General features: G+C 36.8%; 10 protein-coding genes across 12 annotated transcripts; 3 read left to right on the top strand and 7 right to left on the bottom strand.

Moving 5' to 3' along the window:
* Nucleotides 1-1,362: 1,362 nt before the first annotated feature.
* Nucleotides 1,363-4,307, bottom strand: LOC131357866 (uncharacterized). The gene is made up of 6 exons (XM_058397214.1): nucleotides 4,228-4,307; nucleotides 3,608-3,958; nucleotides 2,108-2,443; nucleotides 1,868-1,984; nucleotides 1,610-1,653; nucleotides 1,363-1,524 (listed from the first exon to the last, which is right to left on the bottom strand). Exons 1-6 carry the CDS (start codon nucleotides 4,271-4,273, stop codon nucleotides 1,396-1,398), a joined length of 1,023 nt encoding a protein of 340 aa, XP_058253197.1. The 5' UTR covers nucleotides 4,274-4,307; the 3' UTR covers nucleotides 1,363-1,395.
* Nucleotides 4,308-7,347: 3,040 nt separating this feature from the next.
* On the bottom strand, nucleotides 7,348-10,623 carry LOC131357867 (uncharacterized). 2 transcript variants are annotated; one of them, XM_058397215.1, is made up of 6 exons: nucleotides 10,419-10,623; nucleotides 9,887-10,228; nucleotides 9,105-9,440; nucleotides 8,809-8,916; nucleotides 8,580-8,623; nucleotides 7,348-7,863 (listed from the first exon to the last, which is right to left on the bottom strand). In XM_058397215.1, the coding sequence occupies exons 1-6, from the start codon at nucleotides 10,462-10,464 to the stop codon at nucleotides 7,732-7,734; spliced, it is 1,008 nt and encodes a 335-aa protein (XP_058253198.1). In that variant the 5' UTR covers nucleotides 10,465-10,623; the 3' UTR covers nucleotides 7,348-7,731. The 2 variants fall into 2 exon arrangements, with proteins under 2 accessions (XP_058253198.1, XP_058253199.1); XM_058397216.1 differs by having other exon boundaries at nucleotides 9,887-10,225; nucleotides 10,419-10,502.
* Nucleotides 10,624-20,882: 10,259 nt separating this feature from the next.
* Nucleotides 20,883-24,275, top strand: LOC131357859 (uncharacterized). The gene is made up of 6 exons (XM_058397207.1): nucleotides 20,883-21,019; nucleotides 21,386-21,727; nucleotides 21,865-22,200; nucleotides 22,294-22,413; nucleotides 22,979-23,028; nucleotides 23,147-24,275. Exons 1-6 carry the CDS (start codon nucleotides 20,953-20,955, stop codon nucleotides 23,273-23,275), a joined length of 1,044 nt encoding a protein of 347 aa, XP_058253190.1. The 5' UTR covers nucleotides 20,883-20,952; the 3' UTR covers nucleotides 23,276-24,275.
* Nucleotides 24,276-27,610: 3,335 nt separating this feature from the next.
* LOC131357882 (uncharacterized) lies at nucleotides 27,611-29,578 on the top strand. The gene is made up of 5 exons (XM_058397239.1): nucleotides 27,611-27,926; nucleotides 28,432-28,647; nucleotides 28,768-28,872; nucleotides 29,203-29,246; nucleotides 29,330-29,578. The coding sequence occupies exons 1-5, from the start codon at nucleotides 27,716-27,718 to the stop codon at nucleotides 29,453-29,455; spliced, it is 702 nt and encodes a 233-aa protein (XP_058253222.1). The 5' UTR covers nucleotides 27,611-27,715; the 3' UTR covers nucleotides 29,456-29,578.
* Nucleotides 29,579-36,684: 7,106 nt separating this feature from the next.
* Nucleotides 36,685-39,176, top strand: LOC131357869 (uncharacterized). Its single transcript, XM_058397222.1, has 6 exons — nucleotides 36,685-36,739; nucleotides 36,838-37,185; nucleotides 37,917-38,132; nucleotides 38,243-38,347; nucleotides 38,677-38,720; nucleotides 38,804-39,176. The coding sequence occupies exons 1-6, from the start codon at nucleotides 36,697-36,699 to the stop codon at nucleotides 38,927-38,929; spliced, it is 882 nt and encodes a 293-aa protein (XP_058253205.1). The 5' UTR covers nucleotides 36,685-36,696; the 3' UTR covers nucleotides 38,930-39,176.
* A 1,751-nt stretch (nucleotides 39,177-40,927) lies between these two features.
* Nucleotides 40,928-43,067, bottom strand: LOC131357873 (uncharacterized). 2 transcript variants are annotated; one of them, XM_058397229.1, is made up of 6 exons: nucleotides 42,972-43,067; nucleotides 42,402-42,785; nucleotides 42,110-42,226; nucleotides 41,935-42,024; nucleotides 41,825-41,850; nucleotides 40,928-41,504 (listed from the first exon to the last, which is right to left on the bottom strand). In XM_058397229.1, exons 1-6 carry the CDS (start codon nucleotides 43,012-43,014, stop codon nucleotides 41,364-41,366), a joined length of 801 nt encoding a protein of 266 aa, XP_058253212.1. In that variant the 5' UTR covers nucleotides 43,015-43,067; the 3' UTR covers nucleotides 40,928-41,363. The 2 variants fall into 2 exon arrangements, with proteins under 2 accessions (XP_058253212.1, XP_058253213.1); XM_058397230.1 differs by having other exon boundaries at nucleotides 42,110-42,202.
* A 4,495-nt stretch (nucleotides 43,068-47,562) lies between these two features.
* Nucleotides 47,563-49,708, bottom strand: LOC131357871 (uncharacterized). Its single transcript, XM_058397225.1, has 6 exons — nucleotides 49,608-49,708; nucleotides 49,056-49,439; nucleotides 48,803-48,919; nucleotides 48,604-48,693; nucleotides 48,495-48,520; nucleotides 47,563-48,130 (listed from the first exon to the last, which is right to left on the bottom strand). The coding sequence occupies exons 1-6, from the start codon at nucleotides 49,648-49,650 to the stop codon at nucleotides 47,984-47,986; spliced, it is 807 nt and encodes a 268-aa protein (XP_058253208.1). The 5' UTR covers nucleotides 49,651-49,708; the 3' UTR covers nucleotides 47,563-47,983.
* A 4,523-nt stretch (nucleotides 49,709-54,231) lies between these two features.
* On the bottom strand, nucleotides 54,232-56,310 carry LOC131357876 (uncharacterized). The gene is made up of 6 exons (XM_058397233.1): nucleotides 56,227-56,310; nucleotides 55,673-56,056; nucleotides 55,360-55,446; nucleotides 55,189-55,278; nucleotides 55,067-55,104; nucleotides 54,232-54,712 (listed from the first exon to the last, which is right to left on the bottom strand). The coding sequence occupies exons 1-6, from the start codon at nucleotides 56,267-56,269 to the stop codon at nucleotides 54,569-54,571; spliced, it is 786 nt and encodes a 261-aa protein (XP_058253216.1). The 5' UTR covers nucleotides 56,270-56,310; the 3' UTR covers nucleotides 54,232-54,568.
* A 2,331-nt stretch (nucleotides 56,311-58,641) lies between these two features.
* Nucleotides 58,642-60,653, bottom strand: LOC131357870 (uncharacterized). Its single transcript, XM_058397224.1, has 6 exons — nucleotides 60,564-60,653; nucleotides 59,995-60,378; nucleotides 59,698-59,784; nucleotides 59,527-59,616; nucleotides 59,401-59,438; nucleotides 58,642-59,121 (listed from the first exon to the last, which is right to left on the bottom strand). The coding sequence occupies exons 1-6, from the start codon at nucleotides 60,643-60,645 to the stop codon at nucleotides 58,990-58,992; spliced, it is 813 nt and encodes a 270-aa protein (XP_058253207.1). The 5' UTR covers nucleotides 60,646-60,653; the 3' UTR covers nucleotides 58,642-58,989.
* Nucleotides 60,654-65,064: 4,411 nt separating this feature from the next.
* Nucleotides 65,065-67,615, bottom strand: LOC131357877 (uncharacterized). Its single transcript, XM_058397234.1, has 6 exons — nucleotides 67,005-67,615; nucleotides 66,441-66,824; nucleotides 66,205-66,294; nucleotides 66,030-66,119; nucleotides 65,909-65,946; nucleotides 65,065-65,606 (listed from the first exon to the last, which is right to left on the bottom strand). The coding sequence occupies exons 1-6, from the start codon at nucleotides 67,045-67,047 to the stop codon at nucleotides 65,469-65,471; spliced, it is 783 nt and encodes a 260-aa protein (XP_058253217.1). The 5' UTR covers nucleotides 67,048-67,615; the 3' UTR covers nucleotides 65,065-65,468.
* Between the last annotated feature and the right edge of the window lie 579 nt (nucleotides 67,616-68,194).

The raw sequence follows: 68,194 nt of genomic DNA, 5'->3' as shown, positions 1-68,194 counted from the left end.
AACATCAACAGAAAGCACATGACAGGGACAAACTTAATCAGTGACGTGGAAATAGCCCTGCCAGATTGACCTCTGGTGGTCTGCTGCGGAACTGTCCAAGCCGTCTGTGTCAGAGCCCCAGAACCAGAAAGCAGAGCAATGTTTTCAGCCAAACCAGGGAGTAGAGTGCCATCCCCAGTGGGGCAGGTGGAAGAATAACATCCTCCATGGGACCAGGAAGCAGAGCACCATCCTCAACAGGACCAGGAAGTGAAGCAATAATAAAAGTAAGGGTTTAGAGGGTGGATTTGTTTTCTTCCATGCACGGAACCCAACACCAAGGAGATGTACTTCCACTCTAAGAAAAAGAGTAGAGGCAACTGATTGAAGATAAATGGAGTATGAACAGATATCGAAGAGAGGATGTTGACAAGGCTAGCGTCAGGTACTAAAGAGTGTCCCCTATGCTAGTTTAGAGAGTGCCCTTGAGAGTCCAGCTTAGATTCAAGTTCCAGCTGAGTGAATCCAGTATCTGTTCCATGTGGTTAGCTGAGGTAGCAAAACCTCAAAAGAAAGCACATGACAGGAACAAACATAAGCAACGACATGGAAATAGCCCTGCCAGATCACCCTCTGGGAGTCTATTTGGAGAAATATCCAAGCTGTCCATGACAGCCTCTTTAATGGCTTTACGCTGTTAAAGTAAATCAAAATCTGATTCACTGTAAATGTTTTTATTGTTAATTAGTTGGAAAAAAGAGATCAGTGATGTTGTTCCTCTCTATTGTTCTATCATTATCATTTATTAACCTTTTCATTTCATATGAATTTTCTGGTCGTTAATGATATGCCTTAAATACCAAAAGGAACCTCCATTACCGGTACTTCTTCATCATGGTAGTTTACATGCAGAGAGATATAAGTTTTATGTACTGATTTTTTAAGTATATTTTTGTTACATAGAGTTGTATATACTGAGATGTGATAGATAAGAGCAAACGCGAGAAAGTCTTATGTGGTGATCTCTATTAATGGCAGGTTTCACACTGAACCAAAGTGTGTATCAGATGATGTGACTGCTCAGACAGTCAAGGAAGATATTACCATATACAACAGGATATGGTTTAACAGAAAAATCCATTACATTACACGTTACATCAGAGCAGAAAACTGTATGAAAACACAATTATGTGTGAACTGTGAGGCCTTTTATAGTGTTCATTTATTTCATATGCAATACATTTTCTTTAAACTCAAATAAAAGTTTAGAATCAACTGTAGGCACAGCTAATATCGTGATGCTATTTAATGAGAGTCTTTTGAGAATAAAATGAGACGAGCAAACCACCATTTTGTACTTTATTCCTGATCAGAGTCAAAAATCACAAACAAAATGAATGACTGATGAAGTATAATCTACGTTGTGGTGAGAGATCTGACTTCAGAGTACACAGAGTCTTGAGTTTGTTTTCTCGTTCTTCTCTCTCCTTTGGTTTTCTTATTATTAAAATGTAAGGCAGCGTAATTCAGCTCACTGTCATGGTCCTGTGGGAGCGAGTATAAAATTAGAAATAAATCAAAATCAGATATAAGGGAAATAATCATTATGATGATAGATCTGAGTCAGTACCTGAGAGGTTGTTTGTTCAGACCCTTTCACACTGGTTTCTCTTTCTGGTGAAAAAAAAAATTCAGCATTTATTTTATTATTATTTATTTTATCTACAGCATTTAACATCATTTAACTATAAAGAGTTCATCTCATTGTGTGAAGAAATCTGACCTTAATATATAATAATAATAATAATTTTAATTCTTAAAAACCTAATTTATTAATTCAAAGCAAATTATATTTTAAAGAGATTTGACAGTGCTATAAAACACTTACTTATGTGTTGTTCATGGTTTCTCCAAATACAGAATAAAAGAGCTTGAACAGAGATCACCATCACACACACTCCCAAAGCTACAGCGAGGCAGATCACTACAGGATCCACAGATTCTTCTGTAGCACAAAAATAATAACGATGAAATAACAACTTCACCTCCATGTGATCATACTACACATAATATTACAAGTATTTATGCAATCTTAGCAATTAAATATTACAATTAAAGTATTTCTCACTCAATTTTATTGGTGTCCCGTTCCCAAATATGATCTTCCCACACAGGGCCACAGCGCAGTAGTAAGTTCCAGTATCACTGAGGCTGAGGATGTTCTTGGTGAAGGTGTACACACAGGTGTGTGTAGAAGAGCCGCTCTCACACTGATGGCTGCTGTTGTGATGAGTGTAAATGATTTGAGGATGGGATTGTGGTGGAGCAGCTCTGAACCAGAGCACTTGGAGTTCTGCTGCTCTGCTCTCAGAGAGAACCGAGCACTGCAGAGTCACTGAGGCTCCTGCAGGAACCGAGTCCGACACGGCACGCTGCCACACCGACACTTTTACATCTTCATTACCTGGTCAGTGTGATATAGACAGAGTGAGATCATAATCTGCATCTTTTAATAGTTATCTATTTATATTTTGTACATTAAACATCAAACATCTGGACTATAAATATATTAGATTATAGACAGGTTTTGTCTATGTATATTAAAAAGGAAAAAATGTAATGAAATGTATATATATAAACACAGACATAAATGTATTCATTTAGAATATGCGTTCATCTATTTCTATCTAAGCGACTTTGACAATTTTACTATTAGCTTTACATTTTAAATAGTATTATAATTATTATAATATTTGTGTATTTAACATACTTTTTGCAATATATTCGGTTATTGGTGTATTCATTTTTGGACTGATATTATTATTATTATTATTATTATTATTATTATTATTATTATTATGTATGAATGTACTGATATTATGAACAGCAACTACGCTAATTCCTTTCCACTTGTTTCTCTTTTTCTACCCATCCCGAGGCATCTAGAGATTGTGCCAGCTCCAGTTGTGTTCTGCTTCATGAAGATTTCAGACCTTCAGTGAGATGAGGCCAAGGATCCTAAAGCATCAAGCTAAAGTTGGATCCTGCTTCATGAAGATTTTGGGTATTAAAAGCAAAGATGCCAACGGCATGTGGACTTTGAGGATGACAACAACCTCTTAATTAATACACACAATAACATTCTACATATGCTGTATCTCCATCACACAACCCCTCTGGTTCCTCTCAAGGTTTCTTCCTCTTACCATCTAAGGGAGTTTTTCCTTGCCACAGTCACCTCAGCTGACATCATTAGGAATGATTTTGTCTAACATTTTTGTCCAACAATCTTGGACTTTTCTACTATGTTTCTTATGTTCTGTAAAGCTGCCTTGAGGCAATGTCCATTGTTAAAATAAAATTAAATAAAATTTAATTTAATTTAATTTAATTTAATTATGAATAGGGATATAAACTCCAAAAATGACAACACATGGCAATATGGAATATGTCATATTTATAAATTCCAGACAAAATACACTATAAATGAATATTAAGTACAGATAATGGACATATGATACAAAGGAAATTCAGATCACATTAACTTATTTAAGATTAAATAGTTATAGTAAAAAATAAAAATGCACTTTAAAAGTAATGAAATTGATGCCTTATTGTAAATTCTTACCTTTCACTGATAAAAATGTTCCTTTTCCAAACTCTACTGTAATCATTTTTAATCCACAGTAATACACGGCTTCGTCTGACGGTTCCACGTTAGTAATTTTCAAATTACAGCTTTCTTTTAAATCCTCAACAGTAAACCTTGGCGATTTGAAATCATCTCCAAAAATAGGATCCAGTGATAGTTTTTGCACTGTGACCATTACACAAGGCTCCTGACCTGCTGCTTGTTTGTACCAAATGATGGTTTCAGTGCTTCCCTTGTTTGTTCGAAAGCACTGTAGAGTCACGTTATCACCAGAAGCAGCAGAGATCACCGGGTTCGGCTGATGGACGACGTTCTTTTGTGCAGAAACTATTGTGATGTGCCACAGAACATGAAAAAGTCATGTTTAAATTTCACACAAAGTTTAAGACTTTCATTAAAATGCTGTATAGCTTCACTGATTAGACATTTAGCCCCTAGAAACATTTCAGATAGTAAACTTTTGTAAGATTTTAAGTAACTAAACGTACCTAGCCTGGTCATATCAATTACTTTTGACTTTTGAATTCTTTAGAAAACCTGAATGTTGTAATACAAATGATATATATCTATATTTATCTAAAACCATAATCACTCACCAGTCTGACTAAAAAGCACCACTGTAATCCACATCAGCATCAGCATCTTAAACCCCAGGTTTGTTCATGATCATGTTCTTTCAACAAACTGAGCCTGAGGGGCGTTACTGAGAGTTAAAAACCTCTGGAAGCTCAGCCCCCTGACCTCAAAACTCTCTATGTGGAATCCAAGAGCTTTGATATAAGATAGGAAGTATTGATGAAAAACAAAACACTAAGTATTAAGTGCTGTCACTGAATGTGTGTATGGTGGATCTGGGAAGACATTCAGACTATGTATAGTTCTGAGAACTATAGGTTTTCGTGACCTTTTGTACACAAATATGGCCTTAGCTAAAAAGGTTTTTGAGTTTTAACATATTTATTCAAATTAAGTCTTTGTACCAATCTCTTTGCTTTGTGGCTCTTTGCCAACATACAACATAACTATAGAGCCCCAACAAAATCAATTTATCTAAAAATTCATAAAAAGATTCACTCTGCAATTACTCCATTTTAAATGAAGAAAATTACAGCTAAGTTGGTAGCCATTGTGGATTGAAAGTAGACGCAAAATAAAAATAAAATAAAGTTCTCCAAGCAGTTTAATATTCTCATTTTCATTCCAGGCTGATTAGTCAATCCAAACAGGATATCCTATATCAGGATCCTATATCAATTCCCTTGATTCCCTTGATTACAAATCTCGTTTATTGTATGGCCAACTGCATGGCCAGACCTTTTGTGGAGACCTGACCGTACACTCATATGGGTAGGTTGAACATGTCATTCCAGATTTATTCTCATTTCCTGTTATAATGAGCTCCAAACTTTTCTTCTGGTAATGATTTCCATTAGATGTTGGAGCGTGACTTTGGGGATTTGTGTTCATTTATTCAGCTTCAAGAGCATAAGTGAGACTGATTATGGGATATTGAGGAGGCTACAGTGCCAGTTCATCCCAAAGGTGTTCAGTGGGGTTAAGTCAGAGTAAGGGCTTTGTGCAGGACACTCGAGTTCTTGCTCTCCATCCTTCACCTTCACACCATGTCTTTTTAGAGTTCTGTGCTTTGTGCACAGGGGCATGGTCATGCTGTTTGAGCCCCTTAGTTCCGCTGAAGGGAAATTGTGTTATGCAAACTTTGTGGCAATAGTTTGGGGGAAGAAGAATTGCATACTTTTACTCATATAATGTATAATATAGGGGAAACAAATAGTCAGATACCACAACATCCAATGGGTTTTCCCCAGAATCTAGTGTCCTATATACTGTATATATGTGTATTATATGTAAATGTAAGCCTGCATCTGTCTGTCTTCCCTTAACTTTTACTTACATACACTTTTCTTCTTTCTTTTGCTTTCTTATTTTTGTTTATGTATTTATGAACATTTTATAAGAATAATATAGGTCTTATTGAACACACACTGATATATTTTGAGGATATTTTGCAACACTCTACCCTGGGCTGACTGTATGATACCATTTGTTCATGACCTCATTTTATAACAGCGATATCCTTTGCTTTGACCTAGAAATTCGTTCTGTTCTGTTTTGATAAACATGTGCCAAGCACAGACACTCCATGACAGTTTCCTTTTCCATAATTTAGATAATCCTTTTCGTAATAAACTTGCCAAACCACCAGTCAGCACATCAACCACCATGTCTGTTTCTGCTGACGTCTTTTGTTTATCAATAGATAACACTAAATACTACACCTTTCTTCGGTATAAATAATCCCTGTCAATCTTTGAAGAGTTTTCAGTCACTGTCTTTGCGTGATTCTTTGGCAGTCTCTTTCCTGAATTCAGCTCAGAGCTAGCAGCAGCAGCGTTGCTCAAGCTTCTTCTCCAAGTGAAGCTAAACTTTATTTGACATTCACACTTAAATTCTGAGGTTAAACGAATGTAAAATACTGTAAAATAGAGTTAATATATATTAATCTCTCTCTCTCTCTCTCTCTCTCTCTCTCTTGCAATATAACCAATGAAATATTGAATAAATCATATTATTTCTGCATTAATGCATATATCTATTGACCATGTCATTCCCACAATATTCACTCAATGTCGTTACCTAAACACGCTCACTCCAATGAAGTATCTGGCAGGAAGTTGCGTCATACAAACTTCCTGCTGATCACTGGGAGAAGAAAAGCCTTTCGTTCTTGCTTCTTTATTTTTCAGTGGTATGATGATGCTGACCGATGACATCACATGTCAGAAAAGTCCGATCTTGTTACATCAATTAAAGATTGGAAGTAAATTATTGCAAAGAAAATACACTTTACCTAAATCTTTCAAAAGTCATGAAAGGTCTTTGTGCCAGTATCATGGATGCTAGTAAACCATGTTGTGTGTATTTGCCGTCACAGGATGCAGTTTCTTTACTATTACTAAATAGTGCTTCATTTTTTTCAGTGTGACCCCTAATGTCTAACATTTAAATGGTTAAAGTATTAAAACAGGCACTAAAGCAGTGTGGTGGTATACAAGAAATATTACTAAAAATATTATAATTATATTATTAAAAAAATAATAAACTTCACCAATACACACCACTGTATCATTCATTGCTTTACTTTTAACAGCACAGCCCCAAGCATTTTATTCCTTATATACCATAGACTTCCCACTTATCCCACTTAATGTACGTGGCAGAGTGTAAAGGAGTCAGCCAATTAATGTGGTACACATCTGATCTGTGTGTGTGTGTGTGTGTGTGACTGAGTTGCTAAAAAGCGGCAAGATTTTGTGTGTAAATTTGCACCTTGTAGCATGGTACAAAATAACATAAATAATAATAAAATAAAAGCATTCTGTGGCGCTCAACCTGTGCCTGAGTTAATACAAAAGCAAAAGAGACAACACTACAAGGAAGAGTTAAGACTCTAGTCTACATGCAGTGATTCCTGACATTTTACTAAAAATATTCACATTAATTTTATGATTTTTTTTCTCAGAGGCCAGAAAAATTGCCTATTATGCTGTGTTCATGTTGATCATTGAATGTCTTTATCATGTCACACTCCACAGTGGGGGTTAATATGAAGCTCTTATGAAAGTAGATGCTCAGGACTTTGTAGTGTTTCATAAGTATTTCTGTTTTTCCCTAGGGGCAATATATTCAAAGAAAAGTTCCAAAAAACAAAAACAGTTATTTATTTTCAAACAAAAATTTGTAAATGTTGATATCAAACCCATTTCTGTTCTCGGACCAAAGTGCTTCTTCATTCGATCTTTAACCAGTAAAATTCTGTGTAAGGTTATCCAAAGGGAAAAACACACGTCTAAAACACACTGAAAGCCAACAGAATTGTAAATCAGACTCACAGCCTGAACATCATTCATTTCTTTATACTGATTAAAAAAATCTTGATTTCCATTTTGCCTGCAGAATAAACTGGAAAAAACAAAAAATAATCCAGACATATAACATTGTCACTTCTTGACAGAACCAGCTTTTCAAAACTTTAACTTAATAACAGAACTAATGACACTGAATCATATTAGAGATGAAATCTAAGTATTAGAAAGACCTCGCACATCAGAATATATAATATCTTTCGATTGTTGATTCTTGACTCTTCCTCTTTTGGTTCTTCTCTCATTGAAATTTAAGGCAGCGTAATTCACCTCCACGATGTCACTGTCCTGTAGGAACGGGTATCAGATGAACAGAATATTGAATCATTAAACTTTTTGTCTAAATCTTATATATATATATATATATATATATATATATATATATATATATATATATATATATATATATATATATATATATATATATATACACCCCAATCAGGCATAACATTATGACCACCTGCCTAATATTGTGCTCTCTGTCAAAAGAGCCATGTGCACTGTGTATTCTGACACTTTTCTATCAGAACCAGCATTAACTTCTTCAGCAATTTGAGCAACAGTAGCTCGTCTAATGGATCGGATCACACGGGCCAGCCTTCACTCCCCACATACATCAGGGAGCCTTGGCCATCCATGACCCTGTCACCGGTTCACCACTGTTCCTTCCATGGACCTCTTTTGATAGATACTGACCACTGCAGACCGGGAACACCCCACAGGAGCTGCAGTTTTGGAGATGCTCTGATCCAGTGGTCTAGCCATCACAATTTGGCCCTTCATCAAACTCGCTAAAATCCTTACGCTTGTCCATTTTTCCTGCTTCTAACATCAACTTTGAGGACAAAATGTTCACTTCCTGCCTGATATATCCCACCCACTAACAGGTGCCATGATGAGGAGATCATCAGTCTTATTCACTTCACCTGTCAGTGCTCAGAATGTTATGCCTGATCAGTGTGTGTGTGTATATATATATATTAATATTATATATTAATATTTACCTGACTGAGGGATTTGTCTGTCATCGAGCCATGTTTCAGTTTCTCTACAGAGAAGAAAATGCACTTTTATTAACTAAATTGTTTTATAGATGCTCTACAGTATTAAATGTAAAAAAAAAAAAAAAAAGTATTAATGAAATACAAAATGAAATAAAACACTTCCGGTTGTAATGTTAGTGGAAAATAATATTTATAATATAAATTTAATTTAGACATAATGCAGACTTACTTCTTTTTCTTCTTTTACAGGTTATGATAAAGATCAAAATAAAGATCACAGCCCAACATACTGCCAACGCTACACTGAGGCAGGCCGCTACAGGGTCCAGAGAACTCTCTGTCACACAGTAAACATCACAATATTACATACTGGGTCAATTATTACATCTATGCTAATCCAGATTTTTTCTTTAGGTCACTGAAAGTGTGAGAGAACATTGTGTTACTTGATATAAGTAAATAGACTGATATATACAAATAACTGTTGCATACACTACTTTAGGCATAAAATCCTATACTTCTTACCCAGCTGTACTTGTGTCCCGTTCCCAAATACGATCTTCCCACACAGGGCCACAGCGCAGTAGTAAGTTCCAGTATCATTGAGGCTGAGGATGTTCTTGGTGAAGTTGTACACACAGGTGTGTGTAGAAGAGCCGCTCTCACACTGATGGCTGCTGTTGTGATGAGTGTAAATGATTTGAGGATGGGATTGTGGTGGAGCAGCACTGAACCAGAGCACTTGGAGTTCTGCTGCTCTGCTCTCAGAGAGAACCGAGCACTGCAGAGTCACTGAGGCTCCTGCAGGAACCGAGTCCAAAACATCATGTTGCCTCACTGAGACACTGAAATCTGGTTTACCTGTTGAGTGTGGTATAGACAGTGATAGGTTTGTATTAGGCTGCACTTTTTATATTTAGACCTTTATAATTTAAGTGGAATAATTGGGGTTAATGTTGTGTTTTGTAGTTTGATAACAGTGATAGCAAAAAAGAAGCAACCATCCACAGCACCGATTTGAATAAAAATACCTGCTGAGAATGACATGTGCAGAATTTATTATGTAAACTTAAGCCCAAATAACTCTCATCAACTGAGAACACATCAACATATGATTTCTTCCCTAATGCAACATTAATTACTTAGAAATCTATTGAAACGATCAAAAGAGTTGACTACTTTTTTAGATATTTTAATTCAATTCAAAATGCTATAATATGACATAACATCAGCCATATCTAACGCATTCTTTAAATAAACAGCAAAATATGGAGCTTAATATAGTTAAGCTTAATAGTACTTCTTACCTTTTACTGATAAAAATGTTCCATTTGTAAAACTTGTAACAAATTTGATAAGTCCACAGAAATAAGTGGCTTCATCTGATGGTTCCACGTTAACAATTTTTAAATGGCAGCTTGTTTTGTCTTTCTCGATGATGAATTTTGGTGGTTTGAACCCATCTTCGTAACTGGGTTCATCATGAACTGTGACCATCGGACAAGGCTTGTGTCCTACTTTTTGCTTGTACCAAACGATGGGATTAGTGCTGTCTTGCTTTTGAAAGCAGTGCAGAGTCACATTATCACCAACATCAGCAGTGATCATTGTATTCAGCTGATTCTCGCTGGTTGTCTGTGTAGAATCTGCTGTTAAGGGTATATGTCACAAAAATGCATAAAAATGTATTCTATCAGAGATTTAGTTGTCACAAGTGTATATTTAAGTATAATTAACCAAAACGTCATGATCAATGTGATGCATCAAATATGTGTCATTAATTGCGATGCAACAAAATCATGCATATGATTAGAAAGAATCAAAACCATGTACACTTACCAATTTTATTCAAAAGCATCACTGTAATCCACATCAGCATCATCATCTTCACTCTGAGGTCTATAGCATGTCTCCTCTTGTTAAACTGTCAGATGGATAAACTGAGCACATCTCTCTTTGTGGTAAAGATGTAGTAAGACCAAACTGTGACATCACGTGTAAATTTCCATATACAGTACAATCAAGTCTTGCAAGATAGCAGTGAGAAGCCTGACTGTGGCTCCTCCTCACGGCATTTCTGAATCTTTCTTCATAAAAGAATTAAAACACTTCTAGATAACTTTAAAAAGTGCAAATGAGGTACACAACCTTTTTTTAATTATTTTTTTTTCCCCTTAATGGCAGGTTATTGAGCAAATTATGATCCGACTTTTATTCATTTCATAATTGCGTACCTCTGACGGATATTCAAGCAAATCTGTTTTTTTTTCCCCATTAATAATTCAATAAAATATTATCTGAACTTTTGTAATAGAAGTTTTTTTCATACTTTGTATTTTGACTTCATTAACAATAATCTTTTTTTTTAAATAACTGATTAAATATAGAATTAAGATGAATATTATGGGTGAGATGAACTGTTTTAAAACTTTTTGTTAAAGTGAAAGTGAATCATAGTGTTGAACAAGTGTTTGGTTTGCACACATACACATATAAGTGCACAAAAAATATATAAAGTAGAATTTTTAGTAAAAAAAAAAAAAGTTTTATATTAGCAGGTCACATTATTATTATTAATCGGTCAATCATAGTGTAGATTTTCTCATAGGTTAGAGATCATGAAATCATCAAGAAGTCAACAAGAAATTATGCATAAGCTTCATTATTTTATTATAAATTGTAACAAAAATATTGGTAGAAGGTTTAAAAATAAATTCCTGTGATTTTGATCCATTCTCCATAACAACTGAGTGAGAACTGATGACAAGCAGAACTTACGCCAACCCTCATGTTAACCTGGGACTGTGTGTGTTGTGGTTTGAGTTGTTGTGTTTGTGTCAGTAGGTTGTTTGTAGGTGTGGGTAGGTGGGTGTATTTGTAAATTTTATATATTTTTTTTTCCAGGAGATGTTATGCACTTTTTTCTGGTTCATGGGTGGAAGCTTGGATCTGGGAAGTTGTATCAATTTAAGGCCCAACGAATTAATGAATAAAATGAATATTACAATTACTTCATAGTATTACATTAATTACTTATAGCCAAAAATATGTTGACACCTAACATATACATTTCATGAAAATCCCATTCTAGGTTTCTTCTCTTCTCTTCTCTTCTCTTCTCTTCTCTTCTCTTCTCTTCTCTTCTCTTCTCTTCTCTTCTCTTCTCTTCTCGGAAGGCTTTCCACTAGATGTTGGAGTGTGACTGTGGGTATTTGTATTCAAGAGCATACGTCAGATCAGACACTGATGTCAGGATGCTGAGGAAGATCCAGTTCCAGTTCATCCCAAAGGTGTTCTGTGGAGTGGAGTCGGAAGTGGAGTCTGTTCAGGACACTCGAGTTCTTCCACTCCAACCTTAACCTCCACACCATATCTTCATGGAGATCTGTGCTTTGTGCACAGGGGCATTGTCAGGCTGGAACAGGGTTCAGTTTTATTCAATACAATTGTTTTCTTTCAAATTTGTGGCAACAGTTTGAGGAAGGCCAATATATGGTTGTGAAGGTCAAGTTGTGAAGGTCACCTTTGGGCTTATTGTGTATTACCTTGAGGCCCATAAACTTCTGCACCCATCACAATCGTACAATTGCCATCCTGCTATGGAGAAGCTCCTGCTCTTTTCTTATGTAGTTTCTCTGTGAGTGTTTCTCTGTTGGAATGGCTTCCTATTATCACCCACTTTTAGGAAAATACGAGACATTCCCCTTAAGCCCTTAAAATCTCCTTCTTCCTTGACTGATTGCTGACCATGACCAGTCTCTCACCTTAACCAACAGTACAACAATATGGGAATCCAGTGGGAATCCAGTGCAGTAGTCACAGGGCAAGAGCTTTTACAAAATGTCGTTAAAGAAGCACAGTTTGGTCATAGCCTTATCAATATCAGTGGGGCATTAATAAAGATACTGAACAACTTCAGGTTTTTTGGGCTTAATGTTTCTAAGGATTAGAGTATTTGGAGTGTTTGCTGATAATAAAAAACGGCCTTTTTTATCTTTACATCTTCAATATTTTTAGGAATTCGACAGGCTGGTGTTCACACTTAATATAGTAACATGTATGAAACATTGCAGTGTATAGAAACCAGACACAAACTTCTAAAACGGGAAACACAGTACATGCGTCTGATCAGACTATGAGCGGAGATCTGACACTTCAGTTAAGCGTCAGTGAAGCAGGAGAACAAACACAAAATGACTCAGGAGGTATTTTCCACAATTTTTCACAACCAGCTGTTGATTTCTGACACTCATATGTACATCAGATCCACCTACACGTAATCAGTAACAGCTTTAAGAACCAAAACTGTGTAGTTATAGATTACAGAACAAAAATATTTGTTTCATTCTGTGGTTTTAAGTCCGTATGAAAATAATTATCTATCTACAGATACAAATTTAAGTAAACATTTCCTATAACCTCTATTCATTAATATAATCATAATCTTCATATACAAATAAAGTAAGCATAAATGGTTTAAACTTGATTAAAATCTGTTTCCTCTTTTCAGGATGTCTGTGTGGATGTGGGTGGAGTTTTATTCAGGCCTAAATGTGACCTCCTTCACCACTGTGTGACACTAACCAATCACTCTCTCTCTCTCTCTCTCTTCCTCTCTCTCTCTTTCTCTCTCTCTCCCTCCATCCCTCCCTCCCTCCCTCTCTCTCTCTCTCTCTCTCTCTCTGTCTGTCCCTTCCTTCCTCCCTCCCTCCCTCCCTCTCTTTCTTGCTCTCTCTCTAATTTTCCTACAGTTATTAGCAAAATGGCCTTTTCAGGATGTAGTGTGTGCATTCAATGTGCATGCATGTGTGTGTGTGTGTGTGTGTGTGTGCATGTGTGTGTTTGTGTGTGCATGTGTGTGTGTGGGTGTTAAGGTGTGTTTGGTGGTTTTGTACCTCTGTTTGTTTCTTTGCCCCTTCACACACTGCAGCTCTGAGTGTTTCATCTCTGCAGGCCGCTCTGACCGCCAAGTCACTTTTCTCAGAAACGCCGTCAGTGTCACACCTCGCAAACTTTCCACAGGATGTGTGGCCATTTTTGTTTGTCTCAGGCCACACTGTTTGTTTGTTTTTTTTTTTCTTTTTCACACCTGATGCAAATTTAGAAACATCTCGCTATAGATGTGTGACTTTATATAAATGTGTGCTATTGTAACTCCTCTCTTCTAAAGCACTTTAATCTGTTCAAAACACATGACTACCGCTTTGCTTATTATGTAAGCCATCAGATATGATGTTATTTACACAGTCATTTACCTCCATACTGATGATGCGCTTAAAAAGTTTGTACATTGTCTTATCTACTTACACACTATGTCATCGTGTGTGTAAATCACAGTGATTCTGACTGGTCCGAAAGTGTTGATTAATTTTCTATAGCAGCAGCTCTGACTACAGTGTAGCTACAAATCACAGGTTTATATTAATACGCTCCTTCTAATACTATAACATTTCTATAGTAAAAATTTATACAGGAACTTGTGTGGTGGATGCTAGACATAAAGTTTATATTTTTGAAAATTATAGTGAAGTGTTTTGTAAAGATGTGTTTATTTACCATTTATTAAAATATATTATGTTTCTTAAGGCCACAATTATTTATGATGCTGGTTTACATTTAAAATATTTTGTTAATATACAATATTTAAAGTGCGTCTCTGTGTGTAGCACACGATAAGCAAAAGCATTTGTTTTACTTTACTCTTGCTTTCTTATATATGTTTATTTGGTTTGTGCTGTAGCATAAAGCGCTCTGCTCAGGTAAGCAGGAAGGTACAGCGAGCTAAAACCACACTGAAACGTTCCACACCACTCTCAGACCTGTGTGTGCATCCTGCATCTGCTGAGGAACACTCATGCTTAAGAAGCTTCATATGAGACAGAGAGGTGTGAAAAAAAGTGCAAAGTGAGGCGAAAGAAAAATCACAGAGCTGACTTGTGTATACATCTCACCATTTGTACATTTGTTTTGTACAGTACAGCGACTTGCAGCAGAAGGTGTATATATATATATATATATATAAACAAATAGCATCACACAGTCAGCCGAGGCCCAGAGTCAGCCCAGGGCAGAGGGTGCAGAGATATATACAGAATATATCATATATATACATACAAATTTTTATTTCATGTCACCGTAATTTGTTCCCCTGCCAATTTCCACCCACCAGTCAGCAGCCATAATCTCAAACTGTGTAACTGAAAAACAGGTGCTTAGAGTCCTCGCCCCCATCCATGTGTCAGAACGAGATTCAGAGAATAGGCTTGTGGGTGGAGATTCTTACAATTCACCAAATCAATGACTTTTTAACCTGCTGAGTCACAGTAGAGTACAAAGATCATTTGTCACTTGTCCTGACTTCATCAAACACTTGCTGGTGCCAGGTTCTTGTCCTTTTGACTTCCACCTCTTCCTTATATATGTTTTGCATTAACTCTTAGTAGGAGAACTGAACTGCCATTACTTATGTTAATCTTAAATTTGCTTAGGTATATGAGGAATTAAATATTTTTCACTTAACACTAACACTGCTTCATCAATATGTACTGTGTTAAGCTGTTTTCACATTGTTTTTATACGAACAGAACACATGTATTGTCTTGTACTGGAGTCCTGAAAAAAACAGCAATAAAAAGAAAGGGTCTTGACATGACTTAAAGCCACAGGACTGCCCTGAAACCACAGACCAAACCCAGAGTAACCCTAAATAATCCCCTTAATTTCTTCCCTTCAACCTGAGGTCATGTGTGTAACACAGTCTCACTGTCTCACTTTTTTTTTTCTCTTCATTTCTTGCATTTTTAACCTTTTGTCAACCTCATGTCAGAGTTGCAGTCTATAAGCCCAGTCACACAGCTCTGGCTCCATCTAGTGACACACAATTTGTGGCTTGTTTTTTTATTTTATTTTATTTTATTTTATTTTATTTTATTTTATTTTATTTTATTTTATTTTATTTTATTTTATTTTATTTTATTTTATTTTAAAGTAAACCTTCACACTTAGCACTTACTGTGAGAAAGTATGTAGTATGTGGTTTGTGGTTTGGGACACAGCCTTTATACTACTTACTCCGATGTAGGGCTCAGTCATGACTTTGGATGTTTTAAAAATATATTTTCTTGATTATTGTTTTAAATGATTTGCTGATCTGCTACAACTGAGCTACTGTGTTCTGTGCATTAATTCTTAATCCTAAAATATGAAAATATTATAGTGTTGTGCTACATACTATTTAAAGTGAAGTTGGGGAAAAAGTGAAAGTCTGTGATTAGAGAGAAGGACAATGAGGAGTGAAAGTTTGTCGCTGTCCTTGGTGTTGAAACTGTTGTGACGAAGCAGAGCACCTTGGTTACAAGAGCAGTATTATGCAATACAATGCAATGCAACAGAATATTAATAGTTTGTACAACTGGACCATTGATTATATATGCGTATGAGTGGATAACAGTGTCATTTGCCCCCATTGTTGCATGCACAGAATTGGACAGCGTCTTTGGACATAAATACTGTATGTGCCTTGCTGACCCATACTGGCAAATCTTTGAGTTTTATCCAACTCATTAAGATGGGTGGGGTGGGGTTACAAATTGTAAGGCAGGTCCAGAGACATTTTGACTTTACATTTGAATCCAATGTCCTTATACAGTATATACACACCTGTGCAATAAATCATCCTAAATCTTTTTTTTTTTACACATATTATAGCAGATATTATATCCTCTTAGGGGTTATTTTGAACCTTTTTTTTTTTTTTTTGTCATTATCAGACATTGTCTGATAATGTATCTTTCCTTATTATGAAATTATATAACTTATGCCTAATTTAGGGTCATATGTGCAATAAAATGTCAACTAATTAATGTGCTATCTAAATATCTGTATACAGTACAAAAACCAGTCAATTTACTCAGAGCTAATAGCTAATATGAAGCATTTTCTATTCACTGATATATAATAATTTCCACAAATATTTCACAGGTTTCCAGATTTACTTGTTATTCTATATCATTGCCCTTTGGTGTGTGGCATTAATAGTGAATTCAACGACAAAACTAAGATTTATAGTGGTATGGGGTCTATGTTTTTTTTTATCTTTTCATTTCTAATTTTTTTCCCCCCTAAAACAAGAACCTGGATGCAAAAATTAACAAGTAACACAAAAAGACACAAATTCTGTGCCACTAGATGGAGCCGGTAGTGTGTATTAGGACCTATAAAGTAAATCTTGCATGACATACAAAGGGTTAAAGAGTGTGAGAAGTTATTTAGAGTAGAAGAAGGAGAAGAACACACTGATAAAAATCCCTCACAAAAATGTTACCTAATAATAGGACTGAAAAAAGTCATGTCAAGACCCTTACAAGTCAATCTCATGTCCAGAAGCTGAAGAATTCCTTCATCACAACAATGCAAAACAATGCATCTGCTATGTCCATAAAGACAAACATTAATAACAAGAAGGCAAGCTTAAGAGGAGAAGAAATACAGCATAATACAGCACACAGTCATGAAGCAGAATTACTGTAAACCCCTGAAGTGGATTATTTTCCTATTTAAATAATACATACGTCCCACAGTGTTTTATTCCTCTTATACCACAGCAAATGTCCAATGAGGCCATTTCTCCTATTGATAGTTTTCAAAAACATGAATAAAGAAGAGACAGAGGTCAAAAACACAAGTGCTCCTGAGATGAAGTGGCACCTGCAGATGTTTGATGAGATCAGGATAAATGAAGTATGATCTTTGTGCCCTTCGCTTTTTGATCTGGTTGATTATAAGAAGCTCTGCCCACAAGCCAATAATCAGGAAGTTGAGTGCAGGTTGTGTTGAGCTGCTGCTGGATCTCGGCCTGGGTGTGAAAAGAAACTATCAGTAGCTGTTTTTCCACTGTTTTCACACACACACACACACAAAAAAAACAACAACCATAAATTATTATTTTTAAATTAAATATTTTTCCTTTTAGAAAGTGATATATGTAAATATTCTGTAATTAGTGATATACCCAACTTTTGCCTTAATAATCTCTTTCTTATACTCAGTTTTAGTATCATGTTAGTTGTCATATTCTTTGCTGTCTCTTTTGGATCATTGTCTCTGTGTAGAATATATCATTTTTTTATTTTGAAATTTAATTTTTATTATTTTTTTTTAGTGAATTTAGATGCATAAAAATGGTACAACAGATATTTTTGTTTTCCAATTCAAAAACCTTGGGGGATGCAGACTTTCATGCTCGGCCATGTAACTTTCCACAGCTCTCCGTCTCGGCCTCATAAGAAGCTTGTTGAGTATCACCGCTTCTCAGCAGACAAAGAATTCACACACAGGTCTGAGCTGGAAAGTTAAAGCTGAGAGCGGTGTGGAACATTTCAGTGTGGTTTTAGCTCGCTGTACCTTCCTGTTTACCCGAGCAGAGCGCTTTACACTGCAGAGCAAACCAATGAAAGAATAACAAAACATATGTTTTTGCTGCCACTTGCCAGCATCTACACAGAAAACTTCACCATATCAGTGATTAATCACGACTTTTAATCTGTGGAGCAAGAGGCAAAACTATTTGTTACCATAGAAACAATAATGTAATACCCAGTGGTATAAATGTACCAGGTGAAACAAATATACTGTTATTTCTACCATTGCTCAATAGAAATACTGATGTACTTTTCCACTCCATCAATTTAGTCCATATGCATTCAAGCCAGCATGAGATTCTACACAGCTGAATAAAATGTAAAGTCATAATCGTATTAGAAAGGGGAAAAAAAAGAAGACAATAGTGTGGCCTGAGACAAACAAAAATGGCCACACATCCTGTGGAAAGTTTGAGAGGTGAGAAACTGATGTTGTTTCTGAGAAAAACGACTCTGCGGTCAGAGCGGCCTGCAGAGATGAAACACTCAGAGTTACAGTGTGTGAAGAGGCAAAGAAACAAACAGAGATACAAAACCACCAAACACACCACACACACACAGAGGTGTCCACATGCACAAACACACACACACACACTTTGTATTTAACCTGTATGCAAATATTAGATAATAACATATTTGTGTATAAATCAAGACCAAATTCAACTGAGCACCTAATTCTTTTTATATCATTTACATTTACATTTCTGGAATTTGGAAGACACTCTTATCCAGATTGACATACAAAAGTGCTTTAAAGTCTCCATCAATAAATACATTATACATTCTCATTGTTTCAGTAGGGCACAGATTTAGGATACCATTAGCCTAAAAACTGAGTTTATTTTTGTTTTTATGTCCTGTTTCTCATGATCATGATTCTTTAAAGCTCATTTCTTAGACTAGCTGCACTGCATGTGATACATATGTTATGATAGATCGTTTTATTATTTCAGCTTTGAGTCTTGAGTATCATGTTGTGGCTCAGAGAGAGAGAGAGAGAGAGAGAGAGAGAGAGAGAGAGAGAGAGAATGTGATTGGTTAGTGTCACACAGAGGGTGGTGAAGGAGGAGCTGCATGATCATAAGTCAGAGATAGAGGCATCAGATATTCCTAAATCTTTGGAGGAACCTTAAAGGGTCTTGTAGAGTTTTAAGGGATGTCCAAGAATTCTTTTTAATTTTAATGGCTTTTTACCTTCATAAAAAAAGAAGCTATGAGAAACTATCACCAACAAATAAACGCTGTTATGTATGTGGACACCTGACCATCACACCCATATGTTTGCTTGCACATAGCTGGAAGCACACAATTGTATAGAATGTCTTATGTGTTGTACTTTATTATTTTAATTTCTCTTCACTGTAACAAAGAGGCTCAAACAGTGTTCCAGCATGACAATGCCCCTGAGCACAAAGCACAGAGCTCTATGAAAATATAGTGTGGAGGTTAAGGTTGGAGAGGAAGAACTCGATTGTCCTGCACAGAGCCCTGACTCTGATTCAATCCCACTGAACACCTCTGGGATGATCTCTCTAATGCTCTTACACAAATCCCAACAGTCACACTCTAACATCTAGTGGAAATCCTTCCTAGAAGTTCAACAGTTATATGAATGTTACGATCAGTTCTCCACATACTTTAGTTCATTTAGAACATGTGGACAGCTGACCATTATAACCAAAAGCCAATTCCCTTGTGGTTGAATGCCTGTTTAAAGCTCCTTAAGAACTTTATATTTAACTTTAACAGTTAAAAGTTTCCGATGGCAGCAGGAGCGGGAGCTTGAGCAATGAAGGATGGAAGTTTATGGGCCTCAGGTTGACCTCAGGGTCACTAATTTTTAATGTTCAATTATCCACGAAGTCTAGTGAATTGTACCTCCATCAGAAAATATAAGAGAAGCATGTAAAGATACCACTTTATTCCCAACAACAATCCCTGCATTTAATTTAGCAATCACATTTATTCAATATAGCTTATAAGAGGCAGAATGCAAAAAGAATGCAAGAAGTGCAAGAAACAGCTAGAAAAGCCAAATATTTACAATAAAATAACAAAAAATCAGTGAACGCATCTATTTATATTTTAATAATACGTACGTCCCACGGTGTTTTATTCCTCCTATACCACAGCAAAGGTCCAATGAGGCCATTTCTCTTATTAATAGTGTTTAAAAACATGAATAAAGAAGAGACGAAGGTCAAAAACACAAGTGCTCCTGAGACGAAGTGGCTTATTTTTTTTTACTGAACAAATCAATAATAAAATTGAAAAAATACTGTTACAATTAAAATATTCATGTTATGGACCATGATGCAACTGGAGATCAGTACCTTGTTCTAACCTTCTATATTAATTAGTAAACTGATTAAATACTGAACCAGGTTTCACTTTTGCCTTATTTTTATCTCCTGCTTGACATTTTTTTTTTTAAATTAATGCACTTTAAAAAAAAATTATATTTTAAATAATAATATTAATATTATTTAAAAATACATTTTAAATAAAGCGTACAAATAACAAAATCACCCTATTGTCTGTTTTTCTTTACTTTATCTGAAATATTTAAAAAAGTATATATAAAAAGAAAACGTAATCATGTCAATTTAAATCATATAAAACATTATATTTTATTTGGTTTATTAGGTACATCGATCTGAAAACAACAACACCGTCCACTCCCACAAGTCACAAATCTATATTTCCTGCTATGGGTATATAAAACAGTAAAAAATCACAAGGCACAGAAAAAAAAAAATAGGAAAATGCTAGCTATACATTTTTTTCTCTGTAATGAAATCCAAATTTGAAGAGCATGAACAAAACGTCTGAGGAGGAGCCACAGTATAAAGCTTTCTAGATTGTAAGTCTGTGATGTCAGAGCTTCACATAAATTTTTTCCACTAAGTGAGATGTGCTCAGTTTGATCATCTGACAGTACAGTAAGTGAAGACATGCTGTACACAGACCCCAGACTGAAGATGCTGATGTGGATTACAGCGATGCTTTTTAGTAAAACTGGTAAGTGTGGATCCTTCAAAATGTTTCTGATCATATGTATTTTTCTGTAGTTACTTCTAGTTCTACTTTTTTTTTTACATGATCTTAAATGCTATTAAATATATTTTACTTTTTATATCTGAAGTTGTTCCTAAACTAACATATTTACAAAACACACAATACAAATACAATTTCCTACTGAACTTTGGTCTCTGGCTGCACTGGAATTTGATTTTATAAAGCACATTGCTAATATTAGTAATAATTACTGCTAGTGTTATCTCATGTTAGTCACAATATTATACAAATCTCTGTAAATGACTGGAAGAATAAAGATTTGAATAAAGCACATTTATTCATGTTTCATTCTTTCACAATTTATGTTAGATTCTGCGGAGATAAAATACGTCTCTCAGCCTGATCCATTGATCACTGCTGATGTTGGTGATAATGTGACACTGCACTGCTTTAGAGTGGGACAAGAAAGCACAGGAGCTATTGTTTGGTATAAGCAAAACATTGGACATGAGCCTCGTGTAATGATTACATTTCAACACGAGCCCAATTACGAAGATGACTTCCGGCCTCCAAAATTCAGCATCGGGAGAGATAAAACAAACTGTCATTTGAAAATCGCTAACGTGGAACCATCAGATGAAGCCACGTATTATTGTGGACGTCGAAAATTTTTGACAGTGTTTGGAAATGGGACATTTTTATCAGTGAAAGGTAAGAATTTTTTTTAATTGATTCCCACTGTAGATGGAACTACTCTCAGAGCTGCTGTTATAGAAAATTAATCATGTGAGTGTGGCATAAAACATTGTATTTGACAGCATTTACACCACCGATATCACACTAACCAGGTAATGAAGATGTAAATGTCATGGTGTGGCAGCGCGGCGTGTCAGACTCGGTTCCTGCAGGAGCCTCAGTGACTCTGCAGTGCTCGGTTCTCTCTGAGAGCAGAGCAGCAGAACTCCAAGTGCTCTGGTTCAGAGCTGCTCCACCACAATCCCATCCTCAAATCATTTACACTCATCACAACAGCAGCCATCAGTGTGAGAGCGGCTCTTCTACACACACCTGTGTGTACACCTTCACCAAGAACATCCTCAGCCTCAATGATACTGGAACTTACTACTGCGCTGTGGCCCTGTGTGGGAAGATCATATTTGGAAATGGGACACGAATACAGCTGGGTAAGGAGTTTGAGGTTTCATCAGTAAACCAGAAGGTTTCTTTATCTACATGTTGTAACACTGTTAATTGTTAAATTATTTACTGTGTGACAGAGAGATCTGTGGATCCTGCAGTGATCTGCCTCGCTGTTGCTTTAGGAGTGTGCGTGATTGTGATTTTCGCTTTAATCTTTGCTCTAACCTATGAAGGGACAAATGGCGATCAACACATGGGTAAGTCTGCATTGTATGTAAATATTACAGGGCCAAAAATTACTTTTTCAATCATAGGCATTTGGTCCTCTCGTTGCTGTTATAATAACCTCAACTCCTGTTTTCTGGAAAGACATTCCACTAGAAGTTGTAGCATGACTGTGTTCATTCAGCTATAAGAGCATTAATGAGATCAAACACTGATGTTGGGATGTTGAGGATGATCCAGTTCCAGTTTATCCCAAAGGTGTTCAGTGGGGTTGTGTCAGAATCAGGGCTCTGTGCAGGACACACAAGTTCTTCCTCTCCAACCTTAACATCCACACCATGTCTTTAGGGAGCTCAGGGGCTTTGCACATTTGTCATGATGGATCAGTGATTGAGCCTCTTAGTTCCAGTGATGTAAGATATGATGATGTAGTGATGTAGATATACTGATCTGGTATGAAGTAAAGCCACCTGTTTTATTCCTTTTATAATACAGTAAGACGTTTACATTTCAGAAAATTTCACAAACATTTTTAAAATCTATTTATGAAGAACCAAAAAATCTGACCATAAACAACTATCATGTCTCCCTCTAAAGATACAGTGAGACTCAATCAATGTTCTGTGACCCAAAAGACCCTTGACCAGGTAAATATTCGACATGTGTGAGTACATTGGTTTTTAAATGGACATGCAATTTGTTTTGGCACTAGGAGTATAATCATTTCGATTTTTGTCTTTTGTAATCTTACATCCATTCCTACAGGACTGTGACATTGTGGAGGTGAATTATGCTGCCGTACAGTTCAATGAGAGGAGAGCCACAAGAGGAAGAGTAAAGAAAGAACAGCAGAATATTGTATATTCTGATGTGCGAGGTCTTTCTATAAGTTAGATTTAATTATGAAAAGAAAAGTCTTACTTTTTATGAAAAGACTTAGTATTAAAGGAATGTGTGTGTTTTGTTTTGGTATACTACAGCAATTTGCAATTTGTTTACCATTTTTTAATTGTTGCTGTTGCATCTTTGCATCGTTTCTTACTTTAACCATCAAAAAGCAAGACACATGTGGTCACACTAATGAATAAAAAAAAACAAAATAAAAAAAAAAAATATATATATATATATTTGGTAACTATTGAAGATAAAGAAAGGCCTTATATCTAAGAAATGTATTTGTTTAATTAATATTATTATTATTCTTTACAAGGTTTCTTTGCTGAAGGTTTTGCCTTTATATGGAGATGCATTGAAAGTAACAGGGTTGAATGTAGAATTAGCAAATACACAAAAAGAAGTGAAGTAGCATTGATGATAATGGCATAATGGTATTAAATCTTTTTTACCAGGTACACTGGCGTTCCATACTGCCAGCAGAATGGAAATGGACATTTTCAATAAATATTAACAAACAAATTATTTTCTGGCCATAAGTCTGATATAAAATGAGTCAGGACTCATGTTTGTTTTCAGTGTGAGACGTGTGTTTTTCCCTTAGTTGGATAACCTTACAAAGAATTTTAGCTGCTTATGAATAAGCACATGGGGCATCACAAGAGAAATGGGTTAGATATCGTCATTTACTCTGAGGACAGAAACATTCGTGTGAAAGCTGAAAGCTGTGTTTGTTTGTTTTTTGGAACTTTCCTCTAAATATATATTACCCCTAGTAGGCTAGGGCAAGACAGAAATACTTACGAAACACTACAAATTCTTAATGTCCTGAATGTCTACTTTCATACAAGCTTCAAGTTAACCACCACTGTGGAGTGACATGATGAAGATATTTAATGCTGAACATCAACACAACAAACAGACAGAAATTCCATTTTTTGGCCTCTGGGAAAATGAGTAAAAGCCTTTCTTCTTCTTCCTCTTTTTAAAAAATAAATAATAATTATATGCAATCTGCCATTTGTGTCCGAGAGTTTTATTTTCAAAGTGACCTGGTGAAATAATATTACAACATCTCTGAAAATAAAGAGAAAAAAGATGGATGATGCAACTTCCTGTTAAACATGCCACTTCTGGAATATTCCAAATATTATATTATAAATATTATTTTATTTAATATTATCGTTATCTTATATATTGAGTCATAATAGAGAACTTTTGTTTCACGAATGAAATGTTAAATGGATTTACACATTAACTACTCTAGCCTGATTCCTGGTTTCTGGTCAATGACAATTTAGGTGTGATTTTTAGTTTAACATGCGTGCAGTATTTGTAAATGAAATATCACTAGGACAAAAAATGGACTTCAGGTAATCACACAACTGCTGCACACTGCAGAATACTGAACATTATAGAACTTTCTAGAATAAATAATATGCTATATTCACACTAGTGAAGTATGTGCAGACAATAAGAGGAGAGAGAGAGAGAGGGAGAGAGAGAGAGAGAGACGCTGATGAGGTAAGCAGTACATTCTTTTAACCTCATGTTCAAAGATAAATCTGAAAGTTATTAAGATGGTTATGTGTCTGTGTGTGAGATTGTGTGAATGTATAGAAAATAAAATGTATACCACTCACTTTACCATTAGACCACAGAGAAGGAGATACGGGCAGGACAGAAAAGAAAGAAAAAATAGACAAAAAATCATAAGGGGAAAGGAGTCGAGAGTTAAAGAGTGGAAAGATAGAAGTAAAATATAGACAGGTAGATATAGAATTTTGATATGTTTGATACTGAGATTATGACCTGATGATAGATAAACCGATCAGCCATAACATTATGACCACTGACAGGTGACGTGAATGAGACTGATGATCTCCTCATCATGGCACCTGTTAGTGGGTGGGATATATTCGGCAGCAAGTGAACATTTTGTCCTCAAAGTTGATGTTAGAAGCAGGAAAAATGGTCAAGTGTAAGGATTTGAGCGAGTTTGACAAAGGGCCAAATTGTGATCACTAGATGATCAGAGCATCTCTAAAACTACAGCTCTTGTGGGGTGTGCCCGGTCTGCAGTGGTCATTATCTATCAAAGTGGTCCGAGGAAGGAGCAGTGGTGAACCAGCAACAGGGTCAAGGGTGCGCTCCAACAGACGAGCTACTGTTGCTCAAATTCCTAAAGAAGTTAATGCTGGTTCTGATAGAAAGGTGTCAAAATACACAGTGCATCGCAATTTGTTGTGTATGGGGCATCTCCAAATCTGCAGCTCTTGTGGTGTGTTCCCGCTCTGCAGTGTTTAATATCTATCAAAAGTGGTCCAAGAAAGGAATATTGGTGAACCGGTGACAGGGTCATGGGCGGCCGAGGCTCATTGATGCAGATGGGGAGCGAAGGCTGGCTGAAGTCCAACTCAACAGGTGAGCTACTGTTGTTCAGATTGCTAAAAAAGTTAATGCTGGTTCTGATAGAAAGAAGTCAATATACACAGTGCATTACAGTTTGTTGTGTATGGGTCTGCAGACCAGTCAGGGTGCCCATGCTGACCCCTGTGTACCACCGAAAGCACCAACAATGGGCACGTGAGCATCAGAACTGGACCATAGAGCAATGGACAAAGGTGGCCTGGTCTGATGAATCACGTTTTCTTTTACATCACGTGGATGGCCGGGTGTGTGTGTGTGTTGCTTACCTGGGGAACACATGGCACCAGGATGCACTGTGGGAAGAAGGCAAGCCAGCGGGGGCAGTGTCATGCTTGGGGAAATGTTCTGCTGGAAAACCTTGGGTCCTGCCATCCATGTGGATGTTACTTTGACACGTACCACCTACCTAAGCACTGCTGCAGACCATGTACACCCTTTCATGGAAACAGTATTCCCTGATGGCTGTGGCCTCTTTCAGAAGGATAATGCGCCGTTCCACAAAGCAAAAATAGTTCTGAAATTGTGTCCACAAAGTGCCGTTGTGGGTGCAGGTTATCATTCCAGTCAAGCAGGAGCCACACTTGATTCCACCTTTTTAACCTCCTACAACCTGGCGTCCTCATATGAGGACATCACATTTTTGGTTGTGTGTACCATAATACTTAATTCTTTGTAACTGGAACCTGTTGTACACAAAAATAAGTGGCTTCATGTTCAAAGATAATATCTGGTTATTATGTTTATTGGTTCCTCCTATTCCCAAATATGTAGAAGAAATCTAAAATGCAAGCTCAGGTCTTAGGAGATTAATCAACTGAGCTTAGCTTTCAGTAGACTCAGGTGTGGCTTCTGCTCAGATGGAATGAAACCAGGCAGCCAAACCACCCCTTTGGAGATAAGGTTTGATACCCCTGATCTACACTATTGTGAACTAAGTGGATGAAATGGTGAAATGTGGTTAAAAAACCTCCACTAAGATAAACAATGATCTTTATTAATTTTCTTTATTACTGATTTGAGTGGACTGATGTTCAGATGGACCCCCTGCTTAAAGTTATACTATACTGCAGTGAGGGTTGAATGGTTTGAGGCTTCAGTATCAGGTGCAGTACAATGTATATTATATTGTGGGCCTCTGCATGAAGATGTAACAATAAAACAAACAAAAAAATACACATTTTCCTAATACACATGAAAATAGCTTGTGAAGGTGATGATGAAAAGGTCTAAATTGTTATTTTATATTTAGATTTAATCTTAAAATCTTAATTAATTAAGTGGTCTTCGTGCCTTTATAAATATAAATGTTTGACTTTGCTTCACATTCTTCTTCATATTTCTATTTTTGTGATGTTATAATTGTATCTCATAGAACACTCATAGGCAGGAGTACAAATAATTAAGAAACAAAGTCAAGCAAAATGTTTTTTTTTTTTGTTATTTCATGCCAGACTTGTGGTCAACAAAACTGTGGTACAAAAATAGAATCATGGTTGAAAAGGAAATTTAGCTCATGACTTGAAGCAGCCAATCAGATGTAAGCATTCAGAACAAAACACTCTGCGCTTTCAACATTCGGCCACTTTTCAGACTGATATTTCACCTCTGAAGATGACGACTCTGTGGATTCTTGTCTTATCTCTGAACATGATAAGTAAGAGTTGAATAGTTTTAATAAATATTTAGAAGATTTATATATATATACATATATATATATATATATATATATATATATATATATATATATATATATATTGTAATTCATATTTCATTTTATTTATTTAAATACATTTATTCATTTAAATAAAAAAATTAAATTTCATAAATGTAAATGAATTTAAATGAATTATTTTTTTATTTCAATTATTTGTAGCTCCAGCCCAAGCTGTGGATTTTTCCAGACCATCGTTTCTCTCAGTGAAACCTGGAGAAGGTGTTTCTCTTCACTGCTCATTTGGACCTGTTCAAACATCGGAAAGTGTGTTCTGGTACAAACAGAAATTTGGAGAAATGCCTCAATTAGTGGGAAAAAGATTAGCGTATGAGGATATTGACATTTCTGAAGAGTTTAAGACGTCAGGATTTAAAATGGATGTGACTGATAAGAACATTTCTCTGACAATTCCACGTATTAAAAAAGAAGATGAAGGACTTTACTACTGCGCAGAAAGTTTCATGGACGATTTTATATTATCCAGTGGAACGTACTTGGCTGTAACAGGTAAATCTACACAGTTTGTTCAGTACACACTGTCAGAAAAGACTTTATGAACTCCCTATATTAAACTGACTTCATAAATAATAATTTAATACATTCCAGAAATGTTTAGGATTTTTTATTTATTTGCTGGTCTGTAGCACTTTATATTTTTATTTTTGGTTAATAAACTGTATTAAAACATGGGCACACTAGAGGATATTGGGAAAGTTCATTGTTTAAGATTTTATTTAAAAATCACAAAACATTTAGGACCAGAAGAATGATTTTCATGGGGTTTTCTTTATACTTCCTAACGCACTGGAACTGCGGCTTTGTTGAGATACAAATTCTGAAGAAAAACTAACAACACCAAAAATTTCCAGTAGTGCTGTCCAGTCTTTGACCATGTCACATGAAGAATTTACTTATTTTTGTTTACTTTATTTTTGCTATCAAACAAACTGTTTACTAGTAAACATGAATGAAAACTTCTGAGATCTTATGCTGTCTATATTACACTGAACAGGTAATGGAGATGTAAAAGTGTCAGTGTTGCAGCACGGCATGTGGGACTCGATCCGGTGTGAGAGCGGCTCTTCTACACACACCTGTGTGTACAACGTCTCTAAGAATATTCTCAGCTTTAATGATACTGGCACTTACTACTGCACTATGGCCCTGTGTGGGAATATCGTATCTGGGAACGGGACACCAGTACAATATGAGAACGTTCCAAAACTGGGTTGGTAAAATATATGTGTGAATGTTATCTAGGTTTCACCAACAACAAAAATTGGATCTGCATTTTTTGTCTTTTTGTCTTGTTAGTCAATTATTTTTAAAATCATGTTAACACGATCAGGTCCTGAAGTGATCTACCTCACTGTAGCGGTGGGCGTGTGTGTGGTCGTGATCTTCGCTCAAGCTTTTATAATCTGTAAAGTGAGGAACTGTGAACAATCTAGAGGTGAGCCTGGATTACACAGAAGTGTAAATTATTTACTGTACTTGTGGGTTTTCACTTGTAGTCTACCTTCTGATACAATGATAAAACTTTTAGATTCAGTCAAAATAAAAGCCAGATGAATAAAACCTGTTGGAATTTATTAACTACTATAAAAGTTTTGAGCACAATTTTTTGAAAATGTTATTCCAAATCCAAAAGTATTCACACCATCAAACACGACCCATATAAAAAATAAAAGAGATAAAGATCAATACAAATTATTATAAATACTGACTAGAATGAGAACAAACACAGAAAACCTATGTGTTAATATATTTCTTCTCTCCACAGTGAGATCTCAGAAATGTTCTACAGTAGAAAAAACATCCAATCAGGTAAATCATTTTAAATTGATTCTACACGCTCTAATTAACAAACTACTGCAATCTAAAATGAACGTTTGTGTTCGTTCCCACAGGGTCGTGATGCAGAGGAGATGAATTACGCTGCTTTACATTTCAATAAGAGGAATACCAACAAAATGAAAAGAAAGGGCGAAAAACCTAAAGATTGTGTTTATTCTGAAGTGAGACATGCTACCTAGAATACTTTCTACTACAGATATTTAATCTGTTTAATTTATTAATTAGTTCTGGTTGTAATATTTACTTTTCAGAAGTAAAGTTTATCTCATGCCCAGTGATGGCTGAGTGTGATATTAGATCTGAGAGGTAAATGTGATCTGTCATATCTAATTCTTTCTGTGTGAAGATCAACAAAGCCACCAAACATGTAGTTATGATGTTTAGTGAGAAATAAACTACACACTTGTACTAGAAGATTTCTTTATATGCACACTGGAACACTGATGTATTAATACCAGAGTTGTGCACAAGGTTGAAACTCACTTCAAGTAACTTCAAGTGTTTTTAAGATTTAGTTTTGTATATGTTAAACTGAACATTTTCTGCTTCATTGCTATCTGCTGTGATTAACGATGGACGAAACAACAATTTTGTTCTGGTGTTTATGCTGCAAACATTTATATATACACACATAGGCTTTTGAGCAAACTGTATTTTTTCATTTTATTTGGTTAAACATCATGAAGTGAATTCATGGAATCAGAAATTCTAAGTAAGTAATGGGTTGAAGGGGCATGCTGTGAATAAATGGAGTGTTTGTGACTTATTTTAAAGCTAGAAACTTGAAAATAAGTAAATGCATCACCAAACGTGTATTCATTTTAATAAAGACTCATTTAGAGTCATATTGCAATCTGATAGTGGATCATGAAATTACCTCACAAAAAATTAAAGAAAGAAATTCACACAAGTTAAGCAGATCCAAAATGTGATAAAAGATCAAAGTCTGAGATTCAATTACAGAAACTGGGTAAAATCCAGATACTTTGAAACCAGTGAACAAACAAATGTCTATGGTCTATTATAAAGGTGTAGGTGCGATTAGAAAAAGGTGTGCTTGATTAGTAAGTGTGATAACCTTACACAGAATTTTAGTGGTTCAACAAATTTTAGCTGCTTATAAACAAGCACTTGGGGCATCTCAAAGAGCAGAAATGGATTTGATATCATAATTTACTTTGAAAATAGATAAATTTGATCAAAGTAACCTGGTAATATCACTATCTCTGATAATAAAGAAAAAAAAAAAAAAAGAGACTATTCTTTGATGATGCAACTTCCTGTTACACATGCCACTTCTAGAATATTCCAAATTTTATATTAGAAATTTGATTATATTTGATATTTGTCACAAATCACCAGTCTGGAACAAACTTGCAGTTTAAACCCCGTGAAGTGTATGTTTATTAAGCACAACGGAGAACGGGTGGAAAGCATAGGATACTCAGCCCAGCATGCAGTGCCAACCGGAGAATGGAGGCAGCAGACTCTCTGGAGGGAGAAGGAGGAACAGGTGAGATGAAAGGTTTAAGGGAAACGTGAAATGTGGGGTGATTTTTGTAGTGTGAGGGAAGCTGAAGTTCAAAAGGTGAGAGGATTAATCTGTTTAGTGATGAGGAATGGACCGATGAATTGGGGGCTGAGCTTCTTGCAGGGCTGGTGCAGTCAGATATCCCTAGTGGAGAGCCAAACCTTTTGTCCTGGTTGGTACTGGGGTGTGTCTCTCCTGTGTGTGTCTGCTAGCCGCTTGTGGCATCTTATGGCCTGCTGCAACCTCTGATGGGTTGAATTCCAGACTCTCTCGCTTTCCTGGAACCAATGTTGGATGTACTGTGGAAGGCTTCTCTGACTAGGGGAACAGTGGTGGTTGGTACCAGAGTATGCACTGGAAGGGAGTGAGACCTGTGGTAGGGAGTTCTTTGCATATTCGGCCCATGGAAGGAAATGGTGCCAGGAGTTCTGTTGGTTGTGGCAGAAGGTACGCAAGTATCTACTGATCTCTTGTATCTTACGTTCAGCCTGACCGTTGGACTGGGGGTGATATCCAGAGGTCAGGCTGACTGAAGGCCTTCCAGACTCGGGACACGAACTGGGGTCCCCTGTCTCAGACGATGTCCTCTGGGATCCCGAAATTTCAGAAGAGGTGCTGGAACAGACTTTCTGCAGTTTCTAAGGCTGTGGGGAGACCTTTCAGAGGGTTTAGGCGGCAAGCCTTAGAGAACCGGTCTACTGCCACCAGGATACAGGTGTGACTGTCTGAGGCAGGCAAGTCTGTGATGAAATCCACCCCTAGGTGTGACCAGGGTTGTTGAGGAGTGGGTAATGGGACCAATTTGCCTGATGGGAGATGCCTAGGGGTTTTGGCCATGGCACACTCCTGGCAGCCCCTGACGTACCTTCTGACATCTGATGATAGACCAGGCCACCAGTACCTTTCCTGTAGAAGTGAGAGAGTCTGATTGATGCCTGGGTGCCCAGTGCCCAGGGAGGAGTGAGCAGACTGGACAAATCCAAGTATGACTTCTGAGGTGGATCTCTCCAGAACCAGGAAGTGTATCTTTTCTGACTGATAGGCCCCACAAAGTGACGAATCTTCCCCGGTCCTAGAGGACGATCGGTGATGGAATGGATCCGGTAGTGAACAGGGTTCATGCCTCTCGAGGCCCATTTGGCAGCAGAGAGATGAAGTTTCTGGCTGACCCAGAGTCAAGGAGTGCGTGAACTGTAACAGAATGGGTGCCAGTAATCAGTTCTACGATAGAGGTGAGTGGTTTTAAATGATTCAGATGATATGAAATTGCACTCACCATGGGGCGTGCTGGACGAATGGAACATGCCGGCAGCGCATGTCCCGATTGGCTGCAGTACAGGTAGAGACAGCATTGTCTTTGCATGATAATCTTGAATGATCCACCTGCATGGGTTCCGAGTCTGGTTCTGGAGAGGGGAAGTTCTCTGGTCGGCAGTGGAGGTTCGGGGAGTGTTGAGTCCATTGGCCTTCCATACAGCGCTTCCTGCGTTCAGAGCCTCGAATAGCCTTTTGTATGAATAATTCTAACCCAATGGAGTCATCTACAGTAGCCAGTTGCAGACGTACTGTAAACCAGGTTCTAGTCCTTGTCTGTAGGTGGTCAGCAGAGAGCTCTCATTCCACCCACTGGCAGCAGCTAGAGTTCTGAATTGTAACGTATAGTCATGAATTGAGCTTTTACCTTGCTTCAGATGGTATAATTGTTCACCCACCGCAGCATCTCCAAGCGGTTTGACGAAAACTTCTCTAAAGTGAGCAGTGAATAAGTCCAGGGATTGGAGAACCAGGCCAGTCTGCTGCCAGAGGTAATCGGCCCAACAGAGTGCTCTACCTGTGAGAAGAGAGATGAGATCTTAGCTTTATCCATTGGATAGCGGTGGGGCTGCATTTCCAGTGCGAGTGAGCACTGAAGCGGGAAGCCACTGCAAGCTTCTGCCGAGCCAGAGTAGGGAGAAGGATTGACCATGGGACAGGCAGAGCACGCAGTTTCTGGGACAGGTGGTGCACGGGTTGCCACAGTGGGTTGCGCTGCGGCTGTGGGCCGAGATGCGGCGGTTTCCTGAAGTGCAGGGTCAGCGTACGTTGGCTCCATGCTGTTTGTCTGTCTGGTCTTCTGTCACAAATCACCAGTCTGGAACAAACTTGGAGTTTAAACCCCATGAGGAGTATGTTTATTAAGCACAATGGAGAACGGGTGGAAAGAGGAAAGTGTAGGATACTCCAGCACACAGTGCTAACCGGAGAATGGAGTTAGAAGGAACCAGGAGAAGTCCACATTGGGGAAATGTGGAGCTGGAGAAGGGAATCGGAGAGGAGAAAAGGGAGAGCTGAAGAAAGTTAGTGGAGTATGCTAGACCGCGCCGCTTTAAACTAGTGCTAGTAGTAGTAGCAAGTCAGCATCTACATGTGAGACCAGACAAAGAAAGAGTGAACTCGTGAAGTTTAAATAGGGGAGTGAGCGTGCTCAGGAAACAAGCTGCAGGTGAACTTAATTAAAACTCAGGCGAGTGAGTGCGCTGGCGAGGAGTGGAGTCCGGCGTGCATGTGACAATATTATTGTTATTTTATATCAAGTCACTATAGAGAACTTCTGTTTCAAGCATGAAATGTTAAATGGATTCAAGTTATTCAGCTTATTTATCTAAAAAATGGGCAAAGTTTCTGGTCAATGATAATTTACATTACCTGTGTTTTCTGCACAGTATTTGTAGATGAAGCACTGATTAGGTGTATTCCTTAGTTTATTCCTGTAGTTTTTAAATGATGATTTCATTTATTAAGGGAAAAATAGCTGTCTAGACCTGCCTGGCACTACGTGAAAAAGTAATTGCCCCCTAAATCTAATAACTGGTTGCGCTACCCTTTGCAGAAACAACTGCAATCAAAAGTTTTTTTGCGATGTGGCAGAGTTTTTCACATCCTCTGGAGGAATTTCGGTCCACTCTTCTTTGCAGAATTGTTTTAATTTAGCCACATTGGAGGGTTTTCAAGCATGAATGGACTGTTTAAGATCATGCCATAGCATCTCAATCAGATTTAAGTCTGGACTTTGACTTGGCCACTTTAAAACCTTAATTTTGTTTTTCTTGAGCCACTCAGAAGTGGACTTGCTGGTGTGTTTGGGATCATTGCCCTGCTGCATAGCCCAAGTGCACTTGAGGTCACAAACTGACAACCGGACATTCTCCTTCAGGATTTTCTGATAGAGTGCAGAATTTATGGTTCCATCAATTCAGCAAGTCGTCCACATCCTGAAGCTGCAAAGCAGCCCCAGACCATCACACTACCACCACCATGTTTGACTGTTGGTATGATGTTCTTTTTATTAAATGCTGTGTTGGTTTTATGCCAGATGTAATGGGACACACATCTTCCAAAAAGTTCAACTCTAATCTCATCAGTCCACAGAATATTTGCCCAAAAGTCTTGGGGATAATCAAGATATTTTTTGGCAAATATGAGACAAGCCTTTGTAATCTTTTTGATCAGCAATGGCTTTTGCCTTGGAGTTCTCCCATGGATGAACGTTTTTGCCAGTCTCTTTCTTATTGTTGAATCATGAACACTGGCCTTAATTAAGGCAAGGGAGGCCTGCAATTCTTTAGATGTTGTTCCGGGTTCTTTTATGACCTCCTGGATGAGTCGTCATTGTACTCTTGGAGTAATTTTGGTAGGCCGGCCACTCCTGGGAAGGTTCACCACTGTTCCAGGGTTTCTCCATTTGTGGATAATGGCTCTGACCGTGGTTCGCTTAAGTCCCAAAGTCTTAGAAATGGCTTTATAACCCTTTCCAGACTAATACATGTGAACTATTTTGTATTTTTTTGTATTTTTGTATTTATTCTCATCTGTTCTTGAATTTATTTAGATCACAGCATGATGTGTTGCTCTTTAAGCATGCTTCACTTTGTCACACAGGTACTATTTAAGTGATTGCTTAATTTAACAGGTCTGGCGGTGATCAGGCCTGGGTGTGTCTAGTGAAATTGAACTCAGCTTTCTAAAATAATGTGTTTAATCACATTATGGCATTCTTTCATGATTTAACAGGAAAGGGCAATTAATTTTTCACATAGGGCCAGGTAGGTTTGGACAGATTTTTTTCCCTAAATAAATGAAATTATCATTTAAAAACTTTATTTTGTATTTACTTGCATTATCTTTGTGTAAAATCTTTGTATCTTTGTATTAAAATTTGTTTGATGATATGAATCTTTTAAGTGTGACAAATATGCCAAAAAAAACAAAAAAAAACAAAAAAACAGGAAGGGGGCAAAAACAGCACTGTACATAGGAATAATATTTATGAAATGCATCAGTCAGGATTTAGACCTAATCATAGCACAGAGACTGCACTGGTTAAAGTGGTAAATGACCTGTTACCGGCCTCTGATCAGGGTTGTGCCTGTTTCTTCCTTCTCAGAAACACTCCTGAGAGAAGAAACATGATGTCACTTCATGATTCAGAAAAACTAGTTCATGCTTTTGATACCTCTAGGTTTGACAATTGTAATGCCTTACTGTCTGGGTGTTCCAGTAGGAGCATGAACAAGCTCCAGTTAGTCCAGAACACAGCAGCTAGAGTCCTAACAAGATCCAAGAGATATGAACACATCGCTCCTATCGTATCCACACTGCATTAGCTCCCAGTCAAATTTCACATTAATTATAAAATACTATTACTGATCTATAAAGCACTAAATGGTCTGGTGCCTAAGTGTACCTAAGCATTCTTTTGTTTTTTGTTTTTTATGATCCCTAGCCCCTACTTCAATCAAAAGGTGCAGTGTATTTGGTGGTTCCTCAAATAGCAAGGGCCACAGCAGGTGGCAGTGCTTTTTTTTTTTTTTACAAACCTTCACAATTATGGAACAACCTTCCAATTAGAGTTTGGGATTCAGACACAGTCTCAATGTTTAAGTCCAAGCTGAAAACACATTTGTTTAGTCAAGCTTTCAATGTGTTGCTTCTCTTAGGTAAAGGGGCAGATCTTCAAGGTTCATGGTCATAGTGTTTGGTGTACTGGGATGTTTTTTTCAATGCTATCACTTTACCACCCTCACAAGTCGCTCAGGTTTGATGACTGTGATTGTGAGTGGTTGGACGCTTTATGTCCCAGGAAGCTGGAATCAGGTGTAGCTCTTTGTTGGTTGGAGTGAAAACCTGCACCTACACGCCAATTTGGGGATAAGGTTTGATACCTCTGTTCTAGACTACTGTAAACTGAGTGGCCAAAAAAATGAAATGTGTTTAAAAAACCTTTACTAAAATTAGACAATGATCTTTATTAATCTTCTTTATTGCTGATTCGGTGAAGCTGATGATCAGGTTGGAACTTCTTAAAGTTATACTACACTGCTGTGAGGGCTGAATGGTTTGAGGCTTCAGTATAAGGAGCAGTACAATGTCTGTTATATTGTGGGCCGCTGCATGAAGATGAAACACAAAATATACATTTGCCTCATACACACAGAAATAGCTTGTGAAGGTGATGAGGAAAAGGCAAAAATGTTGTTTTATGTTTCGATCTAATCTTAAAATCCTAATTACTGGAGTGCTCTTTGTGGCTTTGTAAACATTAATGTTAATTTCTAACTTTCCTTCATGCTTGTCATAATATTTCTATTTTTGTCATGTTACAATTGCATCTCATAGAATACTCAGGCAGTAGTACAAATAATTAAGAAGAGACGTCAAGCAAAAATCTTTTTGGTTGCTTTGCTTTGCCTTAGACTTGTGGTGAACAAAACTGTGGTACAAAAATAGAATCATAGAGGAAAAGGAAATTTAGCTCATGACTTGAAGCAGCCAATCAGATGAAAGCATCAAGAACAAAACACTCTGCGCTTTCATCATTTGGCCACTTTTCAGACTGTTTCACCTCTGAAGATGATGCCTTTGTGGTTTCTTTTCTTATCTCTGAACATATTAAGTAAGTGTTAAATAGTTTTTAATAAAGCAGATTATATATATTGTAATTTATATTTCAGTTGATTTATTTATTTATTTATTTATTTTTATTATTTGTAGCTCCAGCCCAAGCTGTGGATTTTTCCAGACCATCGTTTCTCTCAGTGAAACCTGGAGAAGGTGTTACTCTTCACTGCTCATTTGGACCTGTTCAAACATCGAAAAATGTGTTCTGGTACAAACAGAAATTTGGAGAAATGCCTCAAAGAGTGGGAAAAAAATTAGCGTACGGGAATATTGACATTTCTGAAGAGTTTAAGACGTCAGGATTTAAAATGGATGTGACTGATAAGAACATTTCTCTGACAATTCCAAATATTAAAAAAGAAGATGAAGGACTTTACTACTGCGCAGAAAGTTTCATGGACGATTTTATATTATCCAGTGGAACGTACTTGGCTGTAACAGGTAAACCTACACAGTTTGTTTTTTAATTTTTAAGTGACTTCATAAATAATAAGTTAATACATTCTAGAAATGTTTAGGATTTTTTATTTATTTTCTGAGCACTTTATTTTTTTATTTTTGGTGAATAAACTGTATTAAAACATGGGCACACTAGAGGATATTAAGAAAGTTCATTGTTTAGGCTTTTATTTAAAAATCATAAAACATTTAGGACCAGAAGACAAACTCAGTTTTGATAATAATTTCTACATAATATTTCATGTTATTTATATTAACAAAAAATATTTAAAAAAAATGCTTGTTGCACAGTTAAGTCAAAGGTATTCAATTTAAAAGCAGAGTAAACTATTAACTATGAAAATGTAAGTAGACAAATAAGCAATATAAAATTTACATTTACATTTTTAAGATTTATTTATTGTTATTTCTATTCTCACTATGTAAAAAAAATTCAGTAGATGAGCAAGGTTGAAATCCCCAGTGTCTTTGGCCATGTCACGTGAAGAATTCACTTATTTTTGTTTTAGCACTTTCTTGTTTCAGCCAATCATATAGCAGCAGCACAAGGCATAAAATCAAATGTTTTTTGGATAAGGGCTCATACGACATACAGACCAAATCTTGTTGAACTTTTGTCATTTCAATTTGAAAAACATGATGCTTCATGTTTCATGTATTACAAACTAGCAAACAAATTTGAGATCTTATGCTGTCTATATTACACTGAACAGGTAATGGAGATGTAAAAGTGTCAGTGTTGCAGCACGGCATGTGGGACTCGATCCGGTGTGAGAGCGGCTCTTCTACACACACCTGTGTGTACAACGTCTCTAAGAATATTCTCAGCTTTAATGATACTGGCACTTACTACTGCACTATGGCCCTGTGTGGGAATATCGTATCTGGGAACGGGACACCAGTACAATATGAGAACGTTCCAAAACTGGGTTGGTAAAATATATGTGTGAATGTTATCTAGGTTTCACCAACAACAAAAATTGGATCTGATTTTTTTTTTGTCTTTCAATTATTTTTAAAATCATGTTAACACGATCAGGTCCTGAAGTGATCTACCTCACTGTAGCGGTGGGCGTGTGTGTGGTCGTGATCTTCGCTCAAGCTTTTATAATCTGTAAAGTGAGGAACTGTGAACAATCTAGAGGTGAGCCTGGATTACACAGAAGTGTAAATTATTTACTGTACTTGTGGGTTTTCACTTGTAGTCTACCTTCTGATACAATGATAAAACTTTTAGATTCAGTCAAAATAAAAGCCAGATGAATAAAACCTGTTGGAGTTTATTAACTACTATAAAAGTTTTGAGCACAATTTTTTGAAAATGTTATTCCAAATCCAAAAGTATTCACACCATCAAACACGACCCATATAAAAAATAAAAGAGATAAAGATCATTACAAATTATTATAAATACTGACTAAAATGTGAACAAACAAGAAAACCTATGTGTTAATATATTTCTTCTCTCCACAGTGAGATCTCAGAAATGTTCTACAGTAGAAAAAACATCCAATCAGGTAAATCATTTTTAATTGATTCTACACGCTCTAATTAACAAACTACTGCAATCTAAAATGAACGTTTGTGTTCGTTCCCACAGGGTCGTGATGCAGAGGAGATGAATTACGCTGCTTTACATTTCAATAAGAGGAATACCAACAAAATGAAAAGAAAGGGCGAAAAACCTAAAGATTGTGTTTATTCTGAAGTGAGACATGCTACCTAGAATACTTTCCTAATGTAATCTGTTTAATTGATTAATTAGTTCTGGTTGTAATTCTATCTATCTATCTATCTATCTATCTATCTATCTATCTATCTATCTATCTATCTATCTATCTATCTATCTATCTATCTATCTATCTATCTATCTATCTATCTATCTATCTATCTATCTATCTATCTATCTATCTATCTATCTATCTAATTCTTTCTGTGTGAAGACCAACATAGCCACCAAACATTCTCTTCATGTGTTTATGTTTAGTGAGAAATAAACTACACTCTTGTACTTAAAGTGTTCTTTATATGCACACTGGGACACTGTGATGTGTTAATAACAGAATTGTGCATGCGGTTGAAACTGGTTTTTGTTGTGCAAACATTTTTATATATATATAAATATATATATATATATATATATATATATATATATATATATATATATATATATATATATATATATAAATATATATGCACAAAGTTTTTTGAGCAAACTGTATATTTTATTTGTTTATATTTATGTTTATTATTTATTTATTTATTTTTTTGGTTAAACATCATGAAGTGAATTCATGGAATCAGAAATTCTAAGTAATGGGTCTGTGAAAGTGAAATGCTGTGAATAAATGAAGTGTTTGTGACTTTTTATTTTAAAGCTAGAAACTTGAAAATAAATAAATGCATCAAACAGGTGCACTCACGTTTAATAAAGACTAGTTTAGAGTCATATTGCAATCTGAGAGTGGATCATGAAGTAATTATCCCACAAAAAAAATGAAAAAGAAAGAAGAAATACACAGAAATAGTTAAAGAAATAAACACAAGCTAATACAAAATGGCAAAACAATCAAGGTTTTAGATCCAAGCACACAAACTAGGCAAAATCCAGACACTGTGAAACCATCCATCCATCATTTTCTATACCTGCTTTATTCCTAATTAGGGTCACAGGGATCTGCTGGAGTCTATCCCAGCACGCATTAGGTGAAAGGCAGGGGTACACCCTGGACAGGTCACCAGTCCTTCACAGGGCCACACATATAGACAGACAACCACACACTCCCACTCACTCCTATGGGCAGTTTAGAATTACCAATGAACCTAATGTTTTTGGACTGTGGGAGGAAACCGGAGTACCCAGAATAAACCCACGCAAACACGGTGTTTTAAGGTCTTCTTGACTGTGGCAAAGTAGGCAGCAAAACAAGCACAAAACTGAAGCCTCTAGAGGTTATTTTAATTATCTTTTCAGGGCATGCACCAAACAATGGAACAGGAGTCCTCCAATGCAAATTCCAAACAACAAAGAACAAAGGGACAGACAAAATACAGACAAACAAAATGAGGAGAGAACTCACACAAAAGACTCCCCCCCCCTCAAATTCAAATAGCCCAATGACGACACTATGTCAAAAAAACCCTGTGTAGTCCCTCCCCCCAAATTCAAATAGCCCAATGACAACACTAAGTCACCCCTCCCCTCCTGTGGATGGAATATATATAAGATGTAAGAGGTAAGAGGTACTGCAGCATTTAAGCCACAACCAACCGACTCACTAACAGCTACTTTTCTCATGATGAAAAAGCCATGAATGTTAAGCCTTCAGAACTCAGACGCAGATCTACCACGATATACCACATTTACATCATCTATTGTATTACCAGCACTTATTGAGATAAATAGGAATTTTAATACCTTTCTCTACAGTACATTTGTTTAATGTTTCACTGTTGTTCATGTAAAACATGTATAAAATACTTTACATAGCACTCAATGACAAAGAATGTTACGTTGCTATTTCTGGGCACCACACTGACATGGCATGATTTGACATGTAATTTACTAGAACCTTAACACAAGACCAGAGTTTGGCGAATAAAACAAGCCCCGCCCCAAGTTACTGTAGAGATCATTTTGCTGGCCTTCTTGAAAATGCACCAGTTATAGAACATAACACATTTTCAGGATAATGTTTGTTGTAGTTTTTATTTAATTGTTCGTACATGTATAGGCTTAAGCAAAATTCTGAGTCATACAGTCATATAACTTCACAAATTGCAACACTGTAGTCGTATAAAAATAAAGAGTTCGAAGAGAACCAAGTTCTCTGTCCTTCAGTTTAATAGCAGGAAACAGAAAAAAAATGGATACAAAAAATATTGTGAACATGAGCAAATTTATTTAATATGTATTTTTATGTTGAGTTTAATGTAAACAGAAATAAGATAATCAAATAAATTAATTAATAATAACATAAATTAATTGTGTTTTAAGATATATACTTATCTGTCAAGTTTGATTGACATTGGTTGATATTGATATTGATATTGGTTTAATAAACTTGTAGTAATTGGAAGATTTTAATGCAAATCTGAAATAAATTTCAAGTCAAGATATTTAACATTGTCACTGTTTTTGCCACGTGTTCCACTGTGTGTTATGAATCAACTATGTTATATCGTACAGTTGTATTCACATCGGAGTACACACACTCATCTCCAGTTTTTCTTTTTTCAGATTTGGCTTTCTTCTTGGAGAATTGCAAAGCTGCGTAATTCAGTGATTCGGCTTCAGATTCCTGAAACAAATAAAAAAAAAAAATCCAGCTCACACTAATAAAAATACAATATGGGTAACTGCACTATACACACTAACCACACAGTCAGAGGCATGAACATAAAAGCTTGGGATTGTTGTACAGATCTGATCAAATTACTGTATGAATTATATCTAGAACATTATTGGGAAAAGTATCTGAATAGAGCGATATTTCACATGTAGAAAAATTAGTAATACATCTCATCATAAATAAAGGAGGCATAATGATATTTACAAAAAGAACAGAATTATCTGTAGAGAACATAATAGTGAAAACATCAGAATTTTTTGCACACATACCTGCCTTGTTCCTGGAGAAGCATTTACTGTGAATACAGAAACCCACCTATTAGTGTTTTTAATAAAAATAAAAATAACTGTAATTATTTTCTTATAACAAAAGCACTTACTTTTATCACGTTTTCTTCTCCTCAGTATGTAATAAGTGAGGCAGAAAATCAGAAGTGCGCACAAACCCAAAGCCATTCCCAAACCAATCACTGTCCAATATAGAGATCTGATCATTTCTGATTCTATTATTTCATCACATTATATTTATAATAGTACAAAACACTTACATCTTACCTGTTCGGTGTTGTGTGTTCATGTTAGTGTTGTTTCCATGCAGTGTTGGTTCACACACCACTGAATTACCACTCAGAGCTGGTTTAGATGTTTCTGTTCCAATAGTAACATGCTTACCTATAAACATTTATCATAATTCTCTTACTAGAAGTCTGTAGTTAGTGTTGTTGAACAAAACACAGTCAGTGGTTCACTACTTCACTATTTGACTTCCAGGTTGAACATTTTAACAGTTAAGGAAAATATCACTACATTAAACCAGGAACTTAAACAATTTAACTCAGAATCCTACCTTTAATTTTTAAATAAGTTCCATCTCCAAACACAGTGTTTGGGAATGTGATTGCACAGAAGTACATGGCTTCATCAGACTGAGTGATGTTTAAAATGGTCATACTGAAGCAGTTTGAAGATCTTTCGGTATGAAAACGAGACTTTTGGAATCCATTGTGAAATGTTTCTCTATTACTTTTAAATACCCTTACAATAATCTGAGGACTTTTTTTGGTTGGTTGCTTAAACAAGTCTATTATTCCAACTACATTTTCAGGATCATAACAACATCTCAGAGTAGCCGAGTCTCCGATATTCACACTGAGCTCTTTATCAGGCTGATGAACTGGAGGCTTTGTAGGGGATTGTGCAGTAACCCAATGTCTACCAGGTTGGACTGTATCTAAAAACACAAATACATTAATTAGGTAATGAATTCCTTTTAAAAAATCAATATTAAAGATCACATTAAAGGCATAATATTGGAGCTTCTTCTACACACAATGCATGTTGTTTAGTGAAATAAGTTTGTAAGATTTTTTTCAAAATATATCAAATAACATGATTTTTTTTTGCTCTTATTACTTACACATGGTGCTGAAGATCAAAAGTAAAATCCAGAAACTGGTCATTGTTCATTTCTTACAAATTCTACAGAGTTTGTATCTCATTTACGAACAGAATATGAATGCACTTGAACCATGGTTTGAATTTATATTTATACTACAGGCGGTTTGTACTGAGCACGCCCAGAATTTGACGTGATAGGTTGTATTTTTTAAAAAAGCATGAAGCGCAAGCAGGTGGTGTTCTGATCTGCCTACATCTACACCACAATTTTCCATATTTGTGTTTTGTTGTTGCACAGAGAAAATATGATGTAGATGTCATGACAGAATGGAAAATGTGGTTTACTCAAACACTCTAACACTGTTGTTCATTTTAACTTTTCTCTTAATCCAACTTAACGTATGTACAAACTTGTAAATGAATAAATGCTTTCAAAAAGTTACACAATGGCTAGGCCCTATACACTCTAGAGCCACCATTCTTAACATGTGAGTGTCAGTGGGGTGTTCTGCTTGCACACAAAAAACAAATATCACCTCAAGATCTGACCAAAAAAAAAGAAAGAGCAGAAATATTTGACTGCGGACAATTTTCTGCTTCTTCTGGTGAGTCCACATTCACTGACTTTATCACATCCAGAGGAGTGCTCAGAGTGAAGAACATGGGTGGATCATTGATGGTTTGGGCAACAACATCACAGAATTCCTTTAGCCCACTACTTGTGCTAGATGAACGCATCTGCATCTGTGTAATAAAGATTTACATTTTATTATTAAAGTATCCAAGTCTATTGGTCCTTTTTGGGAGAACTCGAACTCAAAGCTCTGTTGGTCTTTTGGTGTATGTAGACTTGCTACAAAGTCTCTAAGGTTTATTTGTGGAGAATTTTGGTATTTCGCTCTCTTTCTCCAAACACACCACCCCACCACACCTTGGCATAGTCGGCAGGATCTCTTAACTCTTGACCTGAGATGTGGATATCTTGTGTTCTTTTGTGGTTGTTTTGTCTTTTTCCTTTCTTTTTTATTTCTTGTTGACAGAAGCAAAACAGCAGTGTTGGTTAGTCTTGGTGTTCTTTTTGAACAATGGAAGAAGAGCAACAGGAACATAGGGAGCTTGTAGCCCAATTAATAGCTGATAATTTAAAATTGAGACAGGAGAAAGCACAGGTTGCAGGTGGCTTTTTTCTAGGATGTGATGCCAAATGCTACAGTGCTGTTATGCGATCAATTGTTGAGCAGGTTTTTGATAGCACTCTTTGTCACGAGTTGAAGCAGTTTGTCCTGCTGCCACATTACTGGACGTTTGCAGTGAAGCTATTAGGTGGAAATGTGAGGGTACGCCTGGGGAAGTGGGGGTCTGTACCCATTCTGTTCTTTTGGCGCATGGGTTTCAATATGGGGTGCAATGTGGTGTATATTCTGGGGGAGACCATCCTCCTCAGCAATCTGAAATGTGCGAGCTTAGGGAGATGTTAAAGTTGCAGCAGTTAGCCCAGCTTACTCAAAGTGCTACCCAATTGCGGGACCAGTCTCACCATCTTTGTAACAGTTTAGTTGTATGTACAGTAGAAGGTGTCAAAAAACCTGGTCATTTTGCTAGGGAATGTGATGGGGAGCGTGTTCCTCCTTCTCCCTCACACCTTCGAACAGATACCATGGTGGTGGTGGATAATAGACCATCTCACCCAGGTTCATTGTCAGAAAACTAATTCCCACTGAATTGTTGAGCCACTATTTGGTTGGGGAAAATGGCACCTCAGACACATTGGATGGTTTTGGCCCTGTGTTAAATCTAATGTCATCATGCCCACGTTTGGTTGTGGTGATGAGTGGTGTGCCTGTATCCTGCTTGATTGATACAGGATCCATCGTGTCTATGATTACTGAAAGTTGTTTTTGGGAATATTTTGAGCCATGGGGCCAGGACTGCCTTAGGTCTTGTCACTGGCTTCAGCTTAGGGCTGCCAGTGGATTGTCTATATCTTATTTTAGTTATGTGGTATTGGACATAGAACTTTGTGGTAAAATGGTTCCAAAATGTGGTGTGTTAGTGGTCTGGGATCCTCCTGGTGGTGTCTGTGCTCAAGCCCTTGGTGTGTTGGTGTGCATGAATGAGCCGATGCTACCATGGAGCTTTTTGGACAATATGAGCTGTCCCTTTTTTATTCTCCATCAGTGTCCTGTTCTCCCAAATCAGTTTTTGAAGCTTTGCAGTACTATCACCAGGCAAATGTTCAGTCAGTCAGTGAGGGTAGGGGAAAGGTTAAGGAACATGATCCTTAAGTAGCCCGCATTCCTAGTGGTGTGATGCAATTTGTAGTAGCTACATGTTCTGTTTCTTTTTTTAGTGGGGTTGCACTTCTTGAGCCTTCAGAGGTTGGAATCCCTGTGGGGCTGTTAATTTCTTCAGCTTTTGTTAAAGTGATTAGGAGTATGGTATACATACCTGTCATCAACGTAGGGACTGCTGATGCTCTCCTATCTCCTCGTCGAGTGATTTCTGAGCATTTCTGAAGTTAGGCCAGGGCCTGCTTGTTCAATCACTTCTCAAGTGGATAGTTCATCTGTGCAAGAACAAATAGAGGCTATCTATGAATAGCTATCTCTTTCCTTCCTTGAAAGCATAGAGAAAGCCCTAGGAATACATTGGCATCTTCAAACAAAGCTGATCTGGGGACTGGTTTGTAACAATATAAACATCTGGCCAGAACACAGGACATTTCTCAGGTTTGCTTTCAGGGGTGAAGCATACCACTACCAGCCTAGCTTTGTCTTCACACATGTTCACGAAGTGAACTGATGCTGATTTAGCTCATCTGCATCTCCAGGGCATCCATGTACTCAATTACAATGACTCTTGGCTTATCATAGCCCAGTCAATATTTATGGTGGCCAGACATCGAGATGTTGTGCTCGCCCACATGAGGACTTTTGTCTTTCTGTACAACACATTTGGCTAGGCTAGGACCTCTCTACAGCTCAGGCACAGAGGTTATTGTGGCTCATGGCAGAAGCACCCAACATTATCTCTTTGGGTCAATTACACATGAGGGTGTTTCAGTTCTGGATCACAGCGTCAGAAGGGTTTCTTGTGTACCTCATATGGTTCTTATATGGAAAAGCCCCCATTTTTTTTTACTTTGGGTCCCCCTTTTAGGGCATGTTATCATCTAAAGATTATTTCAACAGATGACTCCCTCACAGGCTGGGGTGCATCCTTAGATGGCAACCCCACTCATGGCCTGAGGGAAGCCCCTCATCTTAAAACCTGGAAATGAAGGCTAGCTCTGAAACACTTTCTTCCACAACTTATGGTTGCTGTTTTTTCTTCAGTTTTTTATATTGCTGAGAGCAATTTACAACCCAGGGTGCATAAACCAGGTATCCAGGAGCCAGGAGCTTCTGCACAGAGAATGGCATCTCTACCAACAAGTGATGGGACTTCGGTGAGTTTTCAGCCAGGTGGAAGTGGATTTGTTCACCTCTGAGGAGTGAACCCACTGTGCCCTATGGTTCTCCTTGTCTCCATGGTACATAAGTGGCTTAGGCTTTGAGGCCCTGCTCCTGGGAGTCCTAGCCAGTGTGCGCCAGGACCAAGTTTGCCTTCTGTTGGTGGCTCCATGCTGGCCTGATCGGGTCTGGTTTGTGGACCTGTCAGAATGGACCTCCTACCTCCTCTCAGGCATGGGGACAATTTTCCACTCATGCCCTGAGATATGGAAATTTTGGGTCTGGCCCATGAGGGGATGGGCTCTTAGATTTTGGTCTCACAGTTGAGGTTGTAAAGACCATTATTATTATTTCCATGCTAGTCAATGCACAGCTACAGTTTGCTGTAATTTTTCTACATGAAAATGATCCTGGTGACATATTAAATAAATCCCTGTCTAAGGCTTACCTGGATGTACCCCAAAGCATTTCAAAAGCCTCTTTGATGGACAATCTATGAGGGTGGAGCTTCAGTGGAACTGGAGACTTGATGTCAGAACACCTCAGTATACAGCTGCAGCAGTCCTAACAGCAGACTCTTCTGCCTACTAGCATGTGGTAAGAGGTACTGCAGCAATTAAACCACAACTACCAGACTCACTAACACCTTCATTTCTCATGATGAAAAAGCCATAAATGTTGGGCCTTCAGGAGTCAAATGCAGATATACAACTAGGCTCATTTACATGACGTACTGTTAATCAGCACATTATTAAATACTGCTGTTTTTATACCATTTTTGTGAGAAAAAAAAAACCTGGAATGCCCAACAAATTATTGTCTCTCTTTTTGTAATGTTCTATCTTTTTTTCTTAATGCTTCACTTTAGTTAATATAAACTGCCTTTTAAAATAGTTTACTTCAGTGACACTCAATGACAAGAATACTACTTTGTTATTTCTGATATTACGTGTCCTTTCACTAGAAGCTTAAAAACAAGCATAGCAGTTTATTAAAACTAGCCCCACCCCCAGTTACTGTAGCGATCACAGTGTTTGACTTCAATCCAACACATGCCCTTTTTGAAAATCCACGAGTTATAGAACATGACACATTTTCTTTAAACTCAAAAATTTTCAAGGTGATGTTTGTTATATTTTTTTAATAATTGTTTGTACATTTATTGTGTAATAAAATCTCCACAAAGTGCAACATTGTGGTCATATAAAAATAGTTTTACAAAAAAGAGTTTTACAAAATTCACTGTTCAGGCTAATGACAAGACAGTAGGAAGAAATAAATAAAAAACAACAATATCTTGAATATTAATACATATGAATTATTATCAGCTTATTGTAAACAGATCCAAGTCTGAAACCATTGTCCTGTGTTGTTTTATTTTAGTATTTTGCATATATAGTATTTTTGTTTCTTAAAGCGAATTATCTTTATTCTATTAATTATTTATCAGCTTGAAATAAGCAATAATATTAGGTCAATAACTGTTTATGTATTTTAAGCTTGAATGAATCTGAATGTAGTCAAGATATTTCATTTGATAAAACATTATCCCTGTTTTTGTTGTGTGTTTCACAGTGTGTTATAAATCATCTATGTTATATCTTACAGTTGTATTCACATCAGAGTACACACACTCATCTGATGAGCCAGTTTTTCTTATTTCAGCGTTGGCTTTCTTCTTGGAAAATTGCAAAGCTGTGTAATTCAGTGTTTCGGCCTCAGAGTCCTGATAAACAAACAAACAAACAAACAAACAAACAAATAAATAAATAAGAAGAAATCCATGTCACAAAAAATACAATATGGGTAACTGCACTATGAACACTAACTACACATTCAGAAGCGTGAACAAAAAGCTTGGGATTGTTGTCTGATCAAATCTGACCAAATGACTGTATGAATTATATCTAGAACATTATGAGGAAAAGTAACTGAATGTAGCGATATTTCACAAGTAGGAAAATTCATAATGAGACTAAACATAAACAACAGAGATTTAGTGATATCTATGAAAAAAAAGGAATTATCTGTAGAGTATATAATACAATATAATATAATATTAAAACAAAATAACTTCTTTGCACACATACCTGCCTTGTTCCTGGAGAAGCATATACTATGAAAACAGAAACACACCACTTAGTGTATTTAATGAAAATAAAAATAGCTATCATTACTACTGATAACAAAATCACTTACTTTTATCATATTTTCTTCTCCTCAGTATGAAATAAGTGAGAGAGAAAATCAGAAGTGCGCACAAACCCAAAGCCGTTCCCAAACCGATCACTGTCCAATATAGAGATCTGATCATTTCTGATTTATTCATTTATTTTTAATATTTTTTTTTTATTTTACCACATTATATTTATATTAATAGAAAATGCTTACATCTTACCTGTTTTGTCTTGTGTGCTCATGTTAGTGTTGTTTCCATGCAGTGTTGGTTCACACACCACTGAAGTATCACTCAGAGCTGGTTTAGTTGTTTCTGATGCAATAGTAACATGCTCACCTATAAACATTTATCATTATTCACTTACTAAAAGTCTGTAATTAAGTGTCGTTGAACCAAACACAGTTAGCATATCACTACAATATTATTTGTCTTTCAGGTTAAACATATTAAACAATTTAACTCAGAATCCTACCTTTAATTTTTAAATAAGTTCCATCTCCAAACACGATGTGGGATGCCGTCACTGCACAGTAGTACATGGCTTCATCAGACTGAGTGATGTTTAAAATGGTCATACTGAAGCAGTTTGAATATCTGTCTACTTCAAAACGAGACTTTTGGAATCCATTGTGAAATGTTTCTCTATTACTTTTAAATACTGTTACTATAATCTGAGGTTTTTCTTTGGTTGGTTGCTTAAACAAGTCTATTATTCCAACTACATTTTCAAAATCATAACAACATCTCAGAGTAGCCGAGTCTCCGATGTTCACACTGAGCTCTTTATCAGGCTGATGAACTAGTGACCTTGTAGGGGGTTGTGCAGTAACCCAACATCTACCAGGTTTTGCTGTATCTAAAAAAACAAATACATTAATTAGGTAATTAATCAATTTTAAAAATTCAACATTAAACATCACATTAAAAGAATAATATTGAAGCTGTCATTTAGAATAATAAGCTTGTGAGATTTTTTTTCAAAATACATCAAATTACATGGAAATAATTTGCTCATATTACTTACACATGATGCTGATGAGCAAAAGTAAAATCCAGAAACTGGTCATTGTTCATTTCTTAGAAATTCTACAGTGCTTGTATCTCATTTACGAACAGAATATGAATGCACTTGAAGCATAGTTTGAATTTATATTCATACTACAGGCGGTTTGTACTGAGCATGCCCAAATTATACTGCATGTGATTGGTTGTGTTTAAAGAAAGGCATGAAACGTAAGCAGGTGGTGTTCTGATCTGCCTACATCTACACCACATTTTTCCATATTTGTGCTTTGTTGTTACACAGAAATAACGTGATGTAGATGTTATGACAGAATGGAAAATGTGGTTTACTCGTACACTGACCTGTGTCTACACTAACACTTCACTGTTGTTTACTTTTACTACTATCTTGTTCAAAGTTCCAAATAAATAAAAGTAAATGCTGTCAAACAGTTACACAAAGACAAGGCCCTGTGCACTCTAGATCCACCATCATGAAATTGGGAGTGCCAGTGGGGTGTTCTACTTGTACATCAAAAACAACTAGAATGTTGCATTTCCAGCAGAAAATGCGAGTGTGATTGCGAATATGTTGCTTAAACTATTGCAAGACATGCTCAAATAATATTTAAAAGCTAAAGTCACAGTTTAAAAAGTTTAAGGTAGTATGTGGCTGTAGAGTAAGAATTCAAGCTGTAGGAACAGTTTAAAGACGATGCAACCTTAAAAAAACCCCTCCTCCCTCACTTTAGCTGACATCATACACACACACACACACAGTAGCGGTGTGAAGTCCAGGAAAAATGCATTTAAAAAATATAACCACAAAATCTGACTAAAAGAAATATCTGCATTTTGTTGTGCCGAATTAGATTAGTTTATGTGTCCAAACTACTGACATTGTGTAAATTTATGTGTTTCTACCTTATTGTATTGTGTTGGGTTTGGGTAATGAAGCTGAAACAGTGTCCAATATAATGTTGGAGGTTTTGTGCCTATATATGCTGGCTTTGTGTCCAACCTTTACTGATTTTACTTTTCATAGTGTGAAGGATGAATTAGCAGAGCAATAACACAGCTATACATAAAAATTGCAATCCACACAAAATTATGGGAAACATAATCTCCCAGATATCATAGTTTAAAAAAAAGACAAATCGTTAGTGTTTGTCTCATTTTTGTTGTGTATTGTGAGCAACAGAATCTAGGAAAACGTCAGCAAACCACCACAAAGTATGCAATCCACATCCAACAGGAGTAAATGTCGATGCAAGAGGAAGCTGTCTGAAAAAGGGATGTCCTAGTACTATGCACAGTGAGAACTCTGTTCTGGTTCTCTGGTGAGTGCACCTCCATTGACTTCTCCACGTCCAAAAGGTATAAAGGAGTGGAAAAGCCACAAAGATGGTTACCACCTAGCCACAACATCATAGCATTCCCTTAGCCTACTACTTGTGCTAGATGGACTACTGAATCATTCTGAAGGACCATGTGCATCTAATGGTCCACGAATTGCACCCTGAAGGTGGTTCAGTGTTTCAGGATGATAATGTATCAATACTGACAGCAAGACTGGTGACAGAGTGGTTTGATGAACATAAAAGTGAAGTTGAACATCCTTAATGGCCATAATCTGTATATTATTGAGCCATTTTAGGGTGTTTTGTACATGCCATTTCACAGACAAAAACTCTCCAAGTTATTTACAGCCAAGCACCTGGGCGTTGTGGCCCGGCTCCTATGCCTGCCAAAGCAGTGCATTGACTCCATTCATGAGGATCTCAGATTCAGTTTGTGGAAATTTGTGTCCTTTCCACTAAATTTGGGAGCTCACTGAGCGATTTCTCCTGACCTGAATGAGATGTTTTTGTTGTCTGCATTGGACTCTGAGGTGCTCAATGCGAATGATGACAAGTGAGCTGCCACTGAATTGCCCCCTAAGGAGGAGCAATCAGTGGCCTTTGAAGTGCTGCTGGAGCTACTTAGTTTGGATTGGCCTGATGAGCAGGTTACTGTCACCGTTCTAAACTTGACAACTGCTAGCTGATATCAGACCATGTGCTGCCTCCACACAGAAAGCTTTGACGGTTGTATGACTCAGCGAGCATGGATATGCAGTGCTACCCAAGGTTGAAGAGATGACAGCTATCTCCTACCTTCCTTTGCAGCATGGAGAATGCCCTAAGCTCTGGCTCTGAAACACATTCTTCTAAACTTATGGGCTGCAATCTGTTACTTTGGATGGAGTTTCTTACATCAATCATGAGGGCAGTCTGTTTTCACGCCTTTTGTTCAGACTGGAGCAGCAGATTCTGCTCTGGCCAGAGACCAGGTTTTTATTGCTGAGAGCGATTTACAACCCCGATCACATAAACGAGGGTTCAGACCTACTGTGGAGGCAAGAGGTTCTGTACGGAGAATGGCGTCTAACACATATGGGAACTTTTCAGCCAGGCGGAAATGGATTGTTCGCCTCTGAGGAGTGAACCCACTATCCGCTTGGTTCTCCCTCTCTCCTCCAGCTTTGGGGTTGGACGCCATGGTACAGAAGTTCACCTTCTGTTGGTGGCTCCATGCTGGCCTGCTTGGGTCTGGTTTGCAGATCTGAATTCACTCCAGGACTCCCACCTCTTTTGGATATTTCTGTCAGAATGCACCACATGCCTCCTGTCAGGTACAAGGGACAATTCTCCACCCTTGCCCCAAGATTTGGAAACTCTGAGTCTGGCCCCTGTGGGGGACAGGCTCTTAGATTCTGGTTTCTCAGCAAAGGTTGTAAAGACTATTTTGAATTCTAAGACTTCCTCCACAAAAACATTGTATGCTCTAAAATAAAGTCTTTTTCATTTCTGGTGTGATCAGTACCAACAGTACCCAGTCTGAGGGATTAACACTCTTTACTTTATAGGCATATTTGGCAGCCATTTTTGCAAACAATGCACCATTTGTTAGGGTCCTCCTTTGGGAGGCATGTTGTGATCTCTCAATTTCTGTGCAGTGTTTAAAGGTTGAGACTTTCCTGTAGACCACGTCTCCCCGCTTTCGGACCTCTCAGTGGTCCTAGAGGGGCTGCTAGAAGCCCTCTTTGAGACCATGGAGTTAATCTCTGAGAAATTTCTGACCCTAAAGATGACTATCCTTTTAGCCTTGACATCTCTAAAGAAAATAGTGGACTTACCAGCCCTGCTAGCCTCCCACCTTTGTTTAGAATTTACTCCAGGTATGGTCACGGCTTTTTTTAATATTCCAGGTTGTGATACGTTCCCAAGGTGCCCATTGTGGCCATTTGCCCAAGCCTTCTGTCGTCCACCCCGTAAGCCGGTTGGAGCAGAAGAGACTGCACCTACTGTGCCCTCTTTGGGCACTCAGCACTTGCTCAAGTGCATTCCGTAAGTCCTAAAGGCAATCCAGTTTCCAAGCAGTGCCTAGCACACAGGGTAGTGGTGGCTATTTAACAGGCCATGCATTGCTTCACTATATGACCTCCTTGAGCCAATGGATTGAAATGTTTTCTCACAGCACTTCAGACACTGTTTTCGCAAAGAGGCATTCCTATAGCCATGATGCAGTGTCTTGTTCCCTTTTCAGGGAACCGGGCTAGTGTAACCTAGCATACTTTTCCATTCAACTCATCCCACTTCTGGGTGTGAATGAGGTTGTAATCAATCTACAACATGAACCATTTTGGCCGGAAACAAAGGCAGGAAGTTCTGGGAATTTCTGTGTAAGCTTTTTATTTCCATGTTAATCAATGCACAGCCACAGTCCCCTGTCATTTTTCTACATGAAGATGACAAATCCAACAGATCAAGGTGACAATAAATATTATATAAACACCTGCCTAAGGCTTACTTTGATGTACACACAGTAACAGCAGCCTCTTTGATGGACATACTATGTAGGTGGAACTGGAGACAAGTTGTCTGAGCAGCTCAGTGTACAGCTATCTCCAGCACAGTCCTAACCACAGAGTCTTCTGCCTACTAGCATATGGTAAGAGGTACTGCAGCATTTAAGCCACAACCAACAGACTCACTAACAGCTACTTTTCTCAAGATGAAAAAGTCATAAATGTTAGGCCTTCAGGAGTCAGATGCAGGTATACCATTAGGCTAATTTACATGATGTACTGTTAATCAGCACATTATTAAATTCTGATGTTTTTATACCATACAGTGTTTTGTGAGAAAAAATAAAAACCCTGGAATGCACAGTAAATGATTATGTCTCTATTTCACTTACTTTTATCTTTGTTGTTTAAAGCTTCACTTTAGTTAATGTACACAATGTTGGAAACAGTTTGCTCAACACTCAATGACAAAGAATACTACTTTGCTATTTCTGGGTTTTCTATTTCTGATTTTATGTCCTTTCATTAGAACCTTAAATACAAGCAGAGATGTTGGTTAAAAAAAACAAGCCCCTCCCACACTTACTGTAGTGATCACAGTGCTTGACATGAATCCAACACACTTCCTTTTTCAAAATACACAAATTATAGAACACGGCATTTTCTTTCAACTCACAAATTTTCAGGATAATATTTGTTACATTTTATTTAATTGTTTGTACATTTATTGTGTCTTCAACAATTATCATACAGATCATACAATAAAATCTTCACAATAAGCAACGTTGTAGTCATATAAAAATTAAGAGTTTTACAAAGTTGTCTGTTAGTTCAGGCAAATGACAAGACAGTAGGCAGATATAAATAAAAAACAAAAATATCTTGAATATAGGTAAGTTCATCTAATATGTATGAATTATTATAAGCTTACTGTAAACAGAGAGTCTGTTTTTGAATTATTTTTCATATACAGTATTTTTGCTTCTTGAAGCAAATTATCTTCATTCTGTTAATTATCTTTCAGCTTGAAGTTAATAATAATATTAGGTCAACAACTGTCTATGTATTTTATAGTCAAGATACTTAATTTGATAAAACATTATGACTGTTTTTGTCATGTGTTTCACAGTGTGTTATGAATTAACTATGTTATATCTTAAAGTTGTATTCACATCAGAGTACACACACTCATCTGATGAGACAGTTTTTCTTTTTTCAGCTTTGGCTTTCTTGGAGAATTGCAAAGATGTGTAATTCAGTGTTTCAGCCTCATATTCCTAAAATAAATAAATAAATAAATAAATAAATAAATAAATAAATAAATAAATAACTCCAGCTCATAGTAATACAAAAAACATTAACGCAAAATACACATTAACTACACAGCCAGTGGCATGAACATATAAGATTGGGATTGTTGTGTTAATCCGATCAAACAAATGGTAAGAATTACATAGAAATTATTTATATATTTAAAACATTATGGGGAAAAATTACTGAAGCATCATTTCGCAAGTAGAAAAATTAGCCATGGGACTCATTATAAATAGAGAAGACATAGTGATAGCTACAGAAAGAACTATCTGTAGAGTGTATAATAGTGAAACTATTAGTATTTTTTGCATTCATACCTGCCTTGTTCCTGGAGAATCTTGTATAGAAGCATTTACTATGAATACAGAGGCACACCTATTAGTGTTTTTTATAAAAAATAAAAATAACTGTAATTATTAATGATAACAAAAGCACTTACTTTTATTGTGTTTTCTTCTCCTCAGTACGTAATAAGTGAGACAGAAAATCAGAAGTGTGCACAAACCCAAAGCTGTTCCCAAACCGATCACTGTCCAATGTAGAGAGCTGATCATTTCTGATCCTGTTATTTCACTACATTATTTTTATACTAGTACAAAATATATCGTACCTGTTTTGTCTTGTGTGTTCATGTTAGTGTCGTTTCCATGCAGTGTTGGTTCACACACCACAGAATTATCACTCAGAGCTGGTTTAGCTGTTTGTGATACAGTAGTAACATGCTCACTTACAACATTTATCATGATTACTAAAAGTTATGGATGAACGTAGTATGTCTAAACTTACTAAAAGTCTGTAACACTGTTTTACTGTTTTTGACAGTTTTGACAAATTATTTGTCTTGCAGGATGAACATGTTAATGGTAATAAAGGAAAATATCAGTACTTTAAATTAGATAAAACGATTTAACTTAGAATCTTACCTTTAATTTTTATATTAGTTCCATCTCCAAACACAGTGCTAGATGTAGTCACTGCACAGTAGTACATGGCTTCATCAGACTGAGTGATGTTGAAAATTGTCATATTGAAGCAGTTAGAAGATCTTTCTATTTGAAAACGAGACTTGTGGAAATCATTGTAAAACGTCTCTCTAGCATTTTTATATACTGTGACAATAATATGAGGTTTTTTTCTGTTTGGTTGCTTAAACAAGTCTATTATTCCAACTAAATTTTCAGGATCATAACAACACTGCAGAGTAGCCGAGTCTCCGATATTCACACTGAGTTCTTTATCAGGCTGATAAACTGATGACTTTGTAGGGGATTGTGCAGTAGCCCAGTGTCTACGAGGTTGGACTGCATCTAGAAAAACAAATATATCAATTAGGTAATGTTCATTTTAAAAAATATTAAACATAATATTAAAGTAATAGTATTGGAGTTTTACACAGAACTGAATAAATGTTGTTTAGCTTGTCAATTTGTTTTTCAAAATACATTAAACATGTAAATTATTTGCTCAAATTACTTACACATGGTGCTGAAGATCAAAAGTAAAATCCAAAAACTGGCCATTGTTCGTTTCTACAGTGCTTGTATCTCATTTATCAACAGAATATGAAAGCAGTTGGACTGTGGTTTGAATTTGTATTTATCCTTTAGGTGGTCTGTACTGAGCACGCCCAGAACATGGAAAGTGATTGGTTGTATTTAGAAAAAAGGCATGATATGCAAGCGGGTGGTATTCTGAATGGCCCACATCTACACCACATTTTTCCATATTTGTGTTTTGTTGTTGTACAAAAATAACATGATGTAGATGTTATGACAGAATGGAAAATGTGGCTTACTCGTACACTCACGTGTGCCTACACTAACATCTCACTGTCACTTATTTTACCTGCTATGTTATTTCAAATTGTATATACAAAATTTCAAATAATTACATGAAAAATCCGGTCAAACAGTTAAACTAGGCCCTATACACTCTAGAGCCACCATCCTGGACATAGGAGTGTCAGTGGAGTGTTCTGCTTAGACATGAAGACCAAGTATATCCACAAAATCTGACCAAAAGAAATAATAAAATTAAATTAGTTTATGTGTCCAAATTACTGACATAATGTCAATTTATGTGTTTCTACTTTATTGTATTGTACTGGGGTTAAATTGCTGACACAGTGTCCAGCTGACACGGTGTCCAGTATAGTGTTGGAGGTTTTGTGCCTATATATGTCAGCATCATGGACAAACTTCACTGATTTCACTTTCCATAACTAAGAGCAGAGCATGAAGGATGAATTAGAAGAGCGATAACACAGCTGTACATAAAAAAAATGCAATCCACACAACATTATGGGAGACATAGGCTCCAAGATATCAGAGTTCAAAAAAGACAAATCTTTAGTATTTGTCTCATTTTTGTGGTGTATTGTGAGCCACGGCAAACAAGAGAATTTTAGCAAACAGCTGCAAAAGCATGAACCACATCCAACAAGAGTAAATGTCGATGCAAGAGGAAGCTGTCTGAAAGGGATGTCCAGGTACTAACCCGTATTATACCCAAAAACATATAACCACAGCTGACCAACTCATTGTAGAAGTAAGAACCTTGACTCTCTAGTCTCCACAGAAACAGTTTGCCTAGTGCTCCACAGGGTCAATATTCATGGTTGGTCTGTTACAGCCAAATCTTTGGTGACTCCTTCCAGTGCCTACCGCCAGCACCGGAAATCTTTGGCTGTGGACAATGTGAAACATTCTCTGCTTCTCTGGTGAGTCCACCTTCACATACTTTCCTACGCCCAAAGGGGTTATGGAGTGGGGAAGCCCCAGAGATGCTTACCACTTGGACTGCTGTGTGCCCAGAGTGAAGCGCTTTTGGTGGATCATTGATGATTTGGGCCGCAACATCACAGCATTTCCTCAGCCCACTACTCATGCGAGATGGATGCATCACTGACAAGGTCTACTGAATCATTCTGAAGGACCATGTGGACTCAATGGCTTAAACATTCCACTTTGAGGGTGTTTTACTGTATCAGGATGATAATGCACAAATACACACACCAAGACTGGTGACAAAGTGGTTTGATGAACATGAAAGTGAAGTTGAATATCTCCCATGGTCTGCACATTCACCAGATCTGAATATCTTTGAGCCACTTTGGCATGTTTTGTATGTCATTTCAAAGACAGATTATTGATGTATTGGCTGCAAAGGCAGGCCATACAGCATATTTATAAAGTATTGTGATCTAAAACCAGGTGCTTCAGTTTCATTGTTCAAGTGTAACAATAAATATTATATAAACACCTGCCTAAGGCTTACTTTGATGTACACACAGTAACAGCAGCCTCTTTGATGGACATACTATGTAGGTGGAACTGCAGTGGAACCGGAGACAAGTTGTCTGAGCAGCTCAGTGTACAGCTATCTCCAGTACAGTCCTAACCACAGAGTCTTCTGCCTACTAGCATGTGGTAAGAGGTACTGCAGCATTTAAGCCACAACCAACAGACCCACTAACAGCTACTTTTCTCAAGATGAAAAAGCCATAGATGTTGGGCCTTCAGGAGTCAAATGCAGATATACCACTAGGTTCATTTACATGATGTACTGTTAATCAGCACATTATTAAATTCTGATGTTTTTATACCATAAAAAATACTGTAGAGATCACAGTGCTAGACCTTGAATCCAACACATGTCCTTTTTGAAAATGCACGAGGTTATAGAACATGACACATTTTCATTCAACTCAAAAATTTTCAGAATAATGTTTGTTACATTTTTTATTCAGTTGTTTATACATTTATTGTGTCTTCAGCAAATATCAGTCACACAGATTATACAACAAAATCTACACAAAGTGCAACATTGTAGTCATATAAAAATATATACATATGAAAATAGATATAAATAACATATAAAAAGAGTTTTACAAAGTTGTCTGTTAGTTCATGCTAATGACACGACAGTAGGAAGTAATAAATAAAAAACTACAATATCTTGAATATAGGTAAATATATTTAATATGTATAAATTATTACAAGCTAATTGTATACAGATATAGAGTCTGTTTTTGTATTATTTTGCAGGTACAGTACTTTTGCTTATTGATGCAAATTATCAATTAATTATCTTTCAGCTTGAAGTTAGCAGTAATATTAGGTGAATACCTGTTTATGTATTCTAAGCTTAATATTAATTTGCATATTGTCAAAATATTTAAATTGCATTAAACACTTTATAACTGTTTTTGTCATGTGTTTCACTGTGTGTTATGAATTAACTACTTATATCTTACAGTTGTATTCACATCAGAGTACACACACTCATCCGATGAGACAGTTTTTCTTTTTTCAGGTTTGGCTTTCTTGGAGAATTGCAAAGATGTGTAATTCAGTGTTTCAGCCTCAGATTCCTAAAAAATAAGCAACACAGTAATAAAAATACATTACTCCACAATACACATTAACTACACAGTCAGTGGCGTGAATATACAAGATTGTTGTGTTAATCCGATCAAACTAATGGTATGATTTACCTAGAAATTATTTATATATTTAAAATATTATGGGGAAAAGTACCTGAATGTAGCAACATTTCGCAAGTAGAAAAATTAGTCATGAGACATAGTGATGTCTAGACAAAGAATTTTCTGTAGACTGTAAAATAGTGAAACTATTTTTTGCATTCATACCTGCCTTGTTCCTGGAGAATCTTGTATAGAAGCAATTACTATGAATACAGGAGCACACCAATTAGTGTTTTTTTTTTATAAAAAATCAAAAGAATTGTAATTATTAATGATAACAAAAGCACTTACTTTTATCATGTTTTCTTCTTTTCAGTATGAAATAAGTGAGATAGAAAATCAGAAGTGCGCACAAACCCAAAGCTGTTCCCAAACCGATCACTGTCCAATGTAGAGATCTGATCATTTCTGATCCTGTTATTTCACAACATTATATTAATAATAGTACAAAATATATCTTACCTGTTCGGTGTTGTGTGTTCAGGTTAGTGTCGTTTCCATGCAGTGTTGGTTCACACACCACAGAATTATCACTCAGAGCTGGTTTAGCTGTTTGTGATACAATAGTAACATGTTCACTTATAACATTTATCATGATTACTAAAAGTTATGGATGAACGTAGTAAGTCTGTATCATAGTTTTGTTGAAGAAACACAGTTAGCATTTCAATACTTCGCGAAGGTCAAACGTTAATGGTAATAAAGGAAAATAATACTGCATTGATCCAGGAGCTTAAATAATTTAACTCAGTATCCTACCTTCAATTTTTATATTAGTTCCATCTCCAAACACAGTGTTGGATGTTGTCACTGCACAGTAGTACATGGCTTCATCAGACTGAATGATGTTTAAAATTGTCATATTGAAGCAGTTTGAAGATCTTTCTATTCGAACACGAGACTTGTGGGATTCATTGTAAAATATTTCTCCAGCAGTTTTATATACTGTTACCATAAGCTGAGGTTTCTTTCTCTTTAGCTGCTTAAACAAGTCTACTACTCCAGCTACATTTTCAGGATCATAACAACACTGCAGAGTAGCCGAGTCTCCGATATTCACACTGAGTTCTTTATCAGGCTGATAAACTAGTGACTTTGTAGGGGATTGTGCAGTAACCCAGCGTCTACCAGGTTGGACTGTATCTAGAAAAACAAATATATAAATTAAGTAATGAATTCATTTCGAAAATATTAAACATAATATTAAAGTAATATTATTGTTGTTCCTTCTACACAGCTGCATAATTGTTGTTTATCATAATAAGCTTGTAAAAGTTTTTTCAAAATAGATAAAAAATACATGAAAATAATTTGCTCATATTACTTACACATGGTGCTGAGGATCAAAAGTAAAATCCAGAAACTTGTCATTGTTCGATTCTTAGAAATTCTACAGTGCTTGTATCTCATTTATCAACAGAATATGAAAGCACTTGAACCATGGTTTGAATTTATATTTATACTTGAGGTGGTCTGTACTGAGCATGCCCAGAACATGACACATGATTGGTTGTATTTAGAAAAAAGGCATGAAACAATCAGATGGTGTTCTGACACAGAGGTAACATGATGTAGATGTTATAACAGAATGGAAAATGTGGTTTACTTGTACACTCGTGTGTCTACACTATCATCTCACTGGTGTTTATTTTACCTGCTCTCTTAATTCAACTTGCATGTACACAATTAATAAATAAATAAACTAAAAAATGTAAATACTGTCAAACAGTTACTCAAAGACTGCCTTATACACTCTAGAGTCACAAACCTAAAAATCTCATCAAAAAAAGAATCTGCGTTTTGTTGTGTTTGTTGTGTTGAATTAGATCAGTTTAACTGTGCAAACTACTGACACTGCAAACTTATGTGTTTCTGCCCTATTGTGTTGTACTGGGGTTGGACAATGTAGCTGAAACAGTGGCCAGTATAGAGTTGGAGGATTCATGGCTACATATAGCAGCATCATGGCCAATCTTGACTGATTTCACTTTCCATGACTAAGAGCATAGTGTGAAGAATGAATTAGCAGTGCAATAACACAGGCATTTATAATGGCTTCTGAGCAATTCAAAAGATGTGTTTGTCCATGTCCATGCTATATCCCATGTCTGCCAAGACAGCGCGTTGACTTTGGTCATGGGGATTGCAGGTTGAGTCAGCTGAAATGGAACAAGCGGTGAATCTCTTTCTCTTGTTCTTTCCACTGATTCTAACAAATCTGATTCAGCTTCGGGGGCTCGCACTGTGATTTTTCCCGACCTGAATGAGATGCTCTTACTGTCTGCATCAGACTCTGAGGAGCTTGAGATGGATGATGATTAGCGGGCTACCAATGACTTGCTTCATAAGGAGGAGCAATCGGTGGCATTTGAAGAGCAGCTGGAAGTGCTTAGTTTGGATTGGCCTGATGAACAGGCTACTGTCATCAGTCCTAAACATGATGAAAGCTACCTGACAATAGGCTGTGTGATGCCTCCAGACAGAAAGCTTTCATAGGCCTCAGTGAGCTTGATTGGTGGAGCTACCAAAGGTTGAAGAGATGTTAGATAGCCATCTCTTCCCTTCCTTGGCAGTGTGGAGAAAGCCTATGCTGCCATCTAAGCCAAGTACAGCTACATTGGCATTTTCTAACAAAGATGAGCCGAGGACTGGTTTGTGATGACAGATTTGAAAGGTGCATATGTTCATATAAACACCCAGCCAGAACACAAGACATTTCTCAGGTTTGCTTTCAGGGGTGAAGTGTACCAGTATCATTTTCGCCCTTTTGACCTTGATTTGTCTTGAGGCACTTTCACAAAGTGAATGGATCATATCATAGTCCAGTCAAAAGATATGGTGGCTAGACATTGATATTGTGTTTGCCCACATGAGGACTTAGGGACTCAAACCTAGAAAAGAAACCAACTCCCTGGGAGTTATCTGGGACTTGACCATGATGTGGCCACACTTGCCTCCCACTCAGGTGAATCCATTCTTTCTGCTAAACAAGACATCCAGCTAGGCCAGCACCTCTCTACTACTCAGGCACAGAGGTTATTGGGGCTCATGGCAGCAGCAGCCAAAATTATTTCCTTGGGTCTGCTACACATGAAGCCCTTTCAGTTCTGGCTCAGAAGCAGGGGGTTCCACTGATGCAATCACCCTCACAGGGTCTGAAGAGTTATGATGCCTCCCTCACAGGCTGGGGTGCGGTCTTAGACAGCAGGCCCTCATCTCACATGCCACATAAATTGCCTGGAAATGAAGGCTGTGGCTCTGAAACACTATCTTTCACAACTCATAGACTAACATGTGTTAGTCTAGATGGAAACCACCACAGTAGTTTCTCAGACCAATCCTCAGGGCAGTCTGTGTTCACACCCTTTGTGCAGAGACCAGGTTTTTATTGCTGACAGTGATTTACAACTTGGGTCACTTAAACAAGGGATCAGACCTCCTGTTGGGGCACAGGTGGTAGAATGCATATGGTGAATTATCAGCCAGGAATTTGTTCACCTATGAGGAGTCAACCCACTGTTCCCTATGGTTCTCCCTTTCTCCTCCAGCCCCTGTGGGGTTGGCCAAGGCTTTGTGGCTCTGCTCCTGGGAGTCCTAGCCAAAGTGGGCCAGGACCAAGTTCACCTACTTTGGTGGCTCCACACTGGCCTGCTCCGGTCTGGTTTGCAGACCTAATTTCACTCCCGAACTACCACTCCTTCAGAGATTCCTGTTAGAATGGACCTACTGCCTCCTGTCAGGCACAGGGAACAATTCTCCACCATTGCCCTGATATATGGAAACTCTGGGTCTGGCCCATGAGGGGATGGGCTCTTAGATTCTGGTCTCTCAGTTGAGGTTGTAAAGACCATACAGAATGTTTTTTCTACAAGAAAATTGTATTTTGTAAAATGGCTTTTTTGCCTCTGGTGTAATTAGCACCAACAGGACCCAATTCACTGCTTCATTGGTTCAGTCCTGGAATTCCTGAAGATGCACCACCATGAGGTCTTAATGCCCTCTATTTTAAAGGTGTAAATGGCAGCCATTTCTGTAAACCAGGCACCTGTTTTAGAGCCTCCGTTGGGAGGCACCCTCTGGTCTCTCGATTTCCACATGGTGCTAGAAGGTTGAGGCCTTCCTGTAGACTGCATCTACACTCTTCGGACCTCTTAAGGGGCCTATCCTTGACATCTCTAAAGAGAGTAGGGGACTTACAGGCCATGTCAGCTGGCCACCCACTCTTGTATGAAGTTTGCCCCAGATATAGTCAAGGCTATTTTGCATCCCAGGCCAGCATTCATTCCCAAGGTGCCCACCATGGCTGGTTCCCCGGTCAAGTCTTCTGTCCTCCACCCCATGAGTTGGCAGAGCACTGGAGACTTCACCTACTGTGCCCTGTTCAGACTCTCAGTTCTTACACACATTAGTCAAGCACGTGGAATAAATCCTTTGCTCTGCTAGGCTGTTTTCATGGCTGCAATAAAGGCAATCTTGTCTCCAAGCACAACCTAGAGCACTGGTTAGTGGAGGTTAATTCCCTGGCCTATGAAGCACGTGACATGCCTTAACCTCTAGGCATTAGGGCTAATTTTATTAGAAGTATTGCCTCATCTAATGCCTTGGCCAGAGGTGTACCTCTTGCTGATATCTGTCCGGTGGCAGGCTGGTCCTCTCTGCACAGTTTTATCAGATTTCATCAGACCTGGCTTTGTTTCCCGCCAAACTGATTTGAGTTGTACAGTGAGAACAACCTCATTCACATCCAGAAGTGGGATGAGTTGAATGGAAAAGTACACTAGGATAAGTATGTACCTAGTTCTGTGAGAAGGGAATGAGATGCTGCCTTGAATGCCAGACACAGAGCATCAACTCATGCTTTCTTCTCACTAGTTGAAGATGGAGTGATGTGACCTACAGTAGATCCTCTAATATGGACTTGCTGGCACGCATTTCTTCACCATGAGACACTTCACACAGAGCTTCAGACACTGCATCCACAAAGAGGCATTCCAATGCATAGCAACAGCCTCTTCGATGAACATACTATGTTGGTGGAACTGCACTGGAACTGGAGGCACAATGTCTGAGCAGCTCAGTGTACAGCTATCTTCTGCACAGTCCTAACCACAGCACAGAGTCTTCTGCTGATAAGCATGTGGTAAGAAGTACTGCAGCATTTAAGCCACAACCAACAGACTCACTAACAGCTACTTTTCTCATGATAAAAAAATCATAAATGTTAGGCCTTCAGAACTCAAATGAAACTATATCACTAGGCCCATTTATATTATCTATTGTACTACCAGCACCTGTGTAATCTATTATATCTATTATTGAAGTTATCAATAATATTAGCTCAATAACTGTTGTTGTATTCTAATCTTAAATTAATTTGCATGTTGTCAAGATATTTAAATTGCTAAAACCTTATCTATTATATAATCTATTGCATTACCTGGAATTTTAATATCTTTTTCTATTTTTGAAAAGGTCCAACTTTGCTGTTTAATGCTTCACTTTTGTTATGATAAAACATGTTTAAAATAGTTAATAGTAATTTGTTATGGTAAATGTTTACTCAACACTCGATGACAAAGCATATTACTTTGCTATTTATGGGCATGACATTAACATGGCATGATTTTACGTGTCCTTTCATTAGGGTGAATTGACAATACTCGCCCCAAGTTACTGTAGTGATCACTGTGCTTGACTTAAGTTTGAATTCAACACCAGGATTTTCCTTTTTGAAAATTCACCAGTTATAGAACATATCACATTTTCTTTCAACTCAGGATAATGTTTGTTACATTTTTTATTCAACATTCATTCATTTATTCATTGTTACATACTTACATTTATTGTGTCTTCAGTAAATATCAGAGTCATACAGATTATACTATAAAATCTCCACAAAGTGCAACATTGTAGTCATATAAAAATAGAGAGTTTTACAAAGTTCTCTGTCCTTCAGGTTAATAACAGGAAACGGAAGATAGACTAAAAAAACAACAATATTTTGAATATGAAATTTATTAAAATATGTTTAATAAGTATAATTATAAGTTTAATGTAAAATCGGTCAAGTTTAAAATTAGTATAACATATTTGTTAAATAATCTTTAGTAATCAGTTTTTAAAGTTTTTAAAGAAAATCTAAAATAAATTTGCATGTAGTCAAGATATTTAATTTGCTAAAACATTATCACTATTTTTTTTTTTTTTTTTCATGTGCTTCAGTGTTTTATGAATCAACTGTTATATCGTACAGTTGTATTCACATCAGAGTACACACACTCAACTGATGAGCCAGTTTTTCTTTTTTCAGCTTTGGCTTTCTTCTTGGAGAATTGCAAAGGTGTGTAATTCAGAGTTTCTTCTTCATATTCCTAAATAAAATAAATAAAGAAATAATAAGAAATAAAAATCCAGATCACAGTAATAAAAAATACAATATGGGTACACATTAAGTACACAGTCAGCAGCATGAACATAAAAGCATTGACAAACAGACTGTATGAATTATATCTAGAACATTATAAGAAAATGTATCTGGATGTAGCAACATTTCACATGTTGGGAAATTAGAGACTCATCATAAATAAAGGAGACATAGTGATATCTACAGAAAGAACGGAATTAGCTGTAGAGAACATAATAGTGAAAACATCAGAATTTATTGCACACTTACCTGCCTTGTTCCTAGATAATCTTGTGTAGAAGCATTTACTATGAATACAGAAACACACCTATTAATCTTTTTAATAAAAATAAAAATAACTTGCATTATTAGTGATAACAAAAGCACTTACATTTATCACATTTTCTTCTCCTCAGTATGTAATAAGTGAGGCAGAAAATCAGAAGTGCGCACAAACCCAAAGCCGTTCCCAAACCGATCACTGTCCAATATAGAGATCTGATCATTTCTGATACTGTTATTTCACCACATTATATTTATATTAGTACAAAATACTTACATCTTACCTGTTTTGTGTTGTGAGTTCATGTTAGTGTTGTTTCCATGCAGTGTTGGTTCACACACCACAGAATTATTCCACAGAGGTTTATATGTTTCTGATGTAACATGAAGAAAATGCAGTTAGCATTTCACTACTTCACTATTATTTGTCTTCGAGTTTGAACATGTTAAAAGTAATGAAGGAAAATATCAGGAAAATATGTTAAACAAGGGGCTTAAATAATTTAACTCAGAATCCTACCTTTGATTTTCAAATAAGTTCCATCTCCAAATATAATGTCGGATTTTGTCACTGCACAGAAGTACATGGCTTCATCAGACTGAGTGATGTTTAAAATGGTCATACTGAAGCAGTTTGAAGATCTTTCTATTCGAAAATGAGACTCGTGGGATTCATTGTAAAATGTCTCTCCAGTAGTTTTATATACTGTGACTATAATCTGAGGCTTATTTCTGTTTGGTTGCTTAAAAAAGTCTATTATTCCAACTACATTTTCAGCATTGTAACAACACCGTAGAGTAGCCGAGTCTCCGATGTTCACAATGAGCTCTTTATCAGGCTGATAAACTGGTGACTCTGTGAGGGATTGTGCAGTAACCCAGTGTCCAGCAGGTTGGACTGTATCTAGAAAAACAAACACATTCATTAGGTAATGAATGTAATTTAAAATTTAATATTCATCATCACATTAATGAAATAATACTGGAGTTATTTCTACATACACTGCAGCTTACACATTTTTTTCTTTCAAAATACATCAACTAGGTGGAAACTAAATGGAAATAATTTGCTCAAATTACTTACACATGGTGCTGAAGATCAAAATTAAAATCCAGAAACTGGTCATTGTTCATTTCTTTGAAATTCTACAGAGCTTTTATTTCATTTACGAACAGAATATGAATGCACTTGAAGCATGGTTTGAAGTTATATTTATACTTCAGATGGTCTGAACTGAGCACAACCAGAATATGGCATGTGATTGGTTGGGTATTAAAAAAAAGGTATGAACTGCAAGCACGTGGTGTTCTGATCTGCCTACATCTACACCACATTTTTCCATACTTGTGTTTTGGTGTTGCACAGAGATATCATGATGTATTATGACATAATGGAAAATGTGGTTTACTCGTACACGCACGAGTGCTCACACTAACATCTCACTGTTAATTTTAATAGCTTATTTAATTAAACTTGCATAAGTAAATGATTATAATGTGGAACAGATTCAGTTTTATACTCTATACACTACAGTCAACATCCTGGTATGTGGGAGTGTCAGTGTTGTGTACTTATAGGACAGGAAGCACAAATATAATCTTAATATTGTTTTGTGTTGTGTTCTGTGCTGTATTGTATTGTATTATATTGCTTTATGATATCAGAAATACAGTTTTTATTACCTATCTATCTACTTACCTTTCTCTGTCTGTCTGTCTATCTATCTATCTATCTATCTATCTATCTATCTATCTATCTATCTATCTATCTATCTATCTATCTATCTACTTACCTGTTTGTCTGTCTGTCTGTCTGTCTATCTGTCTGTCTATCTATCTATCTATCTATCTATCTATCTATCTATCTATCTATCTATCTATCTATCTATCTATCTATCTATCTATCTATCTATCTACTTACCTGTCTGTCTGTCTGTCTGTCTATCTATCTATCTATCTATCTATCTATCTATCTATCTATCTATCTATCTATCTATCTATCTATCTATCTATCTATCTATCCTGTTTGTCTGTCTGTCTGTCTGTCTGTCTGTCTGTCTGTCTGTCTATCTATCTACTTACCTGTCTGTCTGTCTGTCTATCTATCTATCTATCTATCTATCTATCTATCTATCTATCTATCTATCTATCTATCTATCTATCTATCTATCTATCTATCTATCTATCTACTTACCTGTTTGTCTGTCTGTCTGTCTGTCTATCTGTCTGTCTATCTATCTATCTATCTATCTATCTATCTATCTATCTATCTAT

The sequence above is a fragment of the Hemibagrus wyckioides genome, linkage group LG08, assembly GCF_019097595.1.
Source record: "Hemibagrus wyckioides isolate EC202008001 linkage group LG08, SWU_Hwy_1.0, whole genome shotgun sequence".
Lineage (NCBI taxonomy): Eukaryota > Metazoa > Chordata > Actinopteri > Siluriformes > Bagridae > Hemibagrus > Hemibagrus wyckioides.
Note: the sequence above shows the minus strand (reverse complement) of the source record. Positions and strands in the feature narration are given on the sequence as shown.

What these genes read in the sequence shown, in the direction of transcription:
- LOC131357877 (XM_058397234.1), bottom strand. Translation starts at nt 67,047, where the DNA reads ATGACCAGTTTCTGGATTTTAATTTTGATCTTCAGCACCATGT. An exon ending in TTTGATCTTCAGCACCATGT is followed by an intron (nt 66,825 to 67,004) that starts GTAAGTAATTTG and finishes TTGTTTTTCTAG; the next exon opens with ATACAGTCCAACCTGCTGGA. An exon ending in AACTTATTTGAAAATCAAAG is followed by an intron (nt 66,295 to 66,440) that starts GTAGGATTCTGA and finishes ATGTTACATCAG; the next exon opens with AAACATATAAACCTCTGTGG.
- LOC131357869 (XM_058397222.1), top strand. Translation starts at nt 36,697, where the DNA reads ATGATGCCTTTGTGGTTTCTTTTCTTATCTCTGAACATATTAA. An exon ending in AACGTACTTGGCTGTAACAG is followed by an intron (nt 37,186 to 37,916) that starts GTAAACCTACAC and finishes TACACTGAACAG; the next exon opens with GTAATGGAGATGTAAAAGTG. An exon ending in GAACTGTGAACAATCTAGAG is followed by an intron (nt 38,348 to 38,676) that starts GTGAGCCTGGAT and finishes TTCTCTCCACAG; the next exon opens with TGAGATCTCAGAAATGTTCT.
- LOC131357876 (XM_058397233.1), bottom strand. Translation starts at nt 56,269, where the DNA reads ATGGCCAGTTTTTGGATTTTACTTTTGATCTTCAGCACCATGT. An exon ending in GAACACACAAGACAAAACAG is followed by an intron (nt 55,279 to 55,359) that starts GTACGATATATT and finishes TACATTGGACAG; the next exon opens with TGATCGGTTTGGGAACAGCT. An exon ending in ATTCTCCAGGAACAAGGCAG is followed by an intron (nt 54,713 to 55,066) that starts GTATGAATGCAA and finishes TATTTATTTTAG; the next exon opens with GAATATGAGGCTGAAACACT.
- LOC131357871 (XM_058397225.1), bottom strand. Translation starts at nt 49,650, where the DNA reads ATGACCAGTTTCTGGATTTTACTTTTGCTCATCAGCATCATGT. An exon ending in AACTTATTTAAAAATTAAAG is followed by an intron (nt 48,920 to 49,055) that starts GTAGGATTCTGA and finishes AAATGTTTATAG; the next exon opens with GTGAGCATGTTACTATTGCA. An exon ending in GAGCACACAAGACAAAACAG is followed by an intron (nt 48,694 to 48,802) that starts GTAAGATGTAAG and finishes TATATTGGACAG; the next exon opens with TGATCGGTTTGGGAACGGCT.
- LOC131357882 (XM_058397239.1), top strand. Translation starts at nt 27,716, where the DNA reads ATGCCTCAATTAGTGGGAAAAAGATTAGCGTATGAGGATATTGACATT. An exon ending in TGAGAACGTTCCAAAACTGG is followed by an intron (nt 28,648 to 28,767) that starts GTTGGTAAAATA and finishes TAACACGATCAG; the next exon opens with GTCCTGAAGTGATCTACCTC. An exon ending in GAACTGTGAACAATCTAGAG is followed by an intron (nt 28,873 to 29,202) that starts GTGAGCCTGGAT and finishes TTCTCTCCACAG; the next exon opens with TGAGATCTCAGAAATGTTCT.
- LOC131357866 (XM_058397214.1), bottom strand. Translation starts at nt 4,273, where the DNA reads ATGCTGATGCTGATGTGGATTACAGTGGTGCTTTTTAGTCAGACTG. An exon ending in GGTGCTTTTTAGTCAGACTG is followed by an intron (nt 3,959 to 4,227) that starts GTGAGTGATTAT and finishes ACATCACAATAG; the next exon opens with TTTCTGCACAAAAGAACGTC. An exon ending in CGGGACACCAATAAAATTGA is followed by an intron (nt 1,985 to 2,107) that starts GTGAGAAATACT and finishes TTTGTGCTACAG; the next exon opens with AAGAATCTGTGGATCCTGTA.
- LOC131357870 (XM_058397224.1), bottom strand. Translation starts at nt 60,645, where the DNA reads ATGAGATACAAGCACTGTAGAATTTCTAAGAATCGAACAATGACAAGT. An exon ending in GAACACACAACACCGAACAG is followed by an intron (nt 59,617 to 59,697) that starts GTAAGATATATT and finishes TACATTGGACAG; the next exon opens with TGATCGGTTTGGGAACAGCT. An exon ending in ATTCTCCAGGAACAAGGCAG is followed by an intron (nt 59,122 to 59,400) that starts GTATGAATGCAA and finishes CTTATTTTTTAG; the next exon opens with GAATCTGAGGCTGAAACACT.
- LOC131357859 (XM_058397207.1), top strand. Translation starts at nt 20,953, where the DNA reads ATGCTGTACACAGACCCCAGACTGAAGATGCTGATGTGGATTACAGCG. An exon ending in GATGCTTTTTAGTAAAACTG is followed by an intron (nt 21,020 to 21,385) that starts GTAAGTGTGGAT and finishes AATTTATGTTAG; the next exon opens with ATTCTGCGGAGATAAAATAC. An exon ending in GACATTTTTATCAGTGAAAG is followed by an intron (nt 21,728 to 21,864) that starts GTAAGAATTTTT and finishes CACACTAACCAG; the next exon opens with GTAATGAAGATGTAAATGTC.
- LOC131357873 (XM_058397229.1), bottom strand. Translation starts at nt 43,014, where the DNA reads ATGACCAGTTTCTGGATTTTACTTTTGATCTTCAGCACCATGT. An exon ending in TTTGATCTTCAGCACCATGT is followed by an intron (nt 42,786 to 42,971) that starts GTAAGTAATAAG and finishes TTGTGTTTTTAG; the next exon opens with ATACAGTCCAACCTGGTAGA. An exon ending in AACTTATTTAAAAATTAAAG is followed by an intron (nt 42,227 to 42,401) that starts GTAGGATTCTGA and finishes AAATGTTTATAG; the next exon opens with GTAAGCATGTTACTATTGGA.
- LOC131357867 (XM_058397215.1), bottom strand. Translation starts at nt 10,464, where the DNA reads ATGATGATGCTGATGTGGATTACAGTGATGCTTTTGAATAAAATTG. An exon ending in GATGCTTTTGAATAAAATTG is followed by an intron (nt 10,229 to 10,418) that starts GTAAGTGTACAT and finishes TACCCTTAACAG; the next exon opens with CAGATTCTACACAGACAACC. An exon ending in CAGACAAATCCCTCAGTCAG is followed by an intron (nt 7,864 to 8,579) that starts GTAAATATTAAT and finishes CCGTTCCTACAG; the next exon opens with GACAGTGACATCGTGGAGGT.